Source organism: Bos mutus, chromosome 11 (assembly GCF_027580195.1).
Source record: "Bos mutus isolate GX-2022 chromosome 11, NWIPB_WYAK_1.1, whole genome shotgun sequence".
In the NCBI taxonomy this organism is placed as follows: Eukaryota; Metazoa; Chordata; class Mammalia; order Artiodactyla; family Bovidae; genus Bos; species Bos mutus.
In genome coordinates, this window is record NC_091627.1 from 26,276,242 (window position 1) to 26,348,330 (window position 72,089).

The 72,089-nt window shown below is 39.3% G+C and overlaps 1 non-coding gene and 1 pseudogene across 1 annotated transcript; one reads left to right on the plus strand and one right to left on the minus strand.

The window, feature by feature from the left end:
* Positions 1–23,258: 23,258 nt before the first annotated feature.
* On the minus strand, positions 23,259–24,219 carry LOC102287308 (small ribosomal subunit protein uS5 pseudogene; annotated as a pseudogene).
* A 30,604-nt stretch (positions 24,220–54,823) lies between these two features.
* Positions 54,824–54,895, plus strand: TRNAY-AUA (transfer RNA tyrosine (anticodon AUA)). The gene has a single exon. It is a non-coding gene; the product is annotated as a tRNA-Tyr (tRNA).
* Positions 54,896–72,089: the final 17,194 nt, after the last annotated feature.

Here is a 72,089-nt window from a genome sequence, read left to right on the forward strand (position 1 = left end):
TAGAGAGGTGCTAATTTCCTGTAGTCAGAGCTACAGTGATCTTGATCGTGTCTGGAAGGCTAGGCAGCATTATTTTGTGCTAAATCTCTGATTTAGATTCATTTAATTTCATAGGCAGCAAAGCAGAAATAAAAATAGCTTCACTCCTGAATTGTGAGAGTGAGAAACTACAGAACACATCTTTTGTTTACCATAAATCTCTAAAGTGCTGATATGAAACCTGACCCTTCCTGGCTTCCTGGAAACAGCCTGACTTTATCATTCAGAAACTGGAAACTCTAGGACAAAAGGTCTATTGGCCCTAAGAACTCATCTAGAAGGTCTTAGCATACTATCTAAAAATACCTAAAATTAGTAATTTCAAAAGAACCTGGATGACAATTTGGGTATGGAAAACATGTAAGAGGTTTCAGCAGTCCTTTCCTACTTTCCAGCATTTCACACATGCTTCCTGAATGGCATTGCTAGGACAGTTTACATCACTGTGGTATTGTGGTTGATAATGCAGACTCTGAGAACAGATTGCATATTTGAATTACAATCCACCATTTTCCATCACTCTGAGCCTCACTTTTCTCTTATTTAAATTGAGGTGGGCTATAATCATACCATATTTCACGGAATGTGTTGAGGACTAAATAAAAAGCCCTTTGAATAGTGACAACCACACAGTTAACTCTCTGTGAAGGTTAACTCTTGAAAGAGCAAAAACTTGTCTTTAGCTCAGGCTACTAATGGGGCTAGGAAAATGAACTCAGAAAAAGCTAGTTAACAGAAATCTCTTTCTCCCCAGGTCCTACAGTAGCTATAAAATCCCACAGGACCCCCTCCTTGAGTAATTATGGCTTTCTTATCTATGATTTCCCAGGCCAACTTTGCTACTCCCATATATTACTGGGGATATTCAATTAGGTAATAACCTTGGACTCAGTGACCAAATTCTTAGTTAATCTCTGCTTTTCTTAATATAGCCTAGAAAAAGCAATTTAGCCAGAAATGATCTCTTCTTCCTTTCAATTTTCCTCCAAGTCCTTCATCAGAACCCAAACATTGTAAAAGATATTTCCCTTTTTCTATTTTAAAGTAGCTTGCTAGGCTGCCCTCCTTCACTGCATTGAATCAATAAACCTGGTCCAGCAGAGCCAGATTTGTGCCTACTGGTCTTTGTTTGATAACATTTTGGCTCTGTTGTTATTATAGAGGAAATAGTAATAGTGATAGTTAGGGACCCAGAGGTGCCATTGCATATATTGCAGAGACATTTTATTGGCTTATTGTTTACTTAAGTCTAACATCGATTTTGTGTGTGTGGCAGGTAGGATCTGAGATGGAGAATTATAAATTTTTATTAATGGACATGGCTTACCTGCTACTTTGCAAAATGTATACACTGACTGCTTATTTAACTTATATGCAGAGTACATCATGAGAAACACTGGGCTGGAAGAAGCACAAGCTGGAATCAAGGTTGCCAGGAGAAATATCAATAACCTCAGATATGCAGATGACACCACCCTTATGGTAGAAAGTGAAGAGGAACTAAAAAGCCTCTTGATGAAAGTGAAAGAGGAGAGTAAAAAAGTTGGCTTAAAGCTCAACATTCAGGGAAATGGATGGGGAAATAGTGGAAACAGTGTCAGACTTTCTTGGGGGGCTTCAAAGTCACTGCAGATGGTGACTGCAGCCATGAAATTAAAAGATGCTTACTCCTTGGAAGAAGTTATGACCATCCTAGATAGCATATTGAAAAGCAGAGACATTACTTTGCCAACAAAGGTCCGTCTAGTCAAGGCTATGGTTTTTCCAGTGGTCATGTACGGATGTGAGAGTTGGACTGTGAAGAAAGCTGAGCACCAAAGAATTGATGCTTTTGAATTGTGGTGTTGGAGAAGACTCTTGAGAGTCCCTTGGACTGCAAGGAGATCCAACCAGTCCATTCTGAAGGAGATCAGCCCTGGGATTTCTTTGGAAGGAATGATGCTAAAGCTGAAACTCCAGTACTTTGGCCACCTCATGCGAAGAGTTGACTCATTGGAAAAGACTCTGATGCTGGGCGGGATTGGGGGCAGGAGGAGAAGGGGATGACAGAGGATGAGATGGCTGTATGGCATCACCGACTCGATGGACGTGAGTCTGAGTGAACTCCGGGAGATGGTGATGGACAGGGAGGCCTGGCGTGCTGTGATTTATGGGGTTGCAAAGAGTCAGATACGACTGAGTGACTGAACTGAACTGAACTGATACACTGAGAAAGAAGAAATCAGCCATTTGTGGCTTGGTAATAGGTGAGGAAATTCATTGGAGAAAACAAACCCTCTGCAGGGAGGATGAAAATCACTGAACAGGTACGTTTTCTTTTTTCTTTTTAAGGGAAGAGGAGTAGAGATGAAAACTGGCTTCAGGGCAAGAAAAAGGTAGAGTTTCTGCCCTGGGCTCAGAGTTGGGGAATAGAGATGGTGTCAGAGCCATGAGGTCTGCCATGAGCATCTCATGGGATCTTGGGGAGAGGGTCCCACATCACAGAAAGCCTCCATGACTGTGAGAAAATCTCAACCATCAAGATGTAGGTCAAGGTGACCTTGAACGGAGCTATTGACAACTTTTCCCAAAAGTAATATTGACAGTCTGCCTAGAAAAACAATGTTCCTATCTTGACGTGGAACATCACATTCACATGTCAATAGAGAGAAAAAAGAAGAGTGGGAATGAAGAAGTGGTATATAATTTCCTATTTGTAATTCCTACTACTTTTGGAAGAAACACTAGGCTACACTCTGTAGATATAAATGTCCTAGCATTTTGGAAGAGAGAAAGCAATAGGGTAAGGGTTTAGGAAAGGCTTTAGGAAGAGACAGACCCTAAAATGATGCTTGAAAGATGGGTAGATTGGGGAGGGCATTCTAAGCCGGAGGAGAGTATAAAGAAGGATGTCATGAGATTGGCATGTAACAGCACTGTTTCTCTAATCAGTGGTGGTTGTTGTTGTTCAGTAGCTAAATCGTGTCTGACTTTTTACCACCCCATGGACTATAGCGCATACCAGGCTTCCCTGTCCTTCACTATCTCCCTGAGTTTGCTCAAACTCATGTTCATTGAGTTAGTGATGCCATCCAATCAGCGATTAACTTTCTTTGAAAAAGTTGGGAAAAAAGCTTAAGTGAGAAACATGTATAATAATGAAACAAATCGCCAGTCCAGGTTCGAAGCATGATACAGGATGCTTGGGGCTGGTGCACTGGCCGGTTTTTTTTTTTTTAATCCACATCTGTCTTTGAATCTCTGCTTTGAATCTAAAGCAGAGTTCCATTGGAATATTCTGTGATGGAAATATTTTATATCTCTGCTGTCCAATGTGTTAACTCTCAATCTATGGTTACTGAACACTTGAAGTATGGCTAGAGTGCTAAGGAACTGAATGATGACTTTAATTTTGAATAATTCAAATCTAAGTTTCTACAAGTACATATGGCTACCATATTGGACAGCACAAAAAAGGTTAATTGACTTCTAAATTCTTTAGAATTTTGTATTTGCATACTAACAGTGTTTCTCTCATTGAAAGCAGAGTCCAGAAATAGGTCATCTTTATAAATCACGTCTAGCTTCCCAGGTGGCGCCAGTGGTAATGAACCCACCTGCCAATGCAGAGGACATAAGAGATGTGAGTTCAGTACCTGGGTCAGGAAAATCTCCTGCACACGGGCATGCAACATACTCCAGTATTCCTGCCTGAAGAATCCCACGGACAGAGGAGCCTGGTGGGCTACAGTCCATAGAGTCACAAAGAGTTGGACATGACTGAAGCGAATTAGCATGCACCCATAAATCTTTCTTACCCTTTTCACCAGGATTTAAGGACAGTCAGTTCAGTTCAGTCTCTCAGTCATGTCTGAATCTTTGCAACCCCATGGATTGCAGCAGCATGCCAGGCTTCCCTGTCCATCACCAACTTCTGGAGCGTGCTAAAACTCATGTCCATCAAGTCAGTGATACCATCCAACCATCTTATCCTCTGTCATCCCCTTCTCCTCCTGCCCTCAATGTTTCCCAGCTTTAGGATCTTTTCCAGTGAGTTGGTTCTTTGCATCAGATCGCCAAGGTATTGGAGCTTCAGCTTCAGCATCAGTCCTTCCAATGAATATTCAGGAATGATTTCCTTTTGGATAGACTGGTTTGATCTCCTTGCAGTCCAAGGAACTCTCAAGAGTCTTCTCCAATATCACAGTTCAAAAGCATCAATTCTTCAGTGCTCAGCTTTCTTTACAGTCCAACTCTCATTGGAAAAACCATAGCTTTGACTATATGGCCCTTTGTTGGTAAAGTAATGTCTCTACTTTTTTAAAAAAAATATTTAATATGCTGTCTAGGTTGGTCATAGTTTTTCTTCCAAGAGCAAGCATCTTTTAATTTCATGGTTGCAGTCACCATCTGCAGTGCTTTGGAAACTCCCAAAATAAAGTCTCACTGTTTCCACTGTTTCCCCATCTATTTGCCGTGAAGTGATTGGACTGGATGCCATGATCTTAGTTTTCTGAATGTTGACTTTTAAGCCAAACTCACTTACTCAAACTCAATAACCTCTTTCACTTTCATCAAGAGGCTCCTTAGTTCTTCTTCGCTTTGTGCAGTAAGGGTGGTGTCATCTGCATATCTGAGGCTATTGATATTTCTCCTGGCAATCTTGATACCAGGTTGTGCTTCATACAGCCCGGCATTTTGCATGATGCATTTTGCATATAAGTTAAATAAGCAGGGTGACAATATACAGCCTTGACGTACTCCTTTCCCAATTTGTAACCAGTCTGTTGTTCCATGTCCAGTTCTAACTGTTGCTTCTTGACCTGCATACAGATTTCTGATGGCAGAAATGGAGGCAGGTCAGGTAGTCTGGTATTCCCATCTCTTGAAGAATTTTCCACAGTTTGTTGCTATCCACACTGTCAAAGGCTTTAGCACAGTCAATAAAGCAAAAGTATAATTTTTCTGGAACTCTCTTGCTTTTTTGATGATCCAGTGGATATTGGCAATTTGATTTCTGGCCCCTCTGCCTTTTCTAAATCCAGCTTTCATATCTGGAAGTTCACAGTTCACATACTGTTGAAGCCTGGCTTGGAGAATTTTGAGGATTACTTTGCTAGTGTGTGAGATGAGTGCAATTGTGTGTGTGAGATGAGTGCAAGTTTGACATTCTTTGGCATTGCCTTTCTTTGGAATTTGAATGAAAATGGACATTTTCCAGTCCTGTGGCCACTGCTGAATTTTCCAAATTTGCTGGCATATAGAGTGCAGCACTTTCACAGCATCATCTTGTAGGATTTGAAATAGCTGAACTGGAATTCCATCACCTCCACTAGCTTTGTTTGTAGTGATGCTTCCTAAGGCCCACTTGACTTCACATTCCAGGATGTCTGGCTCTAGGTGAGTGATCACACCAGCGTGGTTATCTGGGTCATGAAGATCTTTTTTGTACAGTTCTTCTGTGTATTCTTGACACCTCTTCTTAATATCTTCTGCTTCTGTTAGGTCCATACTATTTCTATCCTTTATTGTGTCCATCTTTTCATGAAATGTTCCCTTGGTATCTCTAATTTTCTTGAAGAGATCTCTAGTCTTTCCCATTCTGTTGTTTTCCTCTGTTTCTTTGCATTGATCACCAAGGAAGGCTTTCTTATCTCTCCTTGCTCTTCTTTGGAACTCTGCATTCAAATGGGTATATTTTCCCTTTTCTCCTTTGTCTTTAGTTCTTCTTCTTTTCTCAGCTATTTTAAGGACTCCTCAGACAACCATTTTGCCTTTTTGCATTTCGTTTCCTTGGGGATGGTCTTGATCCCTGTCTCCTGAACAATGCCACAAACCTCCCTCCATATTTCTTCAGGCACTGTGTCTATCAGATCTAATCCCTGGAATCTATTTGTCACTTCCACTGTATAGTCATAAGGGATTTGATTTAGGTCATACCTGAATGGTCTAGTGGTTTTCTCTACTTTCTTCAATTTAAGTCTGAATTTTGCAATAAGGAGTTTACGATCTGAGCCACAGTTAGCTGCTGGTCTTGTTTTTGCTGACTGTATAGAGGTTCTCCATCTTTGGCTGCAAAGAATATAATCAATCTGATTTTGGTATTGACCATCTGGGGATATCCATGTGTAGAGTCTTCTCTTGTGTTATGGGGAGAAGGTGTTTGCTATGACCAGTGTGTTCTCTTGGCTAAAAAGTCTGTTAGCCTTTGCCCTGCTTCATTTTGTACTCCAAGGGCAAATTTGCCTGTTACTCCAGGTATCTCTTGAACTTTTGCATTCCAGTATCCTATAATGAAGGGGACATTGTTTTGGGTGTTAGTTCTAGAAGGTCTTGTAGATATTCATAGAACTGTTCAACTTCAGTTTCTTCAGCATTACTGGTTGGGACATAGACTTGGATTACTGTGATACTGAATGGTTTGCCTTGGAAACAAACAGAGTTCATTCTGTCATTTTTGAGATTGCACCCAAGTACTGCGATTCAGACTCTGTTAACTATGAGGGCTGCTCCATTTCTTCTAAGGGATTCTTGCCCACAATAGTAGATATAATGATCATCTCAGTTATATTCGCTCATTGCAGTCCATTATAGCTCACTGATTCCTAAAATGTCGATGTTCACTCTTGTCATCTCCTGTTTGACCACTTCCAATTTACCTTGATTCATGGAACTAACATTCTAAGTTTCTATGCAATATTGTTCTTTACTGCATTGGACTTTACCTGTATCACCAGTCACATCCACAACTGGGTGTTGTTTTTGCTTTGACTCTGTCTCTTCATTCTTTCTGGAGTTATTTCTCCACTGATCTCCAGTAGCATATTGGGTACCTACTGACCTGGGGAGTTCATCTTTCAGTGTCCTATCTTTTTGCCTTTTCATACTGTTCATGGGGTTCTCAAGGCAAGAATACTGAAGTGGTTTGCCATTCTCTTCTCCAGTGGACCACATTTTGTATTAAAGATAATACAAGCAGCCAAATTTGGTCTGAGTGTTTCTAAGTTCTACCTTTGCTACACGTGAAGGTAATTCTTGGGAAAAACAGATGAGCAAGCAAAAAACCAAAACCAGTGAACCAACCAGAACACACTCAGAAACAGTGACTGAGTTGCTCAGTTGCTAAGAGTTGATACTGGTATTCACTCAGGCATTTGTTTCTGGTTTTGAGTCTCAAGATCTAAATCCATTTTAGCAACTGAATAATTTGTTGCATGTTAGCTTTTCAGACCATTCAATAATTTAGTAATTGAAATGGTTATTGATAGGAGGATTCAAGATATGTTTTTGAAGAATCTTAATCCTCTCATAAGCTGGACTAAGTTCTTACATTCTGTTTTGTTTTAAACTGGAACGCATTTGGTGTTTTCACATTTATTGAGTTGCCTAGTTTTGGGGGTATAAAGTGAATCAGGTATTGTGACTAGGACCAGCTTGGCTTGGTGGTACAAGAGTCTTTATGATTTGATATAATAAACAATCAATTGACCTGGCTTGGAAACCCATCTTCCTCTGCCTATCCTTCTCTGAGCTATGGGCTGCTATTTAGCAACCTTGTTCCTTTCTCTGTAAATATTAGACTGAATTTTAATTTCAACCCAAAACACCAGCCCAAAGCATGAGCAGAAGTGTCCACCTTTTAGCTTTTCCAAAAGGACTAGGTTTTCAGGCTAAGTTGTAATGAATAGATTGATCTAAGAGATAACTCTTATTCATACCTGGGGAATGACTCATTTCTGATTGTATTTTTTCCTAAAAAGCTCTAGTTTAGTACCTGTAAAATGTATGCTATGCCAAAATGAGCCATTATTGATTATGATCTATATTCCCTGGAAATAAAATAAGGTAGAGTTTTAGCTGGCCAAATAAGGTACTTAGCTGAAGATACTCTTAATTGGTAACTATAGAAAACCAGGGGGCTTCCCCCATGGTTCAGACAGTAAAGAAATTGCCTGCAATGAAGGAGAGGCAGGTTTGATCCCTGAGTTGGGAAGATGCCATGGAGAAGGGAATGGCCACCCACTCCAGTATTCTTCCCTGGAGAATTGCATGGACAGAAGAGCCTAGTGGGCTACAGTCCATGGGGTCGCAAAGAGTTGGACACGACTGAGAGACTAACACTATAGAAAACCAGAGGGTTTTTCAATTGCTAAGAATATTATTAAAAGCTAGGAATTATCTTTGCTGTTAGCAAAAGCAGATTTTTATTTTAAAAATTCTATTTTGTGTTCTTAAAAAAGGAGACCATCTACAACAAAGGCTTTTGTTTGTTTTATCTTTAAAGTTGTTCAGTTTCTTATGTGAAAAGTATATTAGAGATGATCTGTCCTTAGGAAATCTTTAATTTATTTGGGAATGGAAGTTTATAATGATGTTTCCTAGGTTTGCTTTCACATTCAGTTCAGTGGCTTTTCATAAAATTTTACTTTAGTATGTGTATTTTTTCCCTTGAGCTAGATTTCCCAGAGCTGTATATCTATTTTTTGTTGCTGTTATTTTCCAAAGATCAAGTTCTTTTTTTAAAAATAAACTTTATTTTAAAAAATTTATTACTTTTGCTTTATTTTAATTTTTAAAAGCTCTATTTCCCTTATGACTTCCCTTATTTATTTAACTTGTTGATGATGGTGGTAGGAATTATGGCTTTTTAAAATTTAACATGCAGCCTCTTTTAACCTTCTTTTCTTTCCGCCTTCTATTCCTTCCTCCCATCCTCCTTTCTTTTTCTCTCACTCTTTCTAACAATATGTTTACCCATGAGTATAGCTTTTTCTAGCCTATAAATTTAGAATAATAATATTCTTCTCTTTTATTTGTTATTTGCTATTTATATATTATATATATTTATATATATATATATATATAATGTCCCCTTTGACCTAATGATAATTTATAGTAATTTATAGAAATATTTTATTTCTCAGCATTTGGATTTTTAGTTAAAAATTTGCTTGATGACACTGTTAGAATGCGGTCTCTACAATGTCTGTGCTGGAGTATTAAGGTCTCTTCCTAGTTAGTATTCAATCAATTTTTATAAATATTCCATGGACACTTGAAAAGGTTGTGTATTTTTGCAAAATACAGCATTCAATAGGTACCTATTGATTACATCTTATTATGTGCTTCAAATTATCGATTACCATGACACTCACTGTGAGTTATGGAAAAATTCTTCCTCAATGTGCTTGAGTTAACTTTTTCTTAAAATTCTGGAAAGCTTCTTTATATATTTCAGAGATATGGTATTTATCACAGAGACTTTTATGATTCATATCTTTGTTGTAAATGGAGCGGGTAGTTAGTACTAATTTACTCTCTCTGCTCTATTGCTTTATATCATAAAGTCTATTGAAACCTGTTTACCAGTACTTGTTCTCCTTATACTCACTTTTGCGTATCTATACTTGATTTTTAACTTTCATGAATTTTAAGTGTGGCTCATAAACAATGTGATTTTTAATTAAATGTGAAATATTTGATTTTTAAATAGAGTTTAAACTACTTAAATTAGTGTAATTATTGACCTGTTTGGTCTTATTTCAATCATCTTACCCTTGCTTTATGATTTTGAAGTTTTCATCCCAGTTATTATTTTTCTTGATAATTTGATCATTTTGTTTGTTTCTAGTTATTCCAATAATTTGAATGGTAGAATAATATTTCAAACTCAAAAAAATTCCAAAAAATCTGGAAAATAAGTAAGTTTGTAACCAGGAAAATGGATGCTACTTCTACTTTTCACTCTAATTCTCTTTTCTTTGATTACAGGATTTTATAATTTTGGATCCAGATTATTGTTCATGAAATAAAAATGCATATGATAGAAGTATATTATACGATAAGCGCACACCCAGGCAGTCCCCTCTTTGCATGGTAGTGTGGGACTGTAAAAATGTCTATGTAAGCTGAAACTAAGCAAAATGATCTTAATAATCAATGAGAAAAATTATGATTCTTTCATGATCTTTAAAAATTTTGCCAAACATGAAAAACTCTTATAGTTGTTTATAAGTGTATAGGGAAGTGAAAAAAATGCAAGACTAATATTTACTGGTTGATAATTTAAAAAAGCATCAGCTTTATTGAGACATAGTTCACACACTATAGAATTCACTCTTTTAAAATGTATAATTCAGTACTTTTTAGTCTCTTCAGAGAGTTGTGCAGTCATCACCACTATTTAATTGCGGGACATTTCATCATTGCAAAAAAAACTCCACCCCTACTAGCAGCTACACCTTCTTCCTTCCTTCTCTCAATGAATGGCAACCACTGATGTACTGTCTGTGTAGACTTGCGTACTTTGAACATTTCTTATAAATGGAATCATACAATACATCATCTTTTGTGACTGGTTTCTTTCAGATAGCATAATGTTTCCAAGGGTCATCCATGTTGTAGTATGCATCAGTACTTAATTCCTTTTTAATGTCATTGTATAGAGGTACTGCATCCTGTTATCCATTTATCAGTCGATGGGCATTTGGGTTGGTTCTGAGTCAGTGAGTGAGTTAATCACTCAATTGTGTCTGACTCTTTGCAACCTCGTGGACAGAGGAGCCCACCCAGAGATCGAACCCGAGTCTCTTATGTCTCCTTCATTGGCAGGCGGATTCTTTACCATCTGAGCTATCAGGAAAGACCCTAGGTTGGCTCTATTTTTTTGGTTATTATGAGCAATGCTGCAGTAATTAGTGTACAAGTATTTCTTAGACCTAAGTTTTCAATTCTCTGGGATATATTTATATAGGACTGAAACTGCTGGGTCATACTATAACTCTGTGTTTAACATTTTGAGGTAATTTTTTCCAAATTGTTTTGCACGGCAGTACAATCCTACCTATAATGAAAGAGGGTCCTGATTTCTCCACAACCTCTCAAATACTTGTTGAGGACAGCAGTTATGTACTTCCTGGTTTTCTGCCTGCTGGATCTGTCTTTTTTTGACAGAAGAATGCTGAAGTCTCCAACTATTATTTTCATCCTCTTAATTAGAGTAGATTCATCTGTTTCCCTTTGCACTTCTACAGTTTTCGCCTTATGTACTTTGATGCTCTGTTGTCTGGTACATATAGAGATGCAGATATAGGGAATAGACATGTAGACAAAGAGAGATATGTACTGGGTAAAAGGAATCACTGTAAATTGGCCTTTAGATAAGCTATTAAAGTATGGGGGAGGGGAAGTGTTCTATATTCCTATGATTGTTGTTGTTTAGTTGCTAAGTCATGTCTGACTCTTTGTGACCCCATGAACAGTAGCCCACCAAGCTCTGTCCAGCGATTTCCTATGCAAGAAATACTGGAGATAATTGTCATTTCCTTCTCCAGGAGATCTTCCAGTCCCAGGGATTGAACCTGTGTCTCCTAATTGGCAGGTGGATTCTTTACCACTGAGCCACCAGGAAAGCCCCACTCCTATGATTAGGCTTCAGTTTTTAGTGAGGCTGCACCTCTGGATTTTGGACTTTATATGCATTTCTTGATTCTCCCTCTCATTCCTCTTTGAGTGGGACAAGATGTCGAGAGTGGGCTGGAATGGGATAGTTCTCTTCTCCAAGTGAAGGTCAGAGCCAGCTAGAGTTAACTCTTTCCCTTTCCTAAGGCAATTAAACTCTGATAAAACTCCAGCTGATTCGGCTCTGGTTAATTGGTTTCTCCTAATTAATCTCTGGCTTCCCAGTGGCTCAGTGGTAAAGAATCCGCCTGCCAGTGCAGGAGACGCAGGGTCGATCCCTGGGTCAGGAAGATCACCTGGAGAAGGAAATGGCAATCCACTCCAATATTCTTGCCTGGGGGAGCCTGGTGGACTCTAGTCCATGGGGTCACAAAAGAGTCGGACACGACTTAGAGACTAAACATCAACAATTAAGGGCAGACTTTACTAGGATGAACAGAATGCCAGTGGTATATTTCAAATGGTTCCTTTTCCTCTCCTCCTGTGGAAAGCTTGAGGGGATTTTTCTCTGACAGTCACTTTGAAAACCTAATAGAGCTCTTGAATATATATATACACTCACAAAGGTTTTGGGGCTCCCCATTATTGGAGCTGTATATATATAAAACTCCCCATTATTGGAGAGATATATGTATAAATACATAGCTCCCCAGTGGCTGACTTTATTTTGGGGGGCTCCAAAATCACTGCAGATGGTGATTGCAGCCATGAAATTAAAAGATCTTTACTCCTTGGAAGGAAAGTTATGACCAATCTAGACAGCATACTAAAAAGCAGAGACATTACTTTGTCAACAAAGGTCCGTCTAGTCAAGGCTATGGTTTTTCCAGTAGTCATGTATGGATGTGAGAGTTGGACTGGGAAGAAGGCTGAGCGCTGAAGAATTGATGCTTTTGAACTGTGGTGTTGGAGAAGACTCTTGAGAGTCCCTTGGACTGCAAGGAGATCCAATCAGTCCATCCTAAAGGAGATCAGTCCTGGGTGTTTATTGGAAGGACTGATGTTGAAGCTGAAACTCTAATACTTTGGCCACCTGATATGAAGAGCTGACTCATTTGAAAAGACCCTGATGCTAGGAAAGATTGAGGGCAGGAGGAGAAGGGGATGACAGAGGATGAGATGGTTGGATGGCATCACTGACTCAATGGACATGAGTTTGCGTAGACTGCGGGAGCTGGTGATGGACAGGGAGGCCTGGCATGCTGCAGTTCATGGGATCACAAGGAGTCAGACATGATTGAACTGAACTGAACCCCATTATTGTGAGTTATATATGTATAACTCACAAAGGTGTTGGGGACCCCATTATTGGATCCCTCTGGAGTTTTTAATCTCTCAGACTTGTCTACAATGAGTTGCCATAATTCATTGATTATAGTTCAGGTTTCCCTATCCTGTCCAAGGTTTTGTGGAGATTTCTTCTCATGGATTTCTCAGCCAGTATGTTGTGATTCTCTGTATTTGCTTGTCCATCTCTCTAATCTTGTGAGTACCCGTTTGCTCTATGACATCACTTCTTTTAGAGATTTAGGAAAATTGTTGATTTTTGTTTGTTAAGCTTTTTGCTTGTTCTTAGGATGGAGTGGAAACTTTCAAGCTTCTCACATGCTGGACCAGAAACTGTAAGTCTGCATAATATTTTTGAAATAGCACAACACAAATCAAATATTCAACATTTCACAAAAAATTAAGACCATCCTTCTCCAGGTCAATTTTGTTCAGATGAAGCGTTACTAATAGAAATATATATTTTAGATTGCATTTTTTCCAGAATAGATTGAAGGACCTGGAGACTATTCAATGCATATAATATGTTCTTTCCTACAGGACAACATTGGTCAGATCATTATGAAACACTTATGTATGGTTAACTCTGATAGAAAATTTTCCTTTCCTTCATTCTGATATTATGAATTACTGTGACTTGCATTATTGTCATCAACAAGTGGTTTACTTTCCTCTCTTGCCTGCTTGTAGTCTATTTTATAAGCTATAGGATAGAAATTGAATCTCCAGTTTAGATGGGCAGTTCATGTATTTTGTGCAAAGAACTCTGCTGCTGCTGCTGCTGCTAAGTCACTTCAGTCGTGTCCAACTCTGTGTGACCCCATAGACGGCAGCCCACCAGGCTCCCCCGTCCCTGGGTACTCTTAACCATTTATACTTCAAAGAATAGTCTTATGTGGAGGATCCTAAATTAACATTCCTTAGACAATTGTCAACAGCTCCTGGAGACAAACAATATTGTCAGGACTATTTATAATCTAGGGGCTTCCTAGCTGGCTCAGTGGTAAAGATTCAGCCTGGCAATGCAGGATACCCAGGAGATGTGAGTTTGCTCCCTGGGTCAGGAAGATCCCCTGGAGGAGGAAATGGCAACTCACTCCAGTATTCTAGCCTGAAAAATCTCATGGGCAGAGGAACCTGGTGGGCTACAGTCCATGGGTTCACAAAGAGTTTGACGCAACTGAGCAACTGAGCACACTTATAATCTAGAAGCAGATGATTTTATGAAAGCAGAATAAAGTTTAATCAAAACAAGTATTACTTATGCAGAACCAAATTAACTGGTAGTTCAACAGGTAAAAATCCACCTGCAATGCAGGAAACCTCGGTTCCATTCCTGGGTTGGGAAGTTTTGCTAGAGAAGGATTAGGCTACCCACTCCAGTATTTTTGGGCTTTTCTGGTGGCTCAGATGGTAAGGCATCTGTCTGCAATGTGGGAGACCTGGGTTTGATCCCTGGGTTGGGAGGATCCCCTGGAGGTGGACATGGCAACTCACTGCAGTATTCTTGCCAGTATTCAACCCTCTCCACTGCCAGTACTCAAGTCCGACAGAGGACCCTGGCAGGTTACAGTTCATGGGGTTGCAAAGAGTCAGACACGACTGAATAACTAAGCACAGCACACAGCAAATGAACTGATGAAGATGAATTGTGGTTGTTTGTCCTGGAATATTATTGGTAGGTATTATTCTGAATGTTCTATATTTTTTATGGGAATCTGAGGAATTCCTTTATATTTCTTTTTGATTTATCTTTAGTCATCAAATTACTAGTCTATACTTTTGTGACAGAAATAAAAATACCCTTTAAATGATGTGTTCTTCCTGACCAGAGAGAATTTATCAGCAATACTTTTATCGGTTTCTTTACTTTCAGTGGCAAAGTGATTATGGCCAAATAGTCAATGGGAACCTTATTTTGCAATCAGGACTATAAGTGGATAATTCTGTTTGAGTATAAATCTAATTCAATTAAGTATGACAAACCTACCATCAGTAATAACTTCAAGCTTAAACCGAATGCCTACAGGATCCTTCTAGGAATCTATGGTCAACCGTTCTGTGATCAACAATAACCTTTAGAGAATATTTACTACAACTAAGGTTAAGAGAAATTATTCATGATTTGGGAATAAATCTAAAGGATGATTGCACAGCCTTTTAAAATGCTGAGCATTGTTCAACAGACCCATTCAAAGATTTTTGATTCCTTGGGGGTACATTTTTAATTTAAATTCCAAGGCAATGGCACCCCACTCCAGTAGTCTTGCCTGGGAAATCCCATGGACGGAGGAGCCTGGTGGGCTGCAGTCCATGGGGTCGCTGAGGGTCGGACATGACTGAGCGACTTCACTTTCACTTTTCACTTTCCTGCATTGGAGAAGGAAATGGCAACCCACTCCAGTGTTCTTGCCTGGAGAATCCCAGGGACGGGGGAGCCTGGTGGGCTGCCGTCTATGGGGTCGCACAGAGTCGGACACGACTGAAGTGACTTAGTAGTAGTAGTATATGATTAATTAAGGCCACACTTTTATTAAGCTACACATTGCTTTGGAGAGTTCTAGCCTGTAGAAATGCAAACATTTCTGTCCACTAGGAAGATAAATGGACATGAGTTTGAGTAAACTCCAGGAGTTGGTAATGGACAGGGAGGACTGGCGTGCTGCAGTCCATGAGGTCGAAAAGAGTCGGACACGACTGAGCGACTGAACTGAACTGAGGAAGATAAGTGCAAACATTGAGGTTTCATTGCTTGGTAAAACATTAATCAGTTATTTTTCTTAATACGGCAATTACTGTTCAACATTTTTTTCAGACATTGATATATATATATATCTATATATCTATCTATTTCTCATATATGTATGTATATATCATACATATATGATATATATATTCAGTTTCTTGAATTCTCCCATGAACCAGCTTTATTGTTTTGCTACATCCCTTAATATTTATTTTATACTTTTATGAAAATTGTAGGTTTAACTTTTAAAACATACATATTTGACACTATTATCTCTATTTAGCTAATTACCATGAGACATCTAAGGATCTTTTACTACCTTATTTTTCTGTCTAAATTGAAGACTCTGCTTAATAGCATGTTTTCTTTGTTAAGATAAAGGAACATTTTCTTCTATTATGTTTTTGTTTTCCTTTTATGTCTTTTCAGTTTCCAATATGTCTGTTACTCATAATTTTGATCTCAGTATTCTGTGCTCTCTATTTATCATCTCTTCTCCCATTATGGTCATCTTTGCTTTTTGATCTGAATTCTTTGAAACCACTTATATTTTTGTTTCTACAAAAATTTCAATTTTAGACAACATGGATTTTACTTTGTACAAGTTTCAATCCAAATTTCAGTTCCACATTTTTTGAACCACATTTTGTTTCTTTCTCAATCTCAACTTTTAGCCCTTTCAACTCCTTATGGTTTCTTAACCATGTTTCATAGAAGCCATATTTCTTTCTATTTTACTGAGATGAAGAATATAACATATGTTATGTTTATTACAGAAAACCTTTTTCCCTGAAATTGACCTTTCCTCTCAGGTTTTGAGACATTTCACACATTTTCTTATGTCACAAAATGTTTTTAAATTCTCTAGACTGGCAATGTTTCTTTGTTTTCCTGTCTATCAATGAGAGATTATCTCTTAAGACCCAATGTTTGCCAGTTTAAAAGAGACATAGATTTCCTTTGACCTCTCTGTGTACTTGGATGCTTAGAGCTGCTGGAATACCCCTAAGTTCTCTTCTTTAATTAATGTGTAAAGCCCCTAGCCAAATTTTAGTTTCTGACCATTAGTCATCTTGTGCGGCTCTGATAGACTGCCTACATGGCTTAATTTTTTTACTCTGGAAAATAATGTTTATCTCCAGGGCAGTACTTTCCAAATCAGACTGCTCATCAGAATCCCTTGAAAAATTTTAAAAATATGTGGCTTCTCAAATCCCATGTCATCTTTCCTGGAATTTAATTTCCAGAGATAGGACTTGGAACTCATATTTCTTAAAGGCTTTCCATGTCATTGTAAAGCAGCTGGTGTGTAGTCCACTACTTAAGAGTAGCTAAATATGTCCGAGACAATTTATAGCTCTGTTTTAACCTACAATTCCTGGTCCATGACTTGGTCCATGGTCCATTCTACTGTCTATGACCACACCAAATACTTTTTCTTCTACCACAAACTTTGCTGCACAGCAGAGTGGCAATCTCTAAGTGAATGTAAGTGTTAATAGATTAAAGAGAGAAAGAGTAAGCTCTGTTTTTTAAAAAAGGATCTGTGGTCTAGGGGATATGCTATCTGACTTTCATTTTTATGTAAGCTAGGTCAATAAGGGAGATTTGAACTACCACCATGTCTATTTCCTACCTGGCCAAACTGGGCTGTTTCAGAACATGGGTTTCCCTCAGTCAATTGTCTTTTGACTCCATTTAATAGACTTTCTTCCTAGACGCTAGGGTCTGTCTCTTTCCCCTAGATTGTGAACTTCCTAACAGCTTTAACTGTTTCTCTCTGATCCTTTATCACCATCATAATGCCTGATACCTAGCAGACATTCACGAATATATGTTAATACCTAAATAAATGAATTTGGTGACTGGTTGTAACTTTGTCTACAATGGGTACTTTAATAGGAAATTGAAAAAAGCATTCCGGATCTTTCTTTCAGACTGTAAAATGTTGAGATCTACATTACTTTTCACAATTTGGATGTTTTAAATGAAGTAGTCACCTTCTTACACAGTAACAGATATCAAATAATATTAATTATCAGTCCAATTATTATTTGGATGGACAGGGAAGCCTGGCATGCTGCAGTCCATGGGGTCACAAAAAGCCAGACACAACTGAGCGACTGTACTGAACTGAATTATTATTTTTGCTTCCACGTGCAATTTTCCCGCTAAATCTAACTGTACATTCTTTTGGCTAGAAAATGGATTTTCATCAATCTTTTTAAGGATTACTGATAATTATGCTTGGACCTAAGGAGAAAATGCAGTGTGATATTTAGCAAATACTGTGGTCACTGTGGTCTACTTTTTACTATTGGTTTTGCCATTTGAAATACAGCTTTTCTCAGCTGCAAAATTGGCATTATAGCTATCTTCCAAATGTGTTGTCATTGTATGTTAATCCTCTTCCTCTTACTTCATAATCTGAAATTCCTGAAGCTGGTTATAACTTTTCTATTAGTGACCTGTGTCTCATCCTTTTCAGAGGACAATTCGGCATGACTAGTAAAGATCTTAATCATTCCACATCAATAAGATACAGAGAACGCTTCATCTTTCCTGGAATTATTTTTATTCATCATGTTGCAATTTAAACTGTGACTCTCAGACTTCCCAGATGGATTTCTCCAACAGCACATGTTTAAATCAAAACTACAACATGTTACACGGAGAAGCTAAGAGATTAGTCAAGGTCACTCAGTTAGTTGATAGTAGAGGCGCAACTAGAATCACCTTTTTCTGACTACACTGAATGTTTGTCTTGTATCTTAAGATTTATACTTATTTAAAACTTCCAAGGCCAAAAATAGCCTCAGAAAGATGGTATGAGTTACTAAATGGCTAATTATTGCTTTAACAGATTTGGCCAGGATCAAAATAAATATCCCTGAATTCACCTTGGTGTGGTTTAGTCGCTAAGCCATTTGACCTGCTAGGCTCCTCTGTCCATGGAATTCTCCAGGCATGAATACTGGAATGGGTTGCCATTTCCTTCTCCAGGGTATCTTCCTGACCCAGGAATTGAACCCATTTTTCCTGCATTGTAGGCAGATTCTTTACTGACTGAGCTACAGGGAAGCATAAAAGACACACATTTGTCAATAACAGATGATGGAGAATTCAGACCTGCTGAAACTTTTTTTAGGATGCACTTCTGAACATGATGTAACTGGTACAACCTTGGGATGAAAGTATGAGGAGTAAAAATATATTCTTGCCTTTTCAACCTGACTCTAGACACTGATTTTCTCTTTAGTTTTCAGAAAACCATAAACAGTCTCATAGAAATCCTGATGTTGGGGACGGGGGAATAAGAGAGAACTGTATGATTTCTGTATTTTAACATTTTGCTTTGACTCATTTTTGACTGAGACAACTCCTTTTCCTCTTGTCAAACAATGCAAAACTCTAAAAATACACTTCCCCTGATACACACGGTGGTTCCCTTATAGGGAACATTGGAGGTCCTGTTTCTGGGCCATGTCTCAGCTTACTGCCAAACTGCCCATCAGGAAACCTGCCTCAACATCATAAGATAAGAATTATGGGGATTTTTGGAGAAAAGAGATCTATTTTTGTTTTGCTTTTCTTGTAAAAATACAAATGCTCTGATAAGCATTTCCCCCGATGTATCAAAAGGCACTTCTATCCATCGATTTTTCAGAATGTCCTCACTGTCAGTTTTTCATGGTCCAGAGAGAGCAAGTGACTGGCTCAGTGTATCACAGTGGGTTAGAGGCAGAGTTAGCACTGAATCTCGAGTCTCCTTGACAATTATGTTCAGGTTCAGATTTCCCACAGTGTACTTTATTACTTCCGTGTACAACCTTTAAGTTCAAAAGCCTTTCTACAACATCTGCTGCTGCTAAATCGCTTCAGTCGTGTCCGACTCTGTGTGACCCCATAGACGGCAGCCCACCAGGCTCCCCCGTCCCTGGGATTCTCCAGGCAAGAACACTGGAGTGGGTTGCCATTTCCTTCTCCAATGCAGGAAAGTGAAAAGTGCAAGTTAAGTCGCCCAGTCGTGTCCAACTCTTTTCGACCCCATGGACTGCAGCCTACCAGGCTCCTCCGTCCATGGGATTTTCCAGTCAAGAGTACTGGAGTGGGGTGCCATTGTCTTCTACGCACTAGGTAACCACTTTTAGTCCTTAAGAGTTTGGGAAGTTAGTTTTTTCTTCTTGAAATGTATACAGAAATGGCATGAAAAATTCTTACATTTCTCTTGGAATAAGCTACATTTGTGTATTTTAAATTTTCTTTGGAAAGCCACAAAATTCTCTAAATTCATAAAGTGATCACAGTAATATTGGTTTTCTTTGCCTCCTTGGGTAATAACAATAGTTTTCTTAATTTAAAACTATGAAAAATACACTTGTATATTGTCAGATATCTCCAAATGCTGTCATTCCCCCAAGATCATCTGCCATGTGGCTTTCTCATGTTGTCCTTTTGCAGACAAGCTGACCACTGGTATGAGGTATCTCAAGTCTGATGCTTACTGATCTTAGCATGCCAGTGTACATTCTTATATAGGTAACACCTTATCTGAGAGAAGAAAAGGATGAGAATCTTAGAAGTTGTATTGCCAGACTCTTAAATACTCATTACTCTTGGGTAATTGAGGGAGAAACACTGTCAGATCTCACGCGCTTGGATATCGTGTCAAGCAACTACCTGAAGTTTTGTTTCTCAGTAGAGTGCTATAATGTCATCTATGAGCAGCCTGGGCATCCAGTCTTTATCTATTAAGGTGATGTTGCCGTTCAGTTGCTCAGTCGTGTCAGACTCTTTGTGAACCCTTAAACTGTAACACTCCAGGCTTCCCTGTCTTTCACTATCTCTCTGAGTTTGCTCAGACTCATGTCCACTGAATCAGTGATGCCATCCAACCACATCATTCCCTGTTGTCCTCTTCTCCTTCTGCCTTCAGTCTTTCCCAGCATCAGGGTGTTTTCCCAAAGGTGATACTACCAATTGACATAGTAGAGTGCAAATTTTCCAATTTGTAGTTTGAGGCTTTATCTGATACATTAATTGTAAACACCAACAGGCATAATCAAAATGATTTTAGGCAGTTACTTCAAGGAAGGGTTTAGAGCATAGATTGGATTAGACCTGTGTTGTTTTTTTTTTTAAGCCATTTTTATCATCACCACACTAAGGGCCTCCCACCTTTTTAAGGATGATTTCATATTTGCTGCTTTTAGTTTTTAATCCACTCTGCCAATCTCTGGGCTTTTTAATTATTATTATTTATAATTATATTGTTATTTATACCATTTATATAGAAATTCCCTGGTAGCTCAGTAGGTAAAGAATCCACCTACAATGCAGGAGACCCCGGTTCGATTCCTGGGTCAGGAAGATCTGCTAGAGAAGGGCTAGGCTACCCACTCCAGTATTCTTGGTCTTCCCTGGGGCTCAGCTGGTAAAGAATCTGCCTGCAATGCAGGAGACCTGGGTTTGATTCCTGGGTTGGGACGATCCCCTGGAGAAGGGAAAGACTATCCACTCCAGTATTCTGGCCTGGAGAATTCCATGGACGATATGTCCACAGGGTCACAAAGAGTCGGGCATGACTGAGCGACTTTCACTTCACTTCATAACATTTGAATTAATACATCGAGGCTGAAGTGTGCCATTTTAATTCTCTTTTTGTTTCCTGTATTTATTATTCTTCCATTTTTTGCTTGTTTAGTTTTTGTTGCTTTGTTTTCCTGTGAGTTACTTGAACATTTTTTTAGGACTCCATTTTGATTTGTTTGTGGTGCTTTTGAGTACATTGCTTTGTACAGTTTACTTAATGGTTGATCTTTGTATTGCAATATACATATGTGTTGTATTACAGTCTGTTAGAATCAGGATTATATCTAAGAAACCTCACTTTCACTTAGATCCTTCCTGAGTTTCAGATGGTATTGTGGACTGAATATTTCTGATGCCCCAACGCCAAGTTTATATGTGAACCCCTAATCCCGTGTGGCTGTCTTTCAAGGTAGAATCTATAAGGAAGTAATTAAGGTTAGTTGTCTTTCAAGGCAGGGTCTATAAGGAAGTAATTAAGGTTGGTGGTCTTTCAAGATAGAGTCTATCAGGAAGTAATTAAGGTTAAATGAGGTCAAAAGTGTAGATCTCAGATCCAATAGGATGAAGAGGTATGAGAGATCTTTCCCCTTCTCCTCTCCCATCCCTTCAGCAGTCAAACACTAAGGAAAAGTTATGTGAGGACATAAGAAGGTGGAGGTCTACAAGCTAGGAAGACTTCCTTTATTTATCACTTCCTTTCTGTTTGAAGCATTTCCTTTAGTCATTTTTTAAGGGTATTTATGTTAAATGACAAATTCTCATAGTTTTCTTTTATATGACAACATTTTTATTCTCCCTTCTCTCCTGAAGAATAGGTTTCTAAGACATGGAATTTGCAGTTAACAGTCCTTTTCTCTCAGCACTTGAAATATACTGTGCCACTGCTCCCTGTCCTGCATTGCTTCAGATGAGAAATCTGTAAATCAAATTGGTATTTCTCTATTGAGAAAGCCTTGCTTCCATCTGTTGATTTTAAGATATTGTCTTTGTTTTCAGTGTTTAGAATTGAATTCTGATGTGTCTTGACATGGATTTCTTTAAGTTTACCTACTTGAAATTCTCCTAGTTTTTTAAATCTGTAGTTTTTCAGTTGTGTCCGACTCTTTGCAATCCCATGGACTGTAGCCCATCAGTCTCCTCTGTCCATAGAACTCTCCAGGCAAGAATGCTGAAGTGGGTTGCCATTCCCTTCTCCAAGGGTTCTTCCCAACCCAGGGATTTAACCTAGGTCTCCTTCATTGCAAGCAGATTTGAGAAGTTATCAACCATTATTTCTTCAAATATAGGACTCTGATGATATGATAGATTGTTTGTTATTGACTAGTTTATTTAGATCTGAGTTAAAACTCTATTTAAGCCATTTAGGAGCTAAATTATTTGGGTAAAATATTTCAGATTGATTGATTGATTTCTATAAAATGAAACATGAGGCCAGTCTATATTTGACCTCTGTTGCTTTAATCAGCAAACACGGCCCTCCTTCCCCATCCTCAATGAGACCTTATATACACAGGCATACATTATTTTCTTTGGAGAACTTCTTTTTCCTCACTGTATTTGGTGACGTTGCCGATTATAATACCATTGCAACCTTTACCACACTCCACAAGGATTGAATTTTGTCCATCCTAAGAAATAAGCTGCATGAGGCATCAGCATTATCATGTTTACCCATGCCTGGAACAATGCCTCATCCAGGAGACTAATTATTATTCCTTGCATGTATAAATCATAATGACTCAAATCCCAATGATATTTCTTTCCCAGTGCAGTAAGGTGACAGAACCCTTGAAGATTTGTAGTCAGTGCTGGTGAGCAACTGGCTCTATAATGAGGAGTAGGAATTTATTGCATTAGCAATCTAATTGTTCTGCTTCTTTATTGCTTATTCTACATTTCTCCCTCTCCACTTGGCTACATCTATCTTACTCTGCATGTCTTTATCTAGACTATCTTGGTATTTTTTCCCTTAAGTCCCTAAACTTCTTTATTTCTCCATTCTCTCTCTTACGATCTCTTGCCCCCTGATATTTTTTTTAATGTTTCTCTTTTGATTCTTATTTCTGTATTTTATTTTTCTTACTTTCTCCATTTTATTTATTTTTTTACCCAGCGTCACTGGTACCTCCATTCACTTTATTTTTCTCATATAAAGCTATGTGGTGGGCACAGCTGGAGCCTGGGTCCTCTGCACGGAAACTTAGGTGTGAGTCTTTACAAGATGGTCAGTGAATTCCTGGTAGAGAGACTTGGTGAACAACACTGTCTCTTTCCGCAGATTGGGGTGAGATATCTGTAGGTCTTGGAAAGGGGATTAAAGGTGTCCTTGGCGAAGCTGCCCAGGGTGGCAGTGCAGCCCCTGGCACAGGTGTGTAGTTGCTGTTTAGTTGTTAAGTCATGTCTGACTCTCTGCGACCTCATGAACTGTGGCCCACCAAGCTCCTCTGTCCGTGGAATTCTCCAGGCAGAAATACTGGAGTAGGTTGCCATTTTCTTCTCCAGGGGATCTTCCTCACCCAGGGATCGAACCCAAGTCTTCTGCTTGGCAGGTTGATTCTTTACCACTGTACCACCTGGGAAGCCCAGCAGAGGTGTAGCTTAATACAAGTCATCAGCAGCAGCTTTTTGGGCACAGATGATACCAGTGCTGGCAGCAGGTATGAGGTGCACCAGTGCAGAACCACAGCAGCCAGTCACCTTGCAAGAAACAGTATCGGGCTTACTGATCTTGTTAATTACGCCAGTAGCCTCATTGCATGATGATGGACAGCTTGGTAAGAATGATGGCCCCATGGATAGCAGAGGCTGCCTCCCTGGAGTACTTGACACCCACAAGTGGTTGTGACCCCATTGGTGACAAATGCCGAGACCCTGTTCTGCTGGCCAGCACAGATCTGCTTTTATAAAGGGATAATCTTTGAAACCTTGTCTCTGAGAGATGCCACCAGGAAAAAGTCAATGATCACAGATTCCTTGATGGGCAGAAAGAAGACATAAACCTCCTCCAGGGACTTAGCTTCATGTCCTTGACCAGGCTGCCCAGCTGGGAGCCACTCCTTGTCCTCTGCTCTGGCCCCAGATGTTGCCAAAGCCTCCGTGGAAGCCACTGTGGCCATCCATCCCAGGGGCACCCCTCAGCCTGTGGGGCCTTCAGGCACTCTTGCAGCATCAGTATCATCTACCATTTGGTGCTTTTGGGGAGAAGAAGCTTACCTTCCCCATTTTAATTTTCTTGCTTCTTATCTGTCTTGCCAAATCTTTATCTCTATTCTGTATCAGATCACAATAGGACTCTAACCCATATGTGTTTAGCATTTACTAGTTATTCAGTATTTATTTGCTATATCCTAGAAAAAAGATATAGCTTCCTCTTTCTAACTGAAAGAAGTCATTTAATGTATTAAAATTAATATATGTAATTTAAGATATTATGTACAAACTAATAAAGTGTTTTATATATCTAAGTTAAGTACTAGAATTAAATATATTTATATAGGGAAGACAACGAGACTTTTTATTCGTCTCCAGCTCTTGATTAATTTTGCTTTTCTTATGGATTAAAGGCTGCTCATAGGAAAGAAATTGTGATCCCTCTCATAAAATTGCATCTATGACGTCTTTTATTTAACCAGTGTTAAACTCCCAAACAGCAACTGTGATAAGCAGGTCTGATGAGAGCCGTGTTGATTAATTTCCATAGGCAAGAGCATCTGGTTTTAGGAAACTGAACAGGAAACTCTCAGCGTTAGCTCAGCATCTAGGGTATTCATTGGCTGGTGAATAGTGACCATGCATATTAGCAGTCAGAACTATCCAAAAGGCAGAGCACACCATGGTCAGTGATCTGGCTGTGTTGTCAAACCTATTCTTTGGCTAGAGAATGATTCTTTATTCACGCCACTCTCCAGACCTCAATTCTGCCCTTGTCTGTTCTGCTCTGCTACAGAACCACCCCCAGTAGAAAAGACAAAGGGAAGTAAGAGTGCCTGTGTTTCTGTCTATGGGGTGGCCGACAACATGACTTCGCTCAGACTTTCCAGGCATCAGCTCTGTAGCTCCAGCTGATCCCTTTGGCCATGTGTCCTCCCCAAACCTCTTGCTCTTCTGCCAACCTACCCCAAGTAGTGCTTAGTGCTCTGTTTTCCATCACAGCCTTAGCAGAAGAATGTTTTTTCTTATGGTGAATCAACACAATGATCTCTCCCAGTGGAGGATTTTCAACCTTGAACCTTGGCTCTCATTTGGGAATGAACATTGGAAATGAATCTGTTCCCTGGGGTCCTGAGATGCTCAGAGCTCTTAATTTCTGCTCACATCTCCACCCCCATGTCCTTGATAATACGTGCTCAGGGCCCACAAACATTTCATTGGAGAGCTTAGTGAAGTATTTTTCTCCTCCTTAGATTACCCTATAAATATTGAAATTGGACAAGATCTTTCAAAGTACTTAAGTGACATTTTGTTGATGTACACATGGGGTGAATAAATTTGCATCTATTAGATAATTATTTATCAAGCTAATTGGCCCCAAACCATCAACTTCTTTTCTTTTTTTAGATAAAACCTACTGTTTGCAGAGAGAAGGTTTTTTTTTTTCAAACTTGAGTTCTCCTGGGACTGCTTGCAAAACTGGATTCACAGACTGCAAAAGTGCTTTGTGTGCTTTTGCAGTGAGGAAGGCAAAACTGAGATCTCTAGCATTAAATAATAATTTTATGCTGCAAAACTTGTGTGTGAAGTACTGACATTCTATTCCCACGATTACTCAATTAATGAAGCCAATTAGTGCACATTGTGCTTTGTAGTCGCATCAGCAGGAACTAAATGAGCCTTTTGGGATGTTTGTGGATTTAGTTGATTTCAGGAAAAAGAGTTGACTGATCAGAGCATCTGTTGGTGGGAAACAGTTTGCACCCAAATAGGAATGAACCATAAGATTGAACAGATGCTGTTCTGTCTTCTTAGTGCCTGGATCATGGTGCGATGTTATCAGTTAGTTTCCTATCAGGAAAGCCTTAAATATAGTCAATGGAAACTGTCAGAGGCCTGCCACAGCATTCTACATCAGCAGGGCAGTGTTTATTCTCTACAAGGCTTACAGTCATTGGCTTCTCAGCTATCTCACTAATCAGTTAAAAAACAAACTACAAAATAACCAGTAATTTAAAAAACTGACTTGGAAATTAGTTTAGAGAATAACTTGAAACCCCTTTACATACATCTTGTAGTTATTTCAGTTAATTGTGGTATTGAGATGTGATGATTAGTTTTATGTATCAATCTGACTGAGCTAAGGGTGTTTACCCAGGTGGCTGGTAAACATTTTTTTCTGGATGTGTCTTTGAGGCTATTTCTGGAAGAGATTAGCAGTTGAATCAATAGACTGAGTAAAGCAGATGACTTTCACCAATACAGGTGGGCATTGTCTACTTTACTGAGGACCTGAAAAGAACAAAAAAGTGAAGGAAGAACACATTTGTTCTCTTTGCTTGGAACATCCATCTTCTGCCCTCACCCATCAGCACTTCTGAATCCTAGGCCTTTGAATTTGGCCAGAATTATACCATGAACTTTCCTGAGTCTCCAGCTTGTCATCCACTCTCTGTGGATGACAGACCATAGGACTTCTTAGCCTTCATAAATTTGTCAGTCAATTTCTATAATTTATCTTCTATCTATTTCCTATTTCTCTGGAGGACTCTGATTTATATTATATGTGGAAAAACAAAGAAAAAGGGTGGTGAACAGGAACTCTTATTTCCAGAGGATAGACCTCACAGTTGCAGTCTTTCTGGAAGAAATCTGTTCTGTGTCTCTCTCCACATTATAATGCAGGAGATCTGCAACACTTATCAGGCAAAAGTGGGTTTCAATCAGGTATGTCCCCACGTAGGCTGTGTGACCTTGGGTAGGTTACCATGAGAATAAAGCATAATATATTTTGATTTTTCTTATATAAAGTGAATATATATATATATATATATATATATATACACACTTGTTTCACAGGGTTAGATAAAAATAGCATATGTTGTAATATCATTTTTGTTGTAATGCACATTTTCTATGTTCTAAGGTATCAGATTATGTAGACAATCAATTTATTGATTTGCAAGGAGATGAGGGAAACAAAAAAGGGCTTTAATTGAATAAGTTGGTTGTAAAGATGTTTTCTGATGCTGAAAATGTGAAAAGGAAAACTGTATGTTCTTGGTTTGAGATAATATCATAGTATATGCAAAAGAAATATTTACCTTCCTTTTGCTTTCACATTAAAAAGGCAGATACCAGAGAGCAACTCATCAAGCATTCAAGGAGACTGAAATTCCTTGATATCTGTTTATAAGATTTTTTTTTTTCTAATCTGAACATTTAAAATCCAATGTACAATAATAATCAAAGAATCTTAGTTTGAGATGTGAGAGTATCTCAAGTGGCTTTTATTTCTTGTGTTAGGCTCTCAAATAAAAGTTAGTTTCTGTTTTATAATTCACACTTAATTAGTCCTTTTTTTGTGGAGTCAAGAAAGAAGGTATTGCAAAGATTCTATTATTTAACTACTGAAAGAACATTTCTAGCACAATAAATAAATCACAAACCCAAGACATTTTACTATGCATAATTATCATGAAGCCTATTTTTATTTTCACCCAAATGAGGCATGAAGTTTTGTATGTGCTTGTGTTGCTTTTAATTTTAGCAGAAGATGGGGCAGTAGAGAGAGCTTTGAGGGAAAAGTGTTGCTGTCTTGTAAAATTATTTTTACGTAGTTGTGGTTATTTATTTCATGTGTACTCATTGATTGAAGCCAAAGAAATTGCCAGATAAGAGCTGGAAGAGACAGGATTTGGAAATATAGAAGACAGAAATATTGGACTTTTGAAGATAGAGAGGGGGAAATTTTATATATATATATATATATATAATATACTATTTATAAGTGAATAGTATATGTTATGTGTATATATACACTTACACACCTACTGAAAGAAAAAAGAGATACAGATGATTCATTGTTGTTCAGTTCCTAAGTCATGTCTGACTCTGCCACCCCATGAATTGCAGCACATCAGGTTTCCCTGTCTTTCAATATTTCCCAGAGTTTGCTCAAACTCATGTGCCTCGAGTCAGTGATCCCATCCAACCATTTCATCCTCTGCTGTCCTCTTCTCTTGCCGTCAATCTTTCCCAGCATCAGGGTCTTTTCCAATGAGTTGGCTCTTTGCATCAGGTGGCCAAAATATTGGAGCTTCAGCTCCAGTGTCAGTCCTTCCAGTGAATATTCAGGGTTGATTTCCTTTAGGAATGACTGGTTTGATCTCCTTGCAGTCCAAGAGACTCTCAAGAGTCTTCTCCAGCACAATTGAAAGCATCAATTCTTTGGCGCTCAGCCTTCTTTATGGTCCAACTCTCACATCTGTACGTGACTACTGGAAAAACCATAGCTTTGACTATATGGACCATTGTTGGCAAAGTGATGTCTCTGCTTTTTAATACACTGTCAACTGATAGACAACACAAAAATATTCTCTCTGGGAAATCTAAAAATTTGACCCTTAAGGAGGTTGCTCTTATGCACTTCTCCCCCTCCACTTCCAGTGTTTCTATGCATCATAGCTCAGGAATCTTTGACATTCTGCTTGAATCTGAGCAACATGGAACCACCTGCCTCATGCATATGCATCCATAATAGGGCTGGTGGTGCTTTTGTGCCCCTCTTTTGTAATCAAAATTTTATGTCTTCAGTTCCAGAGTTCATGGCAATTTAAAGTATATCTTCTTTCAAAATCACTCAAGAAGCCTCTGCCACAACTTTTTAAAGCAAAATTTTAATTCTCTTTATCATCAATGTGTATGTATGTTCAGTCGCTGAGTCATGTCAGACTCTGTGAGCCCATGAACTGTAGCCCATCAGGCTCCTCTGTCCATGAAATTTTCCAGACAAGAATACTGGAGTGGGTTGCCATTTTCTCCTCCAGGGGATCTTTCTGTCCCAGGGATTGAACCTGCATCTCCCAAATCTCTTGCATTGGCAGGTGGATTCTCCACCACTGAGTCACGTGGGAAGCCCTTTCTCATCAACAAATAAGTGTAAATGCTAAAACCTGCCATTTTATTGAACAGTTGCTATGTTCTAGGCAGTCACCTTATTTAACTATCTAATTTAGCTCCTATTCCAGTCTTATGAGACATAGATATTGCTATAAAAATATCACTTGAGCCCATGAAATTAATTGAATCATGTCACAGCCAAGGTGGTCAGTCAATGAACATTACTTTTGCTTGGTGAAGACTGAGGGAGCTGATAGAGAGAAAGATCCTTAAGGGTGGTTTAATTCACTGTTCATATTATAGAGCAGGGAAAATGAGTCCCAGAGTCAGAAAGTGATGTGACCAAGGTCTCATTGGGGTGTGTATCAGAGCTGGGAACCAAACACAGGACTTCTGACTTTCATTGTCGTCTTTTCTGTGGAACCAGGCTGCTTCGTGGAACAGAATGGCAGCAGGCTGACTGAGGTGTGGCTGGGTGTAGGTCCCCAAACTGCTAATTAGGTGTCAATGTTACTGAAGTTCCCTGGAATCTGGATCAAGAATCGGAGAATGGATTTGGGAAGCCACTCATCTCCTTTCTGGATTAGAACGTCTTGTCACTCAGGCCCCTTCACTCCCTTTGGCCCTTTTGTCAGATGTTCAACGATGATACTTAGAGTAAGGCATGATTAGATCAACTACAGGATAAGAAATAGGATAGTTGCAAAAGCCCATTAAAGAAAGGACCTAGAAAGTGGAAGCATTTTAGGAGACTAGGGACACATTTTCCTCTTCTTTGCTTGCCGTCCCTCTAAAATGACTATCATAGAGAGCAGTTACACTTTCTGAGAGAGCTTTGCTAAAGTATCATCGTTTTTTCCCCATAGATAAATAATTTTGTCAAGCAGCTTTTTTGTTTTGCAGGAGGGTAACTGATCTCCTTAGGGGGAAAATGTTGCTTTAATATACCATTTGGAAGATGGAAGTCCTTGGATCTATTTAACAATTACTATAAACATGTTTACAAAAGACAGGTGTTCAGAAGGATCACTTATTAATTTTTACCACATTCCATTGAGTGCAGAGATTTACATACAGTTATATTGTATTTCCTATTTCAATATCCTAACATTCTCTTTGATTCTCTTAAAATGTGTAGTCTGTGTCGGGATAAATGATCTAAGGACTTCTAATTGAACAACAAACAATGCCAAATATCTACCTTCACGGAGATCCAAATACTTTGTCTTAAAGGGTCTTGATTCTTCTGTTGCTGGACTCAAAAATTGAGGCTTTTCTCAGGAGGACTTGCTCATAAAACTCTAGAGAGGATGTTGGTGGGGCGGCAGCCATCTTTGACTATTCCCATAGGGATGGTCAGCCTCAAAGCTATAGCATGAAGCTCTTAAATTATAAAATTATTTATGACACTAGTTAAAACAGTAAAGCAGGCTTTATTCGAGACTATTGCAACAGAAATAGGGACTATTGTGATGGGGTTGTGCAGTCTGGGAGAGATTAGGCTCAACTCTAAAGAGAGCAAGGACAAATGGAAATTTATAACCAAGGAGTAAGATGGGAACCCATGGATAGAAACCTACAACAAGAAACATCATGGGTAAGGGTATAAATCTGGCTCAATTAACTTAATAGGATTCTTGCTGAAGGTAGGACAGGGTTATCAGATACTGAGTGGGGATTCTGGTTAAATCAATTTGACAGGATTCTTGCTAATATTGAGTAATACAAAGAAGGGCATGGAAATTAAAAAGTTGAAGTCTAGTTGGGAAAAGGATTCAGGGAAGTCTGATTTAAATGTGGGCAAAAAGAAACTCTGTTAGGGCCATGCCAAGAATATTGCAATTGGAAACTCTGAGTTAAAGGGGGTGTTTCAGATAATCAGGCAGTGCTCTTGGAAGCTGAGATGTCAATCCTCCCTCTGTGGGCTGGTCTTGTCCCAACATGTCAGTGTTTTTAACGAAGCTCTTCCATTTATTTGAAGGGATGTCATATAGCAGAAAGGATATGCCAGTCCTAGGATATTCCAAAGAGCAAGAACATATGGAAGTGGCAAGGTAAGAACTTGTATACATGTAAATAATAGGTTATCAATGATAGTGTGGGGAAGAAGCATGTTGGTGCTCATGCGGTGTGCTGAGTCGCTCATGGTTGGGGTTTCCCAGCAAACACCAGCAGACACAGTTTCCAGCAGACTGTGTTTCCCAGCAGACACACAAACATGCCAGGTTCAAGTTGAAGCTCTCTGTCAAGTTCACTGACTAACTGGCTGCATATAATCCCTTCCTCCTGTTCAGAAACCCCATGAAGGTGGGTATGCCCTAGGGAGTTCTAGAAGTGAGTGACATGAAAGTCATTCAGTCATATCCGGCTCTTTGCGACCCCATGGACTATACAGTCCACGGAATTCTCTGGGCCAGAATACTGGAGTGGGCAGCCTTTCTCTTCTCCAGGGGATCTTCCCAACCCAGGAATTGAACCGAGGTTTCCTGCATTTCAGGAAGATTCTTTACCAACTGAGCTATCAGGGAGTTCTAGAAAGGCAAGACCAAAAGCAGATATGGTCTATAATATTCCTGTAGTTTATTAAGTATAACATATTGGGTCTCAGGTTTTTTCTCACTGGTTCCCCTAAAGAAAGTTGAATCTTTTCTACTAGGGTGATGAGTTTAACTAGAATCATCACATGGTGCTGCTGATCGCCAGAAATCCCTTATCTTGGTTCCTCTTGGATCTGGGGGAAGAAAATTTTTTATGTGTTTTCTCACTGGTTCCTGTCTTGATCCTTTACCTTGTTAGACTGTGTTCCTAGGGCCCTTCCTCACTGTGGCCTCTCCCCATCTGGCCCCTTTCCTCTCAATTCACAGTTCTTGCCCAACTTGATTCCCTTTTAACCAACTGACCTTACGGGTGTATTTAATTTTGCAGCTGGACACATACTGAATAAATCTTGTCAGTACTTACTGACTGTATATTCAACATTTTCTCCTTTTATAGATTATGTTATTTACATTCTCAAATCCTTTGTATGACTTATAAGGAATCACAAGTGTCATGGGAGAGAAGAAATAGCTCAGGTGCCATACCTTTCTGGATTTTTTTTTTTTTTTCACTTGGAACCGGTAGATTTGCGAGAACAAATATGAGTTTAACAAATAAATAGAAATACGCAATTGCTTGTAAAACAGGCAGCAGATGGGCTTTGCAAAGCATTCATTTGACTTGCAGTCCTATGGAACACGTGGTGCTTTCATGGGTACTGATTCTAATCAGGGAGTTAGGATCTTACCACTGTGAAGATGTACATCATTCTTAGTAGGACATCATTCCTGTCACAGCCTTGCCAATGATGGAAAGACAGTAATCACCAGTTATAGAAAAGCAAGCACTTATACAAGAGTCCATTACCATAAAGGGAACTAGAGGAAATAGGCTGGAGAGATGCAGGCAGATTTTTCAGTTCAGCTCCTGGAGTTCATATTTCTTCCAGTTAACTGTAAATAATCTCGCCACTGAGGATCTCATTTAGTCATGCTTTTTTTTTTTTTTTAGGAAAGATATATTATTATAATTAACATACCCTCATAGAAACCTAGATGAGTACACTTAAAATGGGTCACTTATTCTGACTTTCTTGATTTAATGCCATTTCGCCTTAAAAAAAAAAGAATGTGCACAGTAATTTGCTGCTTCCTCTCACCATCTGTTACCATAAGCTCATACACAAAATATAGCTATAAATCATAGTCACTAAAACTTTACTCTTCTTGTCACATTAGATGTTTTCATTAGGGTGTGTGTATATGTTTGTGTTTATAAATTCACATTATCTTTACTTTCTGTGTGTTTTTCCTCTAGATAAGGAATAAGGAATAATAATATTTGCAGACTTTAATTACAAGGGCAAACCTTAGAGCACAATGCCTTTGAACTTCTAAGATAGCTAAGAATTTCTAACCATAACCAGCCCTTTTTAAGCAACTTCTCTGTGGATAAAAGTGGGTTCATTTACCTGACTTTGCTATCCTCTTTTCGGAACCGATGCTTTTGAAATGTACTGTTGGAGAAGACTCTTGAGAGTCCCTTGGACAGTAGGGAGATCCAACCAGTCCATCCTAAAGGAAATCAGTCCTGAATATTCATTGGAAGGACTGATGCTGAAGCTGAAACTCCAATACTTTGGCCACCTGATGCGAAGGACTGACTCATTTGAAAAGACCCTGATGTCGGGAATGATTGAAAGCGAGAGGAGAAGGGGATGACAAAGGATGAGATGGTTGGATGGCATCACCAACTCAGTGGACATGAGTTTGGGTAAACTCCGGGAGTTGGGATGGACAGGGAAGCCTGGTGTGCTGCTGTCCATGGGGTCGCAAAGAGTCAGACATGACTGAGCAACTGAACTAAACTGAACTGAACTGAATCATTACAGGACAGTCTTTGAATACAGTCCAAGTTAGTGCATCTGCATCTGCTTAGGGACTAAACAGAGGAGCTCTCATCACCAGCTGATTTACTTCGTTAGCACATAAATGTCTTTGCTATCAGTCTCTCCATAATGCTTTTGACCATGTGTTTGTAATACACTGTTATTGTTTAGTCACTCAGTCATGTCCGACTCTCTATGACCCCATGGAATATAGCCTGCCAGGCTCCTCTGTCCATGAGATTTTTCCAGGCAAGGATACTGAAGTGGGTTGCCATTTCCTTCTCCAGGGTATCTTCCCAATCCAGGGATCAAACCCACATCTCCTGCATTGGCAGGTGGATTCCTTACCACTGAGCCATTTGCAATATGTGGTATAATACAAAGACAAACCAAATGAACAAGACAGGAAAAAAAAGTTTCCACAACTATTCTCTCAAGGGGAAAAAAAACAAAAAATGAGTTCATCTCTTTGACTACAGTGTCACCTAGATGGAACATCAAAGAAATAAACTTTGTAAACTTATCATAATGCCCTGAACTGAAACCAGTAACTTAAAAATCAAAGTAGGATAGATAATTCATCCATGAATTCATCCATTCATCCACCAAAATGATTTGTATGGTGGTAGTCAATTACCTTTAGTCTCTCTTTTGAGTTTGTTATCAGCAAGAGTTCTGTGTGTTGGATTTGGAGAACTATATAATTCAGCATGGATAATAATTTTATTTTACTTGCTGAAGGGGAACGATAAGTCCCTCAATATGCCACAGAGCTATTTTCTCACTTTCTTTCTAAATTCTGCATGGTAAAATGAATTTTTTTGCTCACACCTGTAACATTCCACTGTCACCTTGGCTGTGTTGTGCTGTTAAAAATTTAAATCGCTCTGGTGAATAGCCAATTGTGACCTTTCTTTTTATAGAAGATGTATGCTATTCCCAATTTTGCTTGGGCTGTAGCAGCTTCCAATGCAAGTGAATGCATGTCTTCTAAAATGTCACTAATAAACTCCCTGTCATTTGATGTTAGAGTAAGATATCACATAAGAAATCACATTTATATTTCAACAAAAATCATCAAATAAAAACCGAGATCAAATGAACCAATGTATTTTATTATATTCCCACATTAAAGTAAAATGTGTGTGTGTGGTGATTTATTGATGGGAATTAAACTGTGGCATCTCGAGTCATTTTATTTTCACATTGAAAAGAGGCTATTACACTAATCTTTGTTTTTCCACATACAGACAAGACTAAGAAAGGTAAATTTTGGGCCAAAAAATTAGACCTCATAGTGCAAATAAATAAGTCCTATACTGGAGTAAGGAAATCTAGATTTTAACACCATCCTGGCCTTTTGATACCTGTATGACTTTGAGGAAATCACTCTCTCTGAGCCCTTATTACTTGTCCATAACTGAGAGATATCAATTCCTATTCTATTGCCTTGGTTTTTCATGTGAGGTAATATTCTTAGAATCTGTGAACTGCTACTCAAATATGAGGTGAATTTATTTTAAATTTGAACTAGATTATTGACCAAAGGCTAAGCCAATAATGGGGCCACTGTTGATGTCAAAATATCCCTTTGTCAATGGGCCCTACCTGTTATTTGTATTTTTATTAACCATTCCACTTTAAGACTAGCAACAGCAGATAAGAATTATTCAAGGCAGATATTTTGCTGACTCTGAGGTTGGCTGCTGGTAGCAAATAAAAATAAGGACTCTTAACCACTGTCTTTGAAATGTTGAGAATTTTTCCTGGAACTTCACACATACTTCATTTCTCACCAAATCTCTGCAGGAAATTTCCACTATGCAGTTAACAGATATACAGATAGTCAATGAAGGCTCAGAGATGATACCTTGCTCAGGCCGTAGAGTTGGTTCCAAGCAGAGTCAGAATTAATTTCAGGCTAGAACAGCAGTCTTGTTAATGTGTCAAGCTTTTGACAAAGTCCTTAACAACAGAATGTTGTTGCTAAAATACTAAACAATGCTTGATCCTACAGAGATCCACTAACAGGCCACCATCTTCAGGGTAAAGTAAGGTGTCTTTTTTTTTTTTTTTTTTTAAGAGAATGGCTATTGGCAGCTGTTAAGAAATGAAGGTTTTCCTTCATGTTTTCTTAACTTTTATTTGAGCTTTGTTTCTTAAGAGCCAGTATCACCTACACTCTTCCCTCTTGGGCCCCTGTCTCCATTTACTTTTTAATTTTAGAGAAATTGATCCCATTACATATGTAAAGGAGAAGTTCATATTTCTATGATAACCAATTATTTTGCATAAAGTTGTCTGAATAGACATTTCTTAGCAATTCATCCCCATAAGCAATGATAGAAGTGGACTGGACATAAAGGCAAACTTGCTGTCAGCACAATGTGGGCATGCTTGCTAAGTCGCTTCAGGCATGTCCGACTCTTTGCGACCTCATGGACTGTAGCCAGCCAGCACCTCTCTCCAAGGATTTTCCAGGCAAGAATACTGGAGTGGGTTGCCATTCCTGTCTCCAGGGGATCTTCCTGACCTAGGAATTGAACTCATGTGTCTTAAAAGTCTCCTGGTTTGGCAGGCAGGTTCTTTACCACTGGTGCCACCTGGGCAGCACATAGCATAATGTATACTGGGCATGATTTCTAACTAACATCATTAGAATTCTTATGCCACTTGAGCAACATCTAGGCAAATTACTTTTGTGTGCTTGTTTGTTTGTCTTACGTTGGGAGAAAGAGGCCCAAAGAGAGAAAGTGACCTGCCTATGGTCACATTACACAGGCTTTTAGGAACTTCCCAGAGGTACCAAGACTTTTAAACAAATTGTCTTTTGCATTGTCTCATGCTTTTATTTCCTTTGCTTTAACAGAATCTTCCAGCATAAAGCAATGCTCTACTTAGTGTATAGTGAATAATAAGTTGATTTCCATCCTTACCTACAAATGTTTATGAACTGGGGGCACTATACTAACACTTCTCTCAACACATACACACTGTCAACTTCTAGAGGACCAGCAAAGGCTCCTCCATGGACTTCTTGTGCTCATGATAAAGATCTCGTTTATTTAAGTTGATTTTGCTCCCTCGCACCTACCCACTGCAGTTTAAGGCTAATTGATACTGCCTTTGAAAGGTGTCCTTCTGTGGCACACATGAAGACGACCCGATAAGTCCATAGAAAATAGAATTTGAAATACCCAAAACATTTAAAAGTGTTCAGATGTATTCAACACTGTACTTTCTGCAAAATATTATGTCTTCCATGTCAATCTTCTTTAAGTTTTTCTTCAGTTTTTTTGTTCTTCAGTCATTAAGTCAGTGTCTGACTCTTTGCAACCCCATGGACTGCACACTATAGGCAACTCTGTTCTTCACTATCTCCTGGAGTTTGCCCAAATACATGTCCATTGAGTCAATGATGCTATCTAACCATCCCAGCTTCTGCTTCCCGCTTCTCTTTTTGCCTTCAATCATTCCCAGAATCAGAGTCTTTTCCAGTGAGTTGGCTCTTACATCATGTGGCCAAAGTATTGGAACTTCAGCTTCAACATCAGTCTTTCCAATGAATACTCAGAGTTGATTTCCTTTAGAATTGACTGGTTTGATCTTCTTGGAGTCCAAGGGATTCGCAAGAGTCTTTTCTGGCACCACAGTTTGAAACCATCAATTCTTTGGTGCTCAGCTTTCTTTATGGTCCAACTCTCCCACCTGTACATGACTACTGGAAAAACCATACCTATGACTAGATGGACCTTTGCTGGCAAAATGATGTCTCTGCTTTGTTATATGCTATCTTGATTTATCATAGCTTTAAAAGTCATTGTGTATAGATTGAGAATGACATATAGAAACATAATTTCTGTGTATAATTTAATAAATTATCCACACATGGAATAAAAAATTAAGAATGCATGTAATATTGCTTTGGTTTCTTATCTGCCTTATCAGAATGACTGTCCTCTGATAGATACACAGTCTTTTAAAGCTGTTGTATTGGAAATAAGAATAGGTGTCTGTGAGACACACATGAAAATTTTGCAATTAGATGTAATCAACTCATAAATCGGAGCAGAGTGTCATTCTGGGAAGAGAAAGAAGAAAAAAAAATTAGTATTAGGGTCCTGGTCTTTCTAAGATATAATTTATTGCTCAAATGTAACATTTTCCATTAAAATGGAATTATTATAATTTGCCCTTTGTTTCTATTATTGCTTCTCTTTTCTTGAGTGATTCATTATAATTCTTCATCAGCTCTATTTGTCTTTTCATGAATAAAATAGTAAGACATTTGAAATATGTTAATATATTACGATATTTTCTTTTCCATTCTATTTACTCTTTGAAATTTGGATATATATGCATATATGCAAATGCTTATGCATATATATGTATACCCATATACTTATTGGAGCTGATCTACCTATCTGTTAATATAGTTATCTTTCTATCCTTCAGTGTGCTAAAAGTAAAAAGCCTTCTTGGCCAATACAGAGAGATTCTGTGACAAATATGCAAGAAAGAAAAAAACATATTCAGCCCAGTTAATAACTAGAAACTCATTCAGCCCTGACATTGAATATCTGGAAAGGCACATGGGAGACACATGGGAAAATTTGAAAACACTTTGAAACATCTAAAAGAAACAAAATCATGTTATATGACCAAATGTAGTCAAACACAGGGAAGAGAAAAAATATGCAGGTCCTGGTTTTCTGCAATAGAATTTGTTGTTTAATTATGCATTTTTCCATTTTTAAAGTGAAATCATTATAATATTGTATTTGTTGTAGCAGTTTCTGTTAATGGCATGTTTTAGACTAAAGACTTTTATTGAGGAACTCAGATAGAAATATTTGATGATGATATTAGTGTCCAATCCTACACATGTTAGAATCAAAAGGCCCAGAGAGGACATGCATCCAGTCTCCCTCTTTACATGGGAATTCTGGCATTCCTGTCCTGTGGTATATGTGTGATGATGGATAGGCTTCCCCCTTGTCTATTCTGACAATTCTTTCTCTGGAAATTTAGTTCATTCATTCAACTAACACTGAGTACCTACTATAAGCCAGGAATGTTTACACACTGGAACACATTCGAAGGAAAAAGTAAGACACGGCCTCTGTCCTAGAGATGATTACAGTCTAGTGAAGGAGAGAGAAATATGAATAGCTTATTAGCATACCAAGCAATAAATGCATGGTGGGAACATCTTTAAAATTCTGAAGGGAATCAGAAGAGCAAGTGATAGACACTGGACTAAAGAGTTAACATGTGAAAATGGTTTTGATTCACTAAAAATTTCTATTAGATTCTCTATTCTTTCTGTCTCAGTCTCTTTTTCTCTCTGGCATGCATATAGTAAAATTATCTAGCCCTTTTACAATCTTCACAGTCACAATTTCATGTCTCATCTTTCTGCATCTGCCTTTCTCATGTTCTTATCAATAAACCTAGTAATGAATTTTACCAAAAAAACTGTTCAGATGACTGCTGGAGTCCAGCCCCGGTGGATCCAGGGAATTCGTAGCGGGGACAGCGTCGGTGAGGATCAGGAAACAATTGCTTAATTAAACGTTAATTAAGGATATAAAGAGTGGTGAAATAAGGATAGCTCAGTGAGGAAATTCAGTGGAGAAAAGAGGCTGAAATAAGGATAGCTCAGTGAGGAAATTTAGTGGAGAAAAGAGGCCGAAATAAGGATAGCTCAGTGAGGAAATTTAGTGGAGAAAAGAGCTGAAATAAGGATAGCTCAGTGAGGAAATTCAGTGGAGAAAAGAGGCTGAATAATTCAGCCAGAAGGTGAGAGAAAGAACGACATGGGGAGACCAAGTTTCCGTGAACAAGGCCCGCACTTTATTTTCCAAAGTAGTTTTTATACCTTAAGTTATGCATAGAGGATAATGGGGGAAGGGGTAGAGTCACGCAGTAAGCCAGGCTTTCTTCCTGTAAACTTATCATATGCAAAAGTTTAGGTGATTTGCATCATCTTCTGGCCCGGAGGCCTGTTAACATGACCCTTTCTTCAGAAAACTTATTTTTCTCTAAAGGTGATTAGTCAGGCGCCACCCTCCAAAAGCATAAACACCCTCCAAAAGCATTAGATAAAGTTGCATTCCTACAGGGCAAAGGTGTGGTGGGCTATAACAAGAAAAATAATTAACTCAAGGGTCCAAGGTTACAAACATTAAAGCTACTACTTACACCAATTATATTAATCAATACACTGCCAGGGACACAGCAGGTAAGGGATATGGAGACTTAGCAGCAAACATTGGCCCAACAAGTGAAAAACCCTTCACCAATACAATTTCTAATCAATTTTTTAACTGCTCAAAGGAATCTGTATTTAGACAGTTTAGAACATCTCATGCCTCTCACAGTTGGGAGGCTCTGAGCAATCACATGTGGCCGGAAAAAACCTATTCAGGCAGGCTAGAGGACGTCCAAAGGAGTTTGTAGGTTGAAACACTATTACACCCAGGAACTTTATTAACTGGAGCTGTAAGTTAAGTCTTTTTTTCAGAGAGAGGTAGTGGGGGACAGCCCCCCGTAAAGTCAGAGGTGTAGGTGAGAGCACAAAGCAGAAAGTAGGCAGACTCTGGTTTTGGGGGTAGATGCTCAAGAATTTCCAGGGGGACTCCTGAGGCTCGATCCTGCCTATGCCAAGCCTCCTTCCTCATGACCTTTGCCAGGGGCGGAGCTCCTGCTCCCAGCAGATGACCCAAGGGATTACCCATGAATTGAGTAAGTATGCCTCCAAAGGACATAATAATGATTTCTGGATAAGATTATAGGGTTTAGCAAAAAGAAATATTTCCTAATAACCAGATATTCATCACTGGAATGGCCTGCTGTCTTGAGTATTAAGTTCTACATTCTTAGAATGTAAGTAATTGTATATTTCTATTGATGCAGAATCTTCTATTGACAAAGCTACAGAATTGTGAGTTGTGTTTATAAGAAAACCTTTAAAAACATGCATTTAATGTTCTTAATCTTTTGTTCTCTCTTTCTATACAATTTTATGATTCATGTTATTGATGACAATGTTGAAAATTCAGGACCAAGGACAGCAATTTGAATCCAGGATAAGAAGGATGTTGGTTTGATACTAAATACAGCAACAAAGACCATATTAGCAAAAATGTTATATAATCTGAAAAGATATTATATAATATATCCACTTGATCAATGAGTGGAAGTTTCAGAGTTAAAAAGGGGGGAAATTAATAGTTATTGTGCAAGCCACCATATTATCTCTTTTAATCCTAATAAATATGTGTGGTAAATATTGCTATCCATGATTATCTATGATGTTTGCATGTATATGTATGTTTACATATGCTTATATATGTATGTTTATAAGCTGTCAAGATATGTTTATGAAGGAGGAAGTTGAAGGATTAAAGCAACTTTCTTAAGGTTACTTTATTAGTAAGAGATTCAGTCCCATTTATGATTTCAAATCTCCTTGCCTTTCCACCCAGAGAAGAGGAAATATGAAAAAAAGGGAAAGGTGATATCTGCATAGCTAAAAATAATCATGCAATTTGACCAAATTCACAGAGAAGGAAAGTGCACTTTTAATGGGGAATGGAGGAGAGACTTTACTGAGAAAAGCAGCTTATTACCAGCTATATGTGGGCAATTAAAATACTGAGTTTTATCACAAATATATTTGTATGTCTAGTAAGCTTTATTTTCTAAATAACCCTGATCCAGTTTAGGACACACTTCTTCAGTATACTCTTCCCCAGATTTTTTTGCCTCTGAAAAATTCCACTCTTCCTTCAAGGTCTCTGACAAAGCTTTCTGGTTGGCAATTGAGGATTATTACTGATTTAAATATAAAAACTAAAAACAGGGCTAGAACAAATAATTTCACAATTTGTATGGAAACACAAAAAATCTCGAATAGCCAAAGAAATCTTGAGAAAGAAGAATGGAACTGGAAGAATCAACCTGCTTGACTTCAGGCTCTACTACAAAGCCACAGTCATCAAGACAGTATGGTACTGGCACAAAGACAGAAATATAGATCAATGGAACAAAATAGAAAGCCCAGAGATAAATCCACGCACATATGGACACCTTATCTTTGACAAAGGAGGCAAGAATATACGATGGAGAAAAGACAATCTCTTTAACAAGTGGTGCTGGGAAAACTGGTCACCCACTTGTAAAAGAATGAAACTGGAACACTTTCTAACACCATACACCAAAATAAACTCAAAATGGATTAAAGATCTAAACATAAGACCAGAAACTATAAAACTCCTAGAGGAGAACATAGGCAAAACACTCTCTGACATACATCACGGCAGGATCCTCTATGACCCATCTCCAGAATATTGGAAATAAAAGCAAAAATAAACAAATGGGACCTAATTAAAATTAAAATCTTCTGCACAACAAAGGAAACTATAAGCAAGGTGAAAAGACAGCCTTCAGAATAGGAGAAAATAATAGCAAATGAAGCAACTGACAAAGGACTAATCTCAAAAATATAGAAGCAACTCCTGCAGCTCAATTCCAGAAAAATAAATGACCCAATCGAAAAATGGGCCAAAGAACTAAATAGACATTTCTCCAGAGAAGACATACAGATGGCTTACAAACACATGAAAAATTGTTCAACATCACTCATTATCAGAGAAATGCAAATCAGAACCAAAATGAGGTACCATTTCACGCCAGTCAGATTGGCTGTGATCCAAAAATCTACAAGCAAAAAATGCTGGAGAAGGTGTGGAGAAAAGGGAACCCTCTTACACTGCTGGTGGGAATGCAAACTAGTACAGCCACTATGAAGAACAGTGTGGAGTTTCCTTAAAAAACTGGAAATAGAACTGCCATATGACCCAGCAATCCCACTGCTGGGCATACACACCAAGGAAACCAGAAATGAAAGAGACACGTGTACCCCAATGTTCATCGCAGCACTGTTTATAATAGCCAGGACATGGAAGCAACCTAGATGCCCATCAGCAGATGAATGGATAAGAAAGCTGTGGTACATATACACAATGGAATATTACTCAGCCATTAAAAAGAATATATTTGAATCAGTTCTAATGAGGTGGATGAAACTGGAGCCTATTATACAGAGTGAAGTAAGCCAGAAAGAAAAACACCAATACAGTATACTAACACATATATATGGAATTTAGAAAGATGGTAACAATAACCCTGTATGCAAGACAGCAAAAGAGACACAGATGTATAGAACAGTCTTTTGGACTCTGTGGGAGAGGGAGAGGGTGGGATGATTTGGGAGAATGGCATTGAAACATGTATAATATCATATATGGAACAAATCGCCAGTCCAGGTTCCGTGCATGATACTGGTTGCTTGGTGCTGGTGCACTGGGATGACCCAGAGGGATGGTACGGGAGGGAGGAGGGAGGGGGTTCAGAATGGGAACATGTGTATACCTGTGGTGGATTCATGTTGATGTATGGCAAAATCAATACAATATTGTAAAGTAATTAACCTCCAATTAAATAAATTTATATTAAAAATTTTTTTAATTAAAATTAAAATTTTATAAAATTCTAGGACAACTGATGAAGACAGCTTTTGGATTATCAAATTTTATAAGTTACAAATAGCTTACAGACAGTTGAGAAAAGAAAAGAAGCTAAAGGCAAAGGAGAAAAGGAAAGATATACCCATTTGAATGCAGAGTTCCAAAAGTAGCAGGGAGAGATAAGAAAATCTTCTTCAGTGATCAGTGCAAAGAATTAGAGGAAAACAATAGAATGGGAAAGGCTAGAGATCTCTTCAAGAAAATTAGAGATACCAAGGGAACATTTCATGCAAAGATGAGCACAATAAAGGACAGAAATAGTATGGACCTAACAGAAGCAGAAGATATCAAGAAGAGGTGGCAAGAATACAAAGAAGAGCTATACAACAAAGATCTACATGACCCAGGTAACCACAATGGTGTGATCACTCATCTAGAGCCAGACATCCTGGAATGTGAAGTCAAGTGGACCTTAGGAAACCTCACTACGAACAAAGCTAGTGGAGGTGGTGGAATTCCAGTTGAGCTATTTCAAATCCTGAAAGATGATGCTGTGAAAGGGCTGCACTCAATATGCCAGCAAATTTGGAAAACTCAGCAGTGGCCACATGATTGGAAAAGGTCAGTTTTCATTTCAATCCCAAAGAAAGATAATGCCAAAGAATGGTAAGACTACCACACAACTGCACTCATCTCACACGCTAGTAAAGTAATGCTCAAAATTCTACAAGCCAGGCTTCAACAGTATGTGAACCATGAAATTCCAGATGTTCAAGCTGGATTTATGAAAGGCAGAGGAGCCAGAGATCAAATTGCCAACATCCGTTGGATCTTCGAAAAAGCAAGAGAGTTCCAGAAAAATATTGACTTCTGCTTTATTGACTATGATAAAGCCTTTTCCTGTGTGGATCACAACAAACTGTGGAAAATTCTTCAAGAGATGGGAATATCAGACCACTTGACCTGCCTCCTGAGAAATCTGTATGCAGGTCAAGAAGTAATAGTTAGAACTGGACATGGAACGACAGACGTTTCATATTGGGAAAGGAATGCATCAAGGCTATATACTGTCACCCTGCTTATTTAACTTATATGCAGAGTACATCATGAGAAACTCTGGGTTGGATGAAACACAAGCTGGAATCAAGATTGCCGGGAGAAATATCAATAACCTCAGATATGCAGATGACACCACCCTTATGGCAGAAAGTGAAGAGGAACTAAAAAGCCTCTAGATGAAAGTGAAAGAGGAGAGTGAAAAAGTTGGCTTAAAGCTCAACATTTAGAAAAGTAAGATCATGGCATCTGGTCCCATCACTTCATGGGAAATAGATGGTGAAACAATGGAAACAGTGTTGTTTTGGGCCTTATTGTTTTGGGCTCTGAAATCACTGCAGATGGTGACTGCAGTCATGAAATTAAAAGACACTTGCTACTTGGAAGAAAAGTTATGAATAACCTAGACAGCATATTAAAAAGCAGAGACATAACTTTGCCAACAAAGGTCTGTCTAGTCAAAGCTATGGCTTTTCCAGTACTCATGTATGGATGTGAGAGTTGGACTATAAAGAAAGCTGAGCACCGAAGAATTGATGCCTTTGAATTGTGGTGTTGGAGAAGACTCTTGAGAGTCCCTTGGACTGCAGGGAGATCCAACCAGTCAGTCCTAAAGGAAATCAGTCCTGAATATTCATTGGAAGGACTGATGCTGAAGCTGAAACTCCAATACTTTGGCCACATGATGCAAAGAACTGACTCATTTGAAAAGATGCTGATTCTGGGAAAGGTTGAAGGTGGGAAGAGAAGGGGACGACAGAGGATGAGATGGTTGGATGGCATCACCGACTCGACGAACATAAGTTTGAGTAAGCTCTGGGAGTTGGTGATGGACAGGGCAGCCTGGCATGCTTCAGTCTGTGGGATCGCAAAGCATTGGACACAACTGAGTGACTGAACTGAACCGATAAGTCACAAGAGATCTCTTCAGTGTAAAAAGAAAATAGCCATCTTGAAAAGATAGACTGAACACTAACTCTGTGGAGCAGTGGAAAGGTCACTAGCCTAGCCATGAGGAGATACTGGTCCTTCTTGTGACTCATTTCTGACACTGAAACTTGTGGTTAAGCAGGTTACCTTTCTGAGTCCCAAAATAGAAATTTAATTAATTAGCTTCTATACAGTGCACTTAGCTACATGTCTTTCCAACTAAACTGTAATTGCAGGCATCTTAGTGCTTGTTTACATCCAGTAACAACCACCATTATACCTAGAAGGCACTAATTTTTTAAGTGTTATTTGGTTTAAATGAATTGAGGTTAATTTTTCTTCATGTGTGGAGCACAAATAACAATCCTTTCTCTACACACTGCACACTTTGTTATGTGGTGAATCATTTCACGTGAAGCATTTTTTTAGGGGAAACCTCCCATAAAGCATTATGCAAATAGAGTTTTAGATTGTTTTATCTTCAGAGAAACAGATATGACTTACATGGCCTACATGTGACTTCAAGAAACAGAGGGAAAATAAATTCATCATAAGTTGAATAATAAAACCAGAATAACTATTACAGAAAGTGAATGCTGAGACCTCACATGAAACAGTTTCCTTGAAGCAATATTAAAGAATGAAGTTCTCATTTATTTCTCTATATTCATCTGAGGACTAGATCTAATAGATAGAGTACCTGATGAACTATAGAATGAGGTTTGTGACATTGTACAGGAGACAGGAAACAAGACTATCCCCATGGAAAAGGAATGCAAGAAAGCAAAATGGCTGTCTGGGGAGGCCTTACAAATAGCTGTGAAAAGAAGACAAGCAAAAAGCAAAGGAGAAAAGGAAAGATATAAGCATCTGAATGCAGAGTTCCAAAGAATATCAAGAAGAGATAAGAAAGCCTTCCTCAGTGATCAATGTAAAGAAATAGAGGAAAACAACAGAATGGGAAAGACTAGAGATCTCTTCAAGAAAATTAGAGATACCAAGGGAACATTTCATGCAAAGATGAGCTCAATAAAGGACAGAAATGGTATGGACCTAACAGAAGCAGAAGACATTAAGAAGAGGTGGCAAGAATACACAGAAGAACTGTACAAAAAAGATCTTCATGACCCAGATAATCACGATGGTGTAATCACTGACCTAGAGCCAGACATCCTGGCATGTGAAGTCAAGTGGGCCTTAGAAAGCATCACTATGAACAAAGCTAGTGGAGGTTATGGAATTCCAGTTGAGCTCCTTCAAATCCTGAAAGATGATGCTGTGAAAGGGCTGCACTCAATATGACAGCAAATTTGGAAAACTCAGCAGTGGCCACAGGACTGGAAAAGGTCAGTTTTCATTCCAATCCCAAAGAAAGGCAATGCCAAATAATGCTCAAACTACCGCACAATTGTACTCATCTCACATGCTAGTAAAGTAATGCTCAAAATTCTCCAAGCCAGGCTTGAGCAATACGTGAACCGTGAACTTCCAGATGTTCAAGCTGGTTTTAGAAAAGGCAGAGGAACCAGAGATCAAATTGCCAACATCCATTGGATCATGGAAAAAGCAAGAGAATTCCAGAAAAACATCTATTTTCGCTTTATTGACTATGCCAAAGCCTTTGACTGTGTGGATCACAATAAACTGTGGAAAACTCTGAAAGAGATGGGAATACCAGACCACCTGACCGGCCTCTTGAGAAACCTATATGCAGGTCAGGAAGCAACAGTTAGAACTGGACATGGAACAACAGACTGGTTCCAAATAGGAAAAGGAGTTAAATAACCCTGCTTATTTAACTTCTATGCAGAGTACATATGAAAAACACTAGGCTGGAAGAAGCACAAGCTGGAATCAAGATTGCTTGGAGAAATATCAATAACCTCAGATATGCAGATGACACCACCCTATGGCAGGAAATGAAGAGGAACTAAAGAGCCTCTTGATGAAAGTGAAAGAGGAGAGTGAAAAAGTTGGCTTAAAGCTCAACATTCAGAAAACGAAGATCATGGCATCTGGTCCCATCACTTCATGGGAAATAGATAGGGAAACAATGGAAACAGTGTCAGACTTTATTTTTGGGGGGCTCCAAAATCACTGCAGATGGTGACTACAGCCATGAAATTAAAGGACACTTACTCCTTGGAAGGAAAGTTATGACCAACCTAGATAGCATATTCAAAAGCAGAGACATTACTTTGGCAACAAAGGTCTGTCTAGTCAAGGCTATGGTTTTTCCTGTGGTCATGTATGGATGTGAGAATTGGACTGTGAAGAAGGCTGAGCACTGAGGAATTGATGCTTTTGAACTGTTGTGTTGGAGAAGACTCTTGAAAGTCCCTTGGACTGCAAGGACATCCAACCAGTCCATTCTAAAGGAGATGAGCCCTGGGATTTCTTTGGAAGGAATGATGCTAAAGCTGAAACTCCAGTACTTTGGCAACCTCATGTGAAGAGTTGACTCATTGGAAAAGACTCTGATGCTGGGAGGGTTTGGGGGCAGGAGGAGAAAGGGATGACAGAGGATGAGATGGCTGGATGCCGTCACCGACTGGATGGATGTGAGTTTGAGTGAACTCTGGGAGTTGGTGATGGACAGGGAGGCCTGGCATGTTGCGATTCATGGGGTTGCAAAGAGTTGGACGCGACTGAGTGACTGAACTGAACTGATTCATCTTTGTGTGCATGCTAAGTTGCTTCAGTCATGTGCGACTCTTTGGGACCCAGGACCTGTAACCTGCCAGGCTCGTATGTCCATGGGATTCTCCAAGCAAGAATATTGGAGTGGGTTGCTGTGTCCTCCTCCTGGAGATCTTCCCAACCCAGGGATCAAACCCGTGTCTTCTGCATCTCCTGCATTTCAGGCAGATTCTTTACCGCTGAGCCACTTGGGAAGCCCACATTCATCTGTAGGTAACTACAATTGATTTGTAAATATGGAGAATAGGTGACACTCTTTTATAATCAAGACTGTTATCTTTCAAAGTTATGCAATGATGTAACACAGAGGCTCAATACTTTCATCCACATCATTCTTTAGCTTCACAAAAGCTTAGTGATTCAAGCAAGAACACATCTCACTTTTTTTTGAAGATTGAGACCCAACAGGATGAATTGACATGCCAGCATCAAAGTGCTTCTTGGTATCAGCCAAGATAAAAATTCAGGTGGTGTCATTCTTAGCTCCCATCATGATTCCTTCCAACCATAGCACCATGGACATAAGAGGATTCTGAAAGTTCTGGCTAAAGTCATAGACTCTCAAGATCACTCAGAGCCCATCTCTCATATCCATGCTTAACTTTACATCATTGACTTGAAGCTAAAGATGTTTAAGCATTTTCTCTGTCTCCTGAGACTCTGTTCAGTGTCTTGGTTTATTTCCATAAAAGCACTTAACATAGATAATCAGCCAATAAGGGAATATGCTCCTTCAGGCTCAAGGGCAACTGTTTAGCATGAAGTTAATTCATTGTCCAGCAAGGTCATCGGAGTATGGTTGTCACTCTGAAAACTTCCAAAGATCTTTATTCTCAGGGCCATCCTTTGCAGGGATGTTTGGTATTCTGCAGCTTTGAGAAATTTAGGTCTGTTTTCTATGGAATGGGTTAGGATACTTAAGAAAGCTATTTTGAAAATATTTTCTTGCTGAGGTCTCTAGCCTGCATAGTCTCCATTTTGACATCTTTTTTTTCTTTCCATAAAGTCTTAAAATGATTGTGCTAGTGTTAGCAGTAAAATTCCTTCCCCATCCTTCTCCGGAAAATAGCAGATGGTAAATAAATAAATATTTTTAAATACTCTTATATTCTGTGACTCATTTTTCAGGCTAAGTATAGCTTTACCCAGATGTTCACAACTCTGATCTAGACTAAGGGGCAAGTGGCATTTATCAAGCCATTCTCTGTCTTCTAACCTCTAGTTCTTGAATATGACCATGGTGTGAATAGAAACTATTACATGAAATCATTGCAATACACAAAATAGTTTATTTGCATGCATTCATTATAGGTATGCTTCATCAGTGGCTCAGCAGTAAAGAATCCACCTACAATGTAGAAGACGGGGGTTCAATCACTGGGTAGGGAAGATTCCCTGGAGAAGGAAATGGCTACCCACTCCAGTATTCTTGCCTGGGATAATCCCATGGACAGAGAAGCCTGGTGGGCTACAGCCCACAGGGTCACAAAGAGTCAGATACAACTTAGTGACTAAGTAACAGTAACAGTTGCAAGTATTGGTTAATGTGTGATCTAGACACAGTAAATGGTATCTTGCATATCACTGGTTTACCAGTATTTTTTAAAATAGCTATTTTTAATAGACCTATTCAGAAATACAAACTCTCAGAATGTATGAAACAAAGGCCGTCTGCTTTGTAGCAGTTAAGATTTCTTCCTTTTTGTGAGAATCAATGTGATACATTTATTGAGTTATGGTTATGGTTTTTCTTACTCCTTCTTTCTCTATAGTGTCATATGCACAAAAGGGATTCTGATGCTTCATAATGTTTTTTAATAAATAAATACATAATGCCAAATATATGTAAATGGATATTCTAGGTTCCTCATAAGCAGGGATCAATAGTATAGAATATATTTAATTTTATAAATAATTCAATATGCAGATGTAATTATGCCCAATGTTTATAATGTGTTATGTGATTCAGTTACTGCCATTTTACTTTAATTACAAAATCTTAAAGAATTATGTGTTAGAAGCTGAGTGCTCATTGGTATTCTATGTTCCAGGAATGGCACAAGTAGAATAAGATTCTGTGCTTACTTTAGAGGTGCTTATCATTTATATAGTTAGTCACTCAGTCATGTTCAACTCTTTCAACCCTGTAGACTGTAGCCCGCCAGGTTCCTCTGCCCACAGAATTCTCCAAGCAAGAATCCTGGAGTGGGTAGCCATTCCCTTTGCCATTAGACAAAAAATAAATCAATGCCCTTTGGCATTTCAAGCCTCCTGCCAGGCAGAGCACAATGCAAGTGGACTTTCAGTTTCCAAGTCTCCAAGGTCTTACTCCCAGCACAGGAAAGCCTCTTTAACATCAGCCAACATAGAGGGAGAAGACTCTTGAGAGTCCCTTGGACTACAAGGAGATCCAACCAGTCCATCCTAAAGGAAATCAGTCCTGAATATTCATTGGAAGGACTCATGTTGAAACTGAAACACCAATACTTTGGCCACCTGATGCGAAGAGCTGACTCATTGGAAGAGACCCTGATGCTGGGAAAGATTGAAGGTGCGAGGAGAAAGGGCTGACAGAGGATGAGATGGTTGGATGGCATCACCGACTCAATGGGCATGAGTTTGGGTAAACTCTGGGAATTGGTGATGGACAGGGAGGCCTGGTGTGCTGCAGTCCATGGGGTGGCATAGAGTCTGACACGACTGAGCAACTGAACTGAACATAGAAGGAAGGTTGAGGGAGGGCAGCCTCATGTGTGAGGTGGGTCAGCTAACAGGGAAACCAAAACTCTCTCCTGGACTTCTTGGACATCAGACTTCCTTGAGCCTCCTGGAAGGCCATGGTGATTGATATTAAACTGATACAAAACAAGGTCTATGTTCCTGATGACATGCGCATAAAATATGTAACTAATAATGTGATATAATGAGTAGCATTCACATCATATGGTTCCTTCCTAAAAATCTTCACGTGAGTGTTTTCTTTGTTAAGCCCAAGAGTGCTTTCTGTATCTCCACAGTCTTGTCTTCTATTCATCTGAAGCCCCGAGCAGCCCCTCTCCTTTCTTTCCATTGGCTGCTTAGAAAGAAAGTGAAGTCACTCAGTCATGTCCGACTCTGCAACCCCATGGACTGTAGCCTACCAGGTTCCTCTGTCCATGGGATTTTCCAGGCAAGAATACTGGAGTGCATTGTCATTTCCTTCTCCAAGGAAGGCTGCTAAACCTATGCTATTCCCGACTGGAGGGTTTTTATCTATTTGCTGTGAGCAAAAAGAGTGAAACATAAGCCTCTGCCTCAGCCCTTTCTTGCTTCAAACCTGATAAATCTGTAGGAGCTTTGCTCAAAGGTTTTACTCTTATGGGACAACATGTGGTAAAGAATTATAAACACAGATAAGAGTGTTACCAAGTCCTCACCAAGGTCTTACCAAATTCTGTTGGTCTCTGTCTTGGACCTGACTTCTGAGAAGACAATATTTTCTTTGATTCTCAGTGTGAGATTCACTCCTCTCCTCCCAGACGCCTGTGCCTCTTCCATCCTACCTCTGAGAAGCCTATGTGAACTCCTTATGCCTCCCTGACCCTTTATCCCAACATGAAATTGAAGTGTAGGTAGAAAGATGTCTATAAACTTTATTTTATGTATGGGCAGGATCAGAAGAGAGGGATTTGGTTACTGGAGGATATAGGGGAATTCATCTGAACAAATGATATTTAAAGATTACTACACATCAGAAACTGATTTGGTGATAGCTGGGTGAATAGCACAAGGTCTTAGCTCTCTAGGAATTTTAGCATTGTGGGGTATTGTTGTTCAGTAGCTAAGTCATGTCCAACTCTCTGCGATCCCATGAACTGCAGCACACCAGGTTTCCCTGTCCTTCACTATCTCAGAATTTGCTCAAACTCCTGTCCATTGAATCAGTGATGATGCTGTGGGGTATACGTGGGGGAAAAAATATGTGCTGAACTAAAATTGAGTTATCTAGACTGGATAATAGAAGTCTAGAAGTTGGGATGAGGGATGGGGATTGTGGTAGCTGTCTTTAGATAATGGCAGAGCAGTCTTGAACAAAAGGGTTTTTCTCAGGGGGCACAAAGGGTGTGAACTGGGGCCAGTGATTAAAAAGAGCTGAAAAATTTTGTTTCATGTCATAAAGAACTTTCTGATATTCAGAGTTGATGACTTTGGAATTGGCTGAATGTGATGTGGTGAAGGGATAGTTGGAAAAGGGATAGTCATTCACTGGGACAATGTGAAGCTCACATGGGTGTCAGTGGAGCCCCAGGGCATTCCTGGCTGTGTGTTCTACAGCTTTTTGGCTTGTGTTGTCGGATACACAGGGCATACATGGTAAACTATTGAATCTCACAGCTAATTTCACGCCTATTATTTATATTCCACTTTATTTACCTTAAAGCCTTTCTTTTGAAAACAGCACTTTCATTAAGCAATGTAAAAACATTTCTGGAATGAGCTTTCTTCTTAAATTTATTTGTCCTGTCTCTGGTGAACAACCTTGTTTCTTCTGGCATTTCAATATTCAGCTTTGTTTTGACTCAGTACATTTTATAATGTTTGAATTGTTATTCCTTTCCTACTTTTAAATTACCCCAAATCCCAAGACTTTGCTAGATATAAGACTGAAAAATATTTTTATTGAAAAGCTATATTCTCTATACTTCAATGACTTTGTAAAGCAAATTTCATCAGAAGTGGAATTTTTGAATTTTTAGTAAATATGAATGCTCACTTTTCCTTACCACTGCTTAGAATTTGACTGATTACACTTTGGAACTGCATAATTGTGTAATTAATCTTGAGGATGTCAGAATGCGTATTTTTAAAAGTAATTTTCTTAGGGAAATAATACATATCTTATTATTATTATTATTTTTTTTTGCTGTCATTGGTATTCATGGTCTCTTAGTTTATAGGTATAAAGCCTGCCAGAGATAGCCAATATCAGTGCCATATATTATTAAAATGAATTAATTTTTCAGCCACATCTTCCATTCAATTTCTCATTAAACGAGGCATTATAAATTCTGATGTCAAGGAATACAAATAGCATGATTATACAATACTTGCATTATCCAGAGTCCTCGTGGCTAACACAGTTATCTACCATAAACACTGATTCATTCTTTATGGAAAAGAACTTTAAGATACAGTTGGCAAAACTAACCAAGAACCAGGTGTAATTCAAACCTCTGATACTCTCGTTGCTTTTACAAGCAAAAAGTTTGCAATCACTGCATACAAGAAGGAACCTAGAGAGATATATATATATTTACTTAACCTGTAGTTTCTGAAAAACATGTACAGTTTATTCAAAGACCACCATCCTTTGAATTATGCAAATGTGAACAAAAAATGGATGAATTAATGAATCAGAATAAGTAAGGGGAGAATGGTATATACCAGCACTGACATGAGTAAACTACAAGAAAAAGATGTGTGCAGACCTGGGTGCGTCATGCTACTCGTGCATTCACACCACATAGACAGCAGTCTACTGTCTACACGTAAGGAAGTGTTCTGCATGAAGGCATTCAGTTTCACAATGATGAAAAATGCCAGGCATTGGTCTACGTAAAGTTGAGTAAGACAAGATCTTGCTTTTAAGGAGCTCAGAATCTAATGTAATAGGCATACAACTGAGCATAATAGTTTAAATACAACATTCTTGTAAGTGCCAGCAAAATGCTTTATCTAGCTAAGGAAGACATCACCTCACTCTGCAGGTATGACAGGTTAGTACGAGAGGATTCCAGAGGAAGGGAAATCTAAGCTTTGGCTTGACACAGAGAGAGGGCCATGTCTGTAGGAGGGCACTCAGTCAGGACTGAGAGACCAGCAGACTCTGAGACATTAGGTTGGAATGAGTCTGGCACTTACAAGGATTAGTAGTAAGCTCCATGAGTCTGGAGCAAAGGGTTGGTGGGAGTCATGTTCCTACCCTGGCCCCCATTCTATAAGCAGTGGAATATGGCTGGGGCTTATATGTGGAGAAAAGCTTAATAAAACTGTGTTTTGGAAGGCCTCCCTGAAGGCAAAGTGTTGGACAGATTGGAGGATAAAAGGACTAGAGGAAAGATTTTTTTTCTTTGTATATTGCCAGGAAAATGGAAATGAGGGGGCTTATTTGAAAGAGGTAAACAAAGTAAAATTCAATAGAATATTGTAACGAATAGATTTGAGCCATGAAAGAGAGGTAGAAAACTAATTTTGGATTTTCGATAGATTATTTGGTCATTAATAAAACCCAGAAAAGTAGAAGGAACAAGACTGATGAGGGGTGGTGTTTTACATGATACCTTTAGTTTGGGACATACTGCAGTTGAATTTCTTATGCCATTCAGTCAGAGATACTGGACTGAAATTACAGAGAGTTCCCATATATCCCCCATCCCCACACATGTACAGCCTCCGCAGTATCAACTTTCCCCACTAGAATGGTACATGCATTATGATTGAAGAGCCTCCATTGACACATTAATTTCATGTGTCAATGGAGACTCCTTCTTTTAATTTCATGGCTACATAACATGTTGGTCCCTATCAAATATTAGCAATTATGAATAAAGCTGCTGTAAACATCTGGCACTCTCTCTGCCCCCTTTTGATGTCTGTGTCAGAAGCTTTCTCTATCTCTTTTATACTTTAATAAAACTTGATTACACAAAAGCTCTGAGCGATCAAGCCTTGTCACTGGCCCTGGATTGAGTTCTTCTCTGGAGGCCAAGAATCCCGGTGTCTTTTGTGGTTCAGAAGCAACCTTTCATCTTGGGGGCTCATCTGAGGTTCTTCAGGACAAGGTAAGGATGCTTGGAGCTCTAGTTCTTTGTTCTAGTGAACATGTTTTCTGCTGTACTTTACTAAATCTACAGTGTGCTTGTGTGAATGAATGACACGTCCTGTGTGAAGCAAGTGAGAAGCCTTACTCTGAGGTTCCATGGTGACCTCATACAGCCTATGCAGAAACCCTGTCAGGGGTTTATACCAACCTGCCAATGGACTTCCTTGGTGGCTCAGATGGTAAGGCGTCTGCCTATAATGTGGGAGACCCAGGTTCAATCCCTGGGTAGGGAAGATCTCTTGGAGAAGGAAATGGAAACCCACTCCAGTATTCTTGCCTGGAAAATCCCATGGTTGGAGGATCCTGGTAGGCTATAGTCCATGGAGTCACAAAGAGTTGGACACAACTCAGCGACTTCACTTCACTTTTTAAATGACTGTGTGGATCACAATAAACTGTGGAAAATTCTGAAAGAGATGGGAATATCAGACCACCTGACCTGCCTCTGGTCAGAAAGGCAACAGTTAGAACTGGACATGGAACAACAGACTGGTTCCAAATAGGAAAAGGAGTACGTCAAGGCTGTATATTGTCACCCTGCTTATTTAACTTCTATGCAGAGTACATCATGAGAAACACTGGTCTGGAAGAAGCACAAGCTGCAATCAAGATTGCCAGGAGAAATATCAAATACCTCAGATATGCAGATGACACCACCCTTATGGCAGAAAGTGAAGAGGAACTAAAGAGCTTCTTGATGAAAGTGAAAGTAGAGAGTGAAAAAGTTGGCTTAAAGCTCAACATTCAGAAAACGAAGATCATGGCATCTCGTCCCATCACTTTATGGCAAATAGATGGGGAAACAGTGGAAACAGTGTCAGACTTTATTTTTTTGGGCTCCAAAATCACTGCAGATGGTGATTGCAGCCATGAAATTAAAAGACGCTTACTCCTTGGAAGGAAAGTTATGACCAACCTAGATAGCATATTCAAAAGCAGAGACATTACTTTGGCAACAAAGGTTCGTCTAGTTAAGGCTATGGTTTTTCCACTGGTCATGTATGGATGTGAGAGTTGGACTGTGAAGAAAGCTGAGTGCCGAAGAATTGATGCTTTTGAACTGTGGTGTTGGAGAAGACTCTTGAGAGTCCCTTGGACTGCAAGGAGATCCAACCAGTCCATTCTGAAGGAGATCAGTCCTGGGTGTTCATTGGAAGGACTGATGCTAAAGCTGAAACTCCAGTACTTTGGCCACCTCATGTGAAGAGTTGACTCATTGGAAAAGACTAGGGGACAACAGAGGATGAGATGGCTGGATGGCATCACTGACTAAATGGACGTGAGTTTGAGTGAACTCTAGGGGTTGGTGATGGACAAGGAGGCCTGGTGTGCTGTGATTCATGGGGTTGCAAAGAGTTGGACACGACTGAGTGACTGAACTGAACTGAATACAGATTTTTATGTGAACATAAGCTTTCAACTCAGTTGGATACATATAACAGACATGATGTCTGGATTATGTGGTAGGAGTGTGTTTTTGGAAATCTTGTAATTTGCAAAATGGCCAGACCATCTTCTAAAGTGGTTATAATATTTAGTATTCTCAACAGCAATGAATGAAGGTTCCTTTTGCTCCACATCTTTGTCAGCATTTGGTGCTGTCAGAGTTTTGAATTTTGGCCATTCTAGTATGTATGTAGTGGTATCTCATTGTTTTAACTCGCATTTCTTTAATGATGTTTGATGTTGAGCGTCTTCTCATATGCTTATTTGCCATGTGTATATCTTCTTTGGTGAAGTTTCTGATCAGATCTTTTGCCCATTGTTTTAATTGGATAGTTCATTTTCTCATTGTTGAGTTTTATGAGTTCTTTTACTATTTGAGATACTAGCCCTTTATCAGATACGTCTTTTAATTATTTCCTTCCAGTCTGTGTATTATCCTCTTATATTCTTTAACAAGGCATTTTCCTATATTTGATAAAATGAGTAAAATGTTAATTACCTATCCCAGGATTGTTAAACTTTCAATTTTGAAAGAATTTTAGATTTAGAGAAAAGTTAGTGCAGAGAGATCTTATATACCCTTTAGCTAGCTTCACTTAATGTTATCATCGTATATAAGCAAGATACATTCATAAAAAGTAAGAAATTAATATTGGCACAGTGATGTTAGCTAAAGTATATACTTCATCAGATGCCTTTTCCTCTTCCAGGATCCAAGGATTCCATGTTGGATCACCACGTCTCCACAGTCTCCACCAATACAATAGTTGCTTAGCCTTGTTTTCATGATCTTGGCATTTTTGGAGCATACTGGTCAGGTATTTGAAAGAAATGTCTTTCAATTGGATTTGTCTGATATTTACTCCTGATTTTATTGGGGTTGTGATTTTAGGGAAGAATACCACAGTGGTGAGGTTCCCTTCTCATCATATCATATCATATCAGGAAGTACATGATATTATCATAGCTTATTGCTGGTGATGGTAACTGATTTTTGGGTCAAGATGGTACATATCAGGTTTCACAGTAACTGCAGCTACTGTGAATGTAAATCTGTTAGTTTTCCCTTCTTACACTCTATTCATTAGCTGCAAGTCGCTAAGTCCTGCCCCCAGAATGGGAGAAAAATTAAGCTCCACTCACCATGATAAGGTTAGTCTAGTTGTTAATGTTAATAATAATAACAACAATGATTTATATATTATTATTGTTATTACAATTGCTACTTCTTTTTAATGAAGATCTAGCAGAAATTATTGGTCACTAAGAGTAAGACACAAGAGACGAGGGTTTGATTCCTGGGTTGGGAATATCCTCTGGAGTAGGAAGTGACAACCCACTTCAATATTCTTGCCTGGAAAATTCCACAGACAGAGAAGCCTGGCAGACTTCAGTCTGTGGGGCTGCAGAGTCAGACTGAGCACACATGTACGCATTGGTCACTAAGAAAGCACCATAAAGAAGAAACATCTTAAAGAATTCAGGTGCTCAGAAACAACTTTCCTTTGGATATTTGTCAGTATTTAGCAGACAACATCGATTAGGGGATACTCTGCAAATGATTTTATATTCAGTTCTGTGAACTAAATCCAAAGCTAGACGTCTTTTTAAAATCCCCAATCAGAAGTCAAAATGTCTGTTGAAGGGCTCTCCTAGATTATACACCTGGAGCCGCACCTTAGATGGGAGATGCCAAAACCTAGGAGTAGATGAAGGCAAACAAATAAAACTACCATCTGGTGAGAATCGCTTACCTTAGGTGGATTCTTATTTGAATGTTTACTCACTTCCACAAGGTTGCTATATGTTCATAAAGTAAATATTTTATGATCCATGGCATATGTTCAGACCAAGAATCAGAGTAATAAAAACTTAATTTCAAACTGGATATAAATAAAACTATACACAATTTCTAAAAAAGAATAACCATCCGTATGGCTTTTCAGTATTACACATGATTTGTAATGTTAAATATCTGAAATGTTCTCTGTGGGTTCTGGCTTTTTTTATCTCCTTCCCTTCCTTCCTTAACAATATTTGACATATTGTGATGAATTCCACTACCGGAGCTGCCAAACTTTCCAAACAAACCTGGACATGCTGTGTTTGGAGGTAAGGGACAAATTTCACCCGTGACTCCACTGCTCACAGGGATCAATGGAAGACGCAGCAGGGAACGGTGTTGTGGGAAAGCCTGTGGGGCTGGACAGCATTCAGATACTTTGTGTACATCCTGCTGGACTCATAAAGCCACATCCTCTAGGACTAAGAGTAAGGGATGATTTTGTCAGAAAGTCACTGCCCAGAGAAGAAGTTGGCTAATCCATTGAGCCTTCCCTCCCAAAGCATCTATGGTGGCAGTGCCTCAGATGAAAACAGACAATCCAATTTGAGTTGAAAAGCCACAATGCAAGGAAAATCCTTCTCAGCTTATTCTTCCTATTCATGACCACCTGCAAGTAGAATAGCCAGATCCTCTTACTTCATTTTGCTGATTATACCTTTTGCTAATAGTAATAAATGATTCCCTCCAAACACAAAAGTTGAATTCTAAGTATGGCATCCACCACTCTGATCAACAGTTTAAAACATAAATACGTCTCTAGAAAAAGATGTATTTCTTTACTGAAATGAATTTGTTTACCGAGATACACTTTTTACTATCAAAGCCATTGCATAGAAATCACTGTGGAATCATACCAAAAATACAGGATTTGAAATTCAATAACCTTGGCTGAGTGGTGGCTTCTCAACTTGCAAACTGCGTGAAGATTAAAAGTGATGTGAAACAAGAGGTGATGTTTGTCCTGGACTTAGAAGAGTAAGCTGAATTCAGTCAGGGAAGAGGTGCTGTTGGTCCTTGATTTGGAAGAATAAGCTGAGTTCAGTTGGAGAAGGAACAGAACGTGCAGAGATAAAGCATGAGAGTGCTGGCAAGTGCTGTCGAAGGAAATGGTAGGAAGTAAATAAAAAGTTAGGTTATTACCAGGTTTGAAAGAATGCTAGGTACCCTGTTAGCTACAGGACCTGAGAGGTCATTTGGGGCTTCTGAGTAAAGTAATGTCTGATGACATTTATATTTTAGGAGGGTGATCTTGGGGGAAATATGAGAATAGGTCAGAGAAGGCAAGACTCAAGGCAAGGGGAACCTGTTTGAAGCCTGTTTCAGTAGTCCCAAGAGAGAGCAAACACAGACGGAATGACAAAGGAAAACAGATGGGATGTTTGTGAGGTTGAATCAACAGATCTTCCCATTACTTCCTAGATATAGTAGAAGGACAGCAGGTTGCAGTTATGGGAAATGGGAAACAGTAAAGGGGAAGCTTGGTTAGAGCTGATGATGGAGAGGATGTGAGGGAGAAGAAGAAAAATGAAGGTTTTACAACCTCCTGGTCCTTCACTGGAACAGCAGGAGTGTGAGTCTGAGTGGAATGTGAGTATAAAATAGGGAAAAGTTGCAAGTTTGGAGAGAAAGATGAAAAAATAAAAATGAGTTGCAAATAAACTATACATTTTGCCATTGATAAGAAGGCTGTGAGGGGTTCCTGATCTTCTCTCTTCCATCTGTGGGAAGGAGAAGCTGATCTAAATTATCTCTCAGACCTTTCTGGCTTCAATATTCAAATCACAGATTTCCCAGAGAGGTTCTCTGAGCTCACATTGCTCTCTGAGCATCTGGGGGCTACTAGAACTTTCTGCCCCGGTTAGACGATTTCAACTTCAGTTATAAGCGCTCACTGTTTGTTGAAGCCAGAGATTTTCATGCATTGGGGAAAAAAAAGTGCTACATGAGGGAAAAACAACCTCCCACTTTGGAAAATGTAATGAGAAAAAATGAACATTTCCAGCTAACAGCTTTTTATGGGCTATGAATAAGTAAACACAGGGTGAAATGAGAGAGAAAAAACATGTGCTTCACTGGAGAAATATTTGTTTATTGAGCCAATCAGTGCTAGCTCAGTTTATCCTTCAGAAGGGCAAAGATGGGCGTGTTCACCTCTAAACTCAAGTCTGACACAGACCTGCTGTGGATCAGATTACATCTCTGGTTCTTTCATTCCTTTCTGCATTCACATATCAACATTTATTGAATGTTGGACTCACTGCTAGGTCCTAGGACACAGATATGCCCAGCTTATAACTTTAAAAAATTCCCAGTTTAGGGGATGAATTGGGCTTACATGCAATTAACTAAAATGTCATTTTGTAGGCCTGACACTGGAGAACCAGTATTTACTTCATTTCGTCAGCTCTTGCTTCCCGGTGTTATCATATATATGAGTAAGCACTTCTGTTTACAGGGATCTTCCTGGGCTAGAGAATAATACAAAATGTCTGAAACATTTTGTACACCCACAATGTGTTTGCCTTTGCAATTCTGCAACCAACCCTTTTACAACTGAGTGACTGAGGCACAGACAGGGGAGATGACTTTCCTCAGACCACAATGCTAGTAGGAAAACCTTGGTATGACCTTGATGCCTGACTCTGAAGGCCAAGTACTTTTCTTCTTTGCTGCGTGGCTTGAAATGTGCTCTGGGAATTCTGCTATATCTAGCCCAGGGAGCAAGGTGTGGCTTCAGGGCTCCAACATGATTGATGAACTACACAGACATGTGTCTATTCCTTGGCTTCAGTTTTGCCCTTTCTTTTCCATATTGGTAAACTAGTCATCTGTTTATCTCCACCTCAGCTCCATCTTGGCGGCTGAGAGGAGCTACCCCATGCCCAAGGTCAGGGGCGGTGGCCAAGAGGAGCTACCCCACATCCGAGGTAAGGAGCAGCGGCTGCCCTTTGCTAGAGCAAACATGAAGAGAGACCCTGCGTCCAAGGTAAGAGAAACCCAGGTAAGATGGTAGGCACTGAGAGAGGGGATCAGGGGGCAGACAGACTGAAATTACAGTCATGGACAACTAGCTAATCTGATCACATGGACCACAGCCTTGTCTAACTCAATGAAACTAAGCCATGCCAGGATGGACAGGTCATGGTAGAGAGGTCTGACAGAATGTGGTCCACTGGAGAAAGGAATGGCAAACCACTTCAGTATTCTTGCCTTGAGAACCCCATGAACAGTATGAAAAGGCAAAAAGATAGGACACTGAAAGATGAACTCCCCAGGTTGGTAGTTGCCTAATATACTGCTGGAAATCAGTGGAGAAATAACTCCAGAAAGAATGAGGGGATGGAGCCAAAGCAAAAACAACACCCAGTTGTGGATGGGACTGGTGATAGAAGCAAGATTTGATGCTGTAAAGAGCAATATTGCATAGGAACATGGAATGTCAGGTCCATGAGTCAGGGTAAATTGGAAGTGGTCAAACAGGAGATGACAAGAGTGAACATCGACATTTTAGGAATCAGTGAACTAAGATGGACTGGAATGGGTGAATTTAACTCAGATGACCATTATATCTACTATTGTGGGCAGGAATCCCTTAGAAGAAATGGAGTAGCCATCATCATCAACAAAAGAGTCCGAAATGCAGTACTTGAATGCAATCTCAAAAACGACAGAATTATCTCTGTTCATTTCCAAGGCAAACCATTCAATATTACAATAATTCAAGTCTATGCCCTGACCAGTAATGCCGAAGAAGCTGAAGTTGAACAGTTCTATGAAGACCTATAAGACCTTCTAGAACTAACACACAAAAAAAGATGTCCTTTTCATTATAGGGGACTGGAATGCAAAAGTAGGAAGTCAAGAAACACCTGGAGTAACAGGCAAATTTGGCCTTGGAGTACAGAATGAAGCAGGGCAAAGGCTAATAGAGTTTTACCAAGAAAATGCACTGGTCATAGCAAACACCCTCTTTCAACAACACAAAAGAAGACTACACATGGACATTACCAGATGATCAACACTGAAATCAGATTGATTATATTCTTTGAGGCCAAAGATGGAGAAGATCTACACAGTCAGCAAAAACAAGACTGGGAGCTGACTGTGGCTCAGATCATGAACTTCTTATTGCCAAATTCAGACTGAAATTGAACAAAGTGGAGAAAACCACTAGACCATTCAGGTATGAGCTAAATCAAATCCCTTATGACTATACAGTGGAAGGGAGAAATAGAGTTAAGGGAGTAGATCTGATAGACAGAGTGCCCGATGAACTACAGATAGAGGTTCCTGACATTGTACAAGAGACAGGAATCAAGACCATCCCCATGGAAAAGAAATGCAAAGAAGCACAATGGCTGTCTGAGGAAGCCTTACAAATAGCTGTGAAAAGATGGGAAGCAAAAAGCAAAGGAGAAAAGGAAAGATATACCCATTTGAATGCAGAGTTCCAAATAATAGTGAGAAATAAGAAAGCCTTCCTCAGCGATCAATGAAATAGAGGAAAACAATAGAATGGGAAAGACTAGAGATCTCTTCAAGAAAATCAGAGATACCAAGGGAATATTTCACACAAAGATGGGCTAAATGAAGGACAGAAATGATAGGTACCTAATAGTAGCAGAAGATATTAAGAAGAGGTGGCAAGAATACACAGGAGAACTATACAAAAAAGATCTTCATGACCCAGTAATCACGATGGTGTGACCACTCACCTAGAGCCAGACATCCTGGAATGTGAAGTCAAGTGGGCCTTAGGAAGCATCACTATGAATAAAGCTAGTGGAGGTTATGGAATTCCAGCTGAGCTATTTCAAATCTTGAAAGATGATGCTGTGAAAGTGCTGCACTCAGTATGCCAGCAAATTTGGAAAACTCAGCAGTGGCCAGAGGACTGGAAAACGTCAGTTTTCATCCCAATCCCAAAGAAAGGCAATGCCAAAGAATGATCAAACTACTGCACAATTGTACTCATCTCACATGCTAGTAAAGTAATGCTCAAAATTCACCAAGCCAGGCTTCAGCAATACATGAACCATGAACTTTCAGATGTTCAAGCTGGTTTTAGAAAAGGCAGAGGAACCAGAGATAAAATTGTCAACATCTGCTGGATCATCAAAAAAGCAAGAGAGTTCCAGGAAAACATCTATTTCTGCTTTATTGACTAAGCCAAAGTCTTTCACTGTGTGGATCACAATAAACTGTGGAAAATTCTGAAAGAGATGGGAATACGAGGCCACCTGACCTGCCTGTTGAGAAACCTGTATGCAGATCAGGAAGCAACAATTAGAACTGGACATGGAAGAACAGACTGGTTCCAAATAGGAAAAGGAGTACGTCAAGGCTGTATATTGTCACCCTGTTTATTTGACTTATACGCAGAGTACATCATGAGAAATGCTGGGCTGGAGGAAGCACAAGCTGGAATCAAGATTGCTGGGAGAAATATCAATAACCTCAGATATGCAGATGACACCACCCTTATGGCAGAAAGTGAAGAGGAACTAAAAAGCTTTTGATGAAAGTGAAAGAGGAGAGTGAAAAAGTTGGCTTAAAGCTCAACATTCAGAAAAATAAGATCATGGCATCTCGTCCCATCACTTCATGGCAAATAGATGGGGAAACAGTGGAAACGATGGCAGATTTAATTTTTTGGGCTTCAAAATCACTGCAGATGGTGATTGCAGCCATGAAATTAAAAGACACTTACTCCTGGGAGAAAAGTTATGACCAACCTAGTCAGCATATTAAAAAGCAGAGATATTACTTTGTCAACAAGGGTCCATCTAGTGAAGGCTATGATTTTTCCAGTGGTCATGTATAGATGTGAGAGTTGGAGTATAAAGAAAGCTCAGCGCTAAAGAATTGATGGTTTTGAACTGTGGCATTGGAGAAGTCTCTTGAGAGTCCCTTGGACTCCAAGGAGATCCAACCAGCCCATCCTAAAAGAGATCAGTCCTGGGTGTTCATTGTAAGGACTGATGTTGAAACTGAAGCTCCAATACTTTGGCCACCTGATGCGAAGAGCTGACTCATTGGAAAGACCCTGATGCTGGGAAAGATTGAGGGCAGGAGGAGAAGGGGATGACAGAGGATGAGATGATTGGATGGCATCATCAACTCAATGGACATGGGTTTGGGTGGACTCTGGGAGTTGGAGATGGACAGGGAGGCCTGGCCTGCTACGGTTCATAGGGTCGTCAAGAGTCAGACAGGACTGAGCGACTGAACTGAACTGAAACTAGTCATCTGTAGTTACAATAGTGTCATGCCCTGCAGTGTGGTCCTACCTGGGTAGTATGTGTGTTAGGACTGTTTCGCTGTGCGACCTGGCTCCTTGAAGACTTTCCCTGGACCAGAAACCTAAGACACTTCAACTGCAAGGGATCATCAAACCTAGGAAGATACTTAAGAGAAGCTTCCCTGCTTCTGCTGACCGTTCCTATCAATCTGGTCACCTTGTGATGGAGCAGGAGACAAGTTCCTTGTGCCCTGACTTGATATGCTTCATTAGCCCAGGCTCTTAAAGGATCACTGGGAACCAGGAGAGCCTTGATGTAGAGCACTTTGGAAGTGACACTGTGAACCCAATATACTTTTGTTTCAAAATCCCAGCTCCTGGGTCTGGGTCTTTTCCCACCACTGCCAGCACCCCGCTGCATCACCTACTGCTTCCCATGGGTCAGTGGCTTTGTGTTCTTTTTTCCCTCTTGTCTCAAAACTCCTCATAGAAGCCTCTTCAGAGCATCTTGCAGTGGGATTCAGTGGAAAGAACAGAAAGGGCTTTGGAGGTGAGTGAACTGCACTTGCAGTGGGACTTAAGCAGGGATTAAGTCTCCGAGCCTCATTCCCTTGCCTGTTAAAATGGGGTCATGCCCTCTATCTTGAGGAATAGGGTGTTACTTAATAAGATTAATTTGGTGAGTTGCTTGGCATAGTCTTGTGATATTACTGATTGATCTGTGGATGGCAATTCTTCCAGCAAATATTGCTTTGTACTGTGACTTCTTAAGAAATTCAATTGCTTCTCACGTTATATATTCAGCTCTACTTTTCATCTTTGTAAGGAATGTTTTAGTCTCAGTAAGGACAATTTTCATGATCATACAGTTGCTTTAAATCAGGTGTCCCTTCCTCTTGCTCCTGAAATACCTAGATACTCAAGGAAGTGCTTGGCTTTTCCCAGACCTAATACCCCTTGGTGAAATAAATGGGGCTCATCTCCTGCGTAGCCTAAGAATAATACTGGACTATAAGCTATTTCTACTTCTATTCTTCACCTCTACTTCCTCTCAGTAGAAGATTATTGCTTTTTTCCTGGTTCTTTTTCTTTTTTTAAAAATGTAAGTACAGTTGATTTATGATATTAGTTTCAGGGGTACAGCATAGTGATTCAATGTTTCTTTATAGACCATATTTTATTTAAAGTTATTACAAATTAATGCTATTTTCCCCTCTACTGTACAATATATCCTTATGGTTTGTATATTTTGTACTAATAGTTTGTATCCCTTAATCCTGTACCCTTGTCTTGCCTCTCCCTCCTTCCCTTTCTCCACTCATAACAACTAGTTTGTTCTCTGTACCCGTGAGTCTCTTTTCTGTTTTGTTACATACCTTTGCTTGTTTCTGTTTTAGATTTGACATATAAGTGGGGATGTGGAAGGAAAGAACACTTGTAACCATCAGTGGGAATGTAAATCAGTATAGCAGATTTCCTTATGATGGAAACCAGTAAGGAAGACCCACAAAAAGCTAAAAAAGAACTACTATATGATCTAGCATTTGCACTCCTGGGTATGTATATATATATAAAGAAAATTAAAGCAGTAATTAAAAAATATGCATGTATCTCAATGTTCAGAGCAGCATTATTTAGAATAGCCAAGATATGAAAGCAACCTGAACATCCATCAACAAATGAGTAAAGATTATGTGAATAAGGAAGATGTGGATAAACACACACACACACACTGGAATGTTACTCAGTCATAAAAAATGGAATTCTACTATTCGAAACAATGTGGATGGATCTATAGAGTATTATACTTAGTGAAAGAAGTCAGATAGAAAGACAAACACTCTTCTGATGGGAAGCCCTCTAGTGAGTATAGGTGGAACATGGGCAAACCTAGAAAAATTCCTTTTAAAAATTTCATCTCAACCATGTGATATAAAGATGGTGTGGTTTCTGGAGTAATGGGTGATTTGAAGGGAACCAGTAAAGAATCTGCCTGCAATGCAGGAGACCTGGGTTCCATCCCTGGGTTAGGAAGATCCCCTGGAGAAGGGAACGGCTACCCACTCCAGTGTCCTTGCCTGGAGAACTCCATGGACAGGGAGCCTGGCGGGATACAGTCCATGGGATCGCAAAAGAGTCAGACATGATTGAGCCACTAACGTTTTCACTTTTTCATGCAAAAAACCTTATCTTCATTCATACAGTGAGCACTTCTTGGGAATATTTTAGCACCAGGCACTAAGCTAGGAACTGGGATAGAGAAGCAAGTCAGATATGGTCCTGCCCCTGAGAAGCTCATAGTCTTTTTCAGGAGGCAGATGAGTAGAAGGACATTTCCAATACACAGTAGTAAGTGTTAGGATAAAGTCTTTCATAGCATGTCAATGAATGTTCAGAAGATGACATTCTAGTTCATTCTCCCCCTGACCCCAAAGAAGCAAGACCTCTTTGGGAGTTGGGTAGGCTGTCACAGGGACATTCCAGGAAGAAAAATAACACTGAAAAACTCATGGAAGCAAGGTGTGTGTCTGGGGCTCGAGGTTTATGTTGCTGAGAGCCTAGAGCTGATGCTTGAGACAAGCAAGTCTAGGTTTCACATAATCACACTAGTCATGATGAGGAGTTTGAGTTTTCTTCTTAATATGATAGGATGTTATTGAAAGGTTTTAATTCATTTATTTATTCCTTCCTTCATTCTTCACTTCAGCAATACTTTTTGAGCACCTACTGTATAGAACAGACATTGAGCAGAAGTTAATAGCAGGGACTCTGAATTCAAACTGCTTGAATTCAAAGTCTATTTCTGTTATTTGCATATGCTCTGGCAGTTTCTCATTGCCAACTTTCCTCATTAATAAATTGGGAATAATAACTGCATCCACTTGACAGGATTATTGCACAGATTAATTTAAGGTAGTAAATATAAAATATTTAGAGCACTTCCAGACTTGTAGTAAACATTCACTGTTAGCTATCATTGTGTGTCTGATAAATTCCAGTGCAAGCACAGGGATAGACACCATTCCTGCCCTCCACCAGCCAACAGTCCATGGAAAAGGGAGACACTGCTGGGAGAACAGACATGACTGATACCAAGATTTACATGCCATGATTGGAGACCCATGAAAAAGAAACACTCAGGAGAGGCTTCTAGTTTAGACAGGGTGACCAGAAAAGGCTGTTGAAAAGAAGTACATCACTTATATGCAGAATCTAAAAAGAAATAATATAAATAAACTTATTTACAAAACAGAAACAGACTCAGAGACTTAGAGAATGAATTTATGGTTACCAGGGGGAAAAGGAGCAGGAGAGGGATAGTTAGAGAGTTTGGGATTGACAGATACAGACTGCCGTTTTTAAAACGGATAACTAACAAGGTCCTACTATGTAGCACAGGGACTTCTGCTCAATGTTATGCAACAGCCTAATGGGGAAGAATTTGAAAAAGAATAGATACATGTATATGTATAACTGAATCACTTTGTACCTGAAACTATCAGAACACTGTTCATCAAGTATACTCCAGTATAAAGTAAAAAGTTACAAAAAGAAAAGAAGTATTAAATATATTTCAGTTGGACCCAAGAATGAGTAGAAATTAACTAGACAAAAGAGGTAGAAAAAAGTCTCAGGGAAAGTCATGGTCAGATGTTTTTTGGAATGCTGTTTCTGGCGGCATGAGCTGGATCAGAAGAGTCCGCAGTCAAGGAGGACCACAAAGAGGCTCTCTGTAGGGGACTGCCTACAAGGCACGGAGCAGTCAGGCAGTGGTCGTTATGTCCTTTCACAAATGAAAGAGACAGACTCCAATGATATCACATGGTGCCCAGTCAGAGACTGAGCCAGGCTAGACTCTCCCTCTCCTCATTACATTCTCACTGGTTCTCAAGTGTCCCATGTGTCTTATATGAGAATCAAACAGACTTCATCAGGTGGGCACTGATAACTATGTACATGAAGACCCTGATGCTTGACTTATTCTCCTTCACGTGATCCCTGTATGTGATCATGTTTTACTGTTTCATGTAAACCCTCAGGCAGATACGTATATGTGTGTATAATTTCCAAAGTCTTACAGTGCAAAGAGCAGAATAAAACTTATTGTTGGCTAAAGGACTATAGCATTTTTGAAATAGTGACTTATTCTTGCCCTTAATGCCTTTGAAGTTTTCAAGTTTTCTGCTTGGCCTTCCATAAAGCCACATTTGACATTATGATCTTGATAGTTGGATGAAGGCTGAGGCTAACATAATTGTTCAATGAAAAATAAGAAGATCAGTGAGCTACATTGCAAACCTGCCCCCAGGATTAGCAAGCTAATGTAAATCAAAGCTGCAATGTCTGCATGTTTATAAGGGTCTCTATAGAAATAGTCTAGACTCTTAGTCTTAAGACTCCTAGTTTCTGTCCTTTCCATCATAATATGCTTTTGCCTGCAGTCCATGGGGTCACACAGAGTCGGACACGACTGAAGCAACAGTTGTAGTAGTAGTATGCTTCTGCCTTAATCTACAAACTATCACACAAGGCCATCTGCACCACTGGCCCAATGAAGGGTAGAAACACCACTTTTGCGTCTCTCCCATTGTCAAGCACAATTGATATTCAGAACTTTCTTGGTTAATTTGTTTAAAAACATAGAAACTGCCTTTTTGGCAACAAAGATGAAGAAAACATATTTGTTTTGACTCATCAGGAAATGTTAATTTTCTCACATTTATAATGTTTCCCTTAAAGGTATGAGCTTGTCAAGAGTAAAGTGATTAAATTTGAATTTGCATTCTAATGTCTGGAAGTATTTCATGGATTCTCCCAGAAACCATAAAATAATTTAATTTTTTCTCAATTCTGGCTAGTTTGGTTAGAATTTATAAATTAGTAATGCTCCTAAGAAACCAATAACCTCTCAAAGGAAATAGATGTTAGGCTCTAAAATGTCATCATTAAAAAGTAATAATTTTTCTCTGACATCTGAACTGTAGCCAGTGAGATCAGTGAGCTATTTGTCCCATCAGTTTCACAGGGTGAACACAAGTTGTGGAAGAAGAGGTCAATAAAATCCCCTCAAAACAGCCCAAACCACTGTGTTTTGTGTTACAGCTCTTACGTAAACCAATCTGCCAGCAGACAGGTCAAGCAGCAAAGTGGTCAGTAATAGCTAACCACATGCCCAGCTTGTTCTGGTCTTTAAAGTTATCAGCTATTAAGTGGAAAGAGAGAAAGAGTTGGCTAAGCGTACAGACTTGCCAGTTAAACACCCTGGGATCAAAGTTCAGTCACTCACCAGTCAGAAAAATACAGATAAGTGAGTTTTCCCTCAGCCTCAGTTTACTTATCTTTGAAATGATGATGATAATAGCTGTTCTATGAATTAACTGAGATAATGCATTTAAATACTTAGTTTCTGGAACATAGGATGCTCTCAACAAATGCTAGCTATTACATAAATATAATCTTAAATTGTGTGGGTGTGAGAGCCTGTAGCTTAGGTCTCCCATTTCATAGATAAGGAAATCGAGGCATAGAAAAGGGAAGTGATTTATTTCATGTAACAGAATAAATTGAGGCTCTGTGGAAAGTCTGCCAACTGATTCCCATGATACACTTGTTTTTACTTTGTGAGATTTCCTTCCGCTTATCCAGAACAAGAATACAGAGTAAAGAAAAAACAAGTTAATACAAGAGTCTTTGATCTGTTGATTTTGTGTAAGTTTTTAAAAAAATGAATTTGTTTTTTAAAAAATCACCATCTGTTATTCCAGATAGGTGAATTAAAAAATTAAATGGATTGTCAAGCTTCTTGATTTGGAACTCGCCAAAAATGTATTTTAATTAATTTTGTTATATTTAAGACCCTGGAGTAAGCTTTTTGTGCTTCTTCTGTTGAACCATCTGCCAACTTGAAAATGATCATGTTCTGTTCGGGGACCTTTGTTCCTGCAGTTGGCATCCCCTTCTGTGGGGTGAGATGTAACTGTGCTATACCTGGGCAGGGGGCAATAGGGCTGCCTGGTGATTGATTCCTAGTACTTCCTTTGTTGGCAGTCTGTCTGTGCCAACAGCTCTCTCTTGGGTCTGAACCACATCTATACTGAGGACTGGCCTCCTCCTAGAGCAGGATGCAGCATGTGGCAGCTCTGGCTTAGGGTAATAAAATTCAGGCTTCTGAAGTGTGTATGCCTCTCTGCATACAAACTCCCTGTTGTTTACATGGTTTAAGCTTTTGAAAACTCCTCTAGTTTCTGTTTTGTCGAGATGCTAATCTTTCAAATGGATTTCTGTGTTTATCTCAGAAATCTTTCCAATCTGGTGGAGGTGGAGGAACCACAGGGTAGAGGGGAAAAAGCACTGGAAGTGAAGAAATAAGCCTTAATTTCCATCTTTGATTAATGAGATACTTTAATAAACATTTATCAGACACCTAAGATGCTCCAGTCAACTTTTGTACATAGAGATACATAGCTGAACGTGAAGTAGTCCTTGACCTCATGAAATTCACAACAACAGGCATATAAGTAGTGATAAAGAGAAAAGCAGTGATAGATCCCATGGTCCCATGGGAGCCTGGGGTGGAATGCCTACCTCACAGTGGATGGGAAGCAAGTGGATAGTGAGTACAAGTTTCCTTGACAAACCAAGGATGAGGAGGCACAGTCTAAAAGAGAAAGAGAAAAATAGAATGATAACAGAAAAGTCAGAAAAGCTGTTCAATATTTCTGAAGCCCAGAGTATATGCTGTGTGGTGATGGTAGTTTAGTCACTAAGTCATATCTAACTCTTGTGATCCCGTGGACTCCAGTCCAGCAGGCTCCTCTGTCCATGGGATTTCCTAGGCAGGAATATTCGAGTGAGTTGCTATTTCCTTCTGCAGAGGATCTTCCTTACTCAGGGATTGAACGTGGGTCTCCTGCACTGCAGGCGGAGTCTTTACCAACTGAGCTGTTCTTTACCTTCCAGGTATAATTGATACACCAGGGAAGACCATGTGCCATGTGGGGAAGGAAGAAGTCAAAGCATGAGCACCTTGTTTCCTGGGTTGTGGAGTTTGAGTTTTGTCTAGAAGGTAATGCAGATCCTCCAGTTAATGGTGAACAGAGAAATACCACGATCAGGTTTACATTTTTGAGTTTCCTGGTATCAGAGTGGGGAATTGATTATAGAGTATTGTGGTAGGAAGAATATTGTGGATATAATTATTATAGTTTTGGGGCCTGAACGTAAGCAGAACAATGGAGATAAAAGAAAGTATAATCATTCAAAGGTACTTAGCTGGTAGAATCATTGGGACTTGATTATCTATTTCGTAAAGAGAGTGAGTGAGAGAAAAAAAGACAGGGAAGCCTTCAGGGACCTGCTAAGCAGCAAGGTGGATGATGGTCCTAGTTTCTAAATGGGAAATACAGAAAAAGAGAAGGGGGAGGGGAAGACGCAGAGGAAATGAAGGGAGAGGAGGAGGAGGCAGGAGTTTGGGGGAAAAGAATGAGTTCACTTTTAGACATGCTGAATTTTGAGAGATGATATGTGAGATGGTATCTGGTAGGCATTTAGGGTATGAGAGACCTGGGGGTGGAGACCACTATTGGAGAGTCATTGACATGCAAGTGATGAGTAAGCAGGAAGTCACACATTGAAAAAGACTGAAGAGGGAGTGGAGAAAGATGCTGACAAGCCTGGGCGGTTGACAGTTGAGTGTCAAGGATGATGAGTGCCCTGGAAACTGTTTGACACAAGGAGATTTTAGAATAAGTGGAGTGGGGTTGTTCCATTTTAGAAAATAAGAATCAGGACGATTATAAAAATATCTAAATAATTATAAAAACATCTGAATGCTTTCACAGAATAGAGGCTTTCTTCATGGAGGATCTGAAATTAGGCTTCTGAGAAAAAAATT